This window comes from Scomber japonicus, chromosome 9 (assembly GCF_027409825.1).
Source record: "Scomber japonicus isolate fScoJap1 chromosome 9, fScoJap1.pri, whole genome shotgun sequence".
NCBI classification, from domain to species: Eukaryota; Metazoa; Chordata; class Actinopteri; order Scombriformes; family Scombridae; genus Scomber; species Scomber japonicus.
Genome location: NC_070586.1, coordinates 31,470,411 through 31,542,499, shown reverse-complemented (window position 1 = coordinate 31,542,499; position 72,089 = coordinate 31,470,411). Strand labels below are relative to the sequence as shown.

General features: G+C 41.2%; 3 protein-coding genes across 4 annotated transcripts; 1 reads left to right on the top strand and 2 right to left on the bottom strand.

Annotated features, from left to right (window-relative positions):
* The first annotated feature begins 659 nt into the window (after positions 1-659).
* tbx1 (T-box transcription factor 1) lies at positions 660-9,520 on the top strand. The gene is made up of 8 exons (XM_053325437.1): positions 660-909; positions 2,155-2,494; positions 4,737-4,838; positions 5,290-5,461; positions 6,417-6,572; positions 7,480-7,547; positions 8,170-8,270; positions 9,059-9,520. The coding sequence occupies exons 1-8, from the start codon at positions 726-728 to the stop codon at positions 9,439-9,441; spliced, it is 1,506 nt and encodes a 501-aa protein (XP_053181412.1). The 5' UTR covers positions 660-725; the 3' UTR covers positions 9,442-9,520.
* Positions 9,521-16,007: 6,487 nt separating this feature from the next.
* Positions 16,008-37,326, bottom strand: gnb1l (guanine nucleotide binding protein (G protein), beta polypeptide 1-like). Of its 2 annotated transcripts, XM_053325773.1 has the most exons (8): positions 37,238-37,326; positions 35,202-35,313; positions 31,218-31,372; positions 30,891-31,013; positions 30,633-30,795; positions 27,376-27,468; positions 21,533-21,748; positions 16,008-16,445 (listed from the first exon to the last, which is right to left on the bottom strand). In XM_053325773.1, the coding sequence occupies exons 3-8, from the start codon at positions 31,325-31,327 to the stop codon at positions 16,167-16,169; spliced, it is 984 nt and encodes a 327-aa protein (XP_053181748.1). In that variant the 5' UTR covers positions 31,328-31,372; positions 35,202-35,313; positions 37,238-37,326; the 3' UTR covers positions 16,008-16,166. The 2 variants fall into 2 exon arrangements, with proteins under 2 accessions (XP_053181748.1, XP_053181749.1); XM_053325774.1 differs by lacking the exon at positions 35,202-35,313 and having other exon boundaries at positions 37,238-37,307.
* Positions 37,327-46,496: 9,170 nt separating this feature from the next.
* On the bottom strand, positions 46,497-71,810 carry txnrd2.2 (thioredoxin reductase 2, tandem duplicate 2). The gene is made up of 17 exons (XM_053325084.1): positions 71,732-71,810; positions 70,000-70,065; positions 69,841-69,897; positions 69,573-69,717; positions 68,979-69,053; positions 67,788-67,866; positions 67,281-67,343; positions 66,937-67,007; positions 62,153-62,172; positions 61,631-61,722; positions 61,360-61,534; positions 55,168-55,304; positions 52,697-52,792; positions 51,775-51,867; positions 50,156-50,227; positions 49,829-49,926; positions 46,497-48,925 (listed from the first exon to the last, which is right to left on the bottom strand). Exons 1-17 carry the CDS (start codon positions 71,805-71,807, stop codon positions 48,802-48,804), a joined length of 1,539 nt encoding a protein of 512 aa, XP_053181059.1. The 5' UTR covers positions 71,808-71,810; the 3' UTR covers positions 46,497-48,801.
* Positions 71,811-72,089: the final 279 nt, after the last annotated feature.

Below are 72,089 nucleotides of genomic sequence, written 5' to 3'. Positions count from 1 at the left end.
ATTTCTTATATCTTGTTTAAATGGGGATACCTTTTAAGGATAAACTCTGCGTAAAAGACTCTTAAGATTGTGTATTTTTTTTGCAGTGCAGCCTCTGATGTTCCATGCAAACTCGGGGACTGGGCAGCGCTTTTGGGGCTTGGACAGCTAAAATATGCACTCACATATATGGGCGCATAATTTACTGGAAAAGTGGCGCACTTTGAAGCCGGACATTGCAATGACGTTGGAGTTGAATTCAAATGACTGACAAGCTCTTATTGAAATAAAACATCCAGTGCAGAGCGCAGACACTTTTTTCCTTGTGGTGCAGGGGAGGCGTGGATCTCTCGCTCACTTTTGACATTCTCGTAGCAGTAGTAGCTTCTCCTCAAGGCAGTACTCAGATGACACCACCCCGCCACCGACCGGAGGAGAAACAAGGCAAGCTCTCTCTCTCTCTTCTCTGCGGATGAACTATGTTTTGACACCAGGAGGTGTTTAAGGGTTAATCAAATGAGTCTGAGCACCGGGGAGCTTTTCGCGTCTTCACAGTAGCCGTGGGAATACTTTAAGAACTGTCTACCCCTGAATCTCGCACCCACGGATCGCCGGTGGCGGAATGTGAAAACCCCATTTTGGCGCATGTTCCTCTCCATTGTACGCAGCCTTCTCCTGCTTTCTGAGCGGTTGGAAAGCGGAGGAGGAGGAGGAGGGACGGCTTTTCCCGACTCGATCCCTTGCCTATGGACGACGGCGGTCCCCTCTCTCCAAAGGCAAATGCTTTCAGTATTGCCTCTCTGATTTCGGCTGCAGAGCAAGCAGGAAACGCAGCGTTTGACAAACACAGCGCCGGCCTGGACAAGCCAGACCTGCACAACCACTGTTCCTTTAAAATGCACTACAGCACTGTCACCCGGGAAATGGAAGGTAAATTTGTTTGTTGATGGCCATAGAGCTGCTGTAGCATGTGTACATCTCACCCGAAATTACATAACTATGGCATCTGCTCGGTTAATCGATATTTTCTCAAAACGCACAGTTGATTTCAGACACGAGTGCGTTATTTTGGTTGCATAATTAAAATGACTGTAAAAAAATTTATTCTGACACAGTTGGTCCACTATGTGAAAAAAAATAATGCAAATTCAGTCCTGGCAATAATCACCAGGGGAGGAGAAATCTATCCACACAAAAGCAGCCAGAGTGGAGAAAAAAAGTTTCCCATTCCAAAACCCAAACGCGTTGAGTCAACTTTAATTCGTGGACAGAATCACATAGGCCTACATTGAAAATGAAGCCAGGAGGAGGAGGAGGGTTTACACGGGCACCCTGTGCGTAATGGTAAAAACAGTCCATAATAAGCATATCCAGCACGGAGGGGGTGTCTATCAATTCCATAGATCTATTTGTCCAATAAGCAACAGTCACCTGCTGCCTGTTTGTTTGTTCATGCAAATCAATGTGTGTTTACCTTGTAACCCGTTTAAACTCCACTCTGCGGGCCAGATCCTCTATTGTTTGTTAACGGGGTGATGTGGGCGATATCCTTATCCAAAAGTTAAATGGGTGCCGGAAAGCCCATTAAAAAGGGGCGCACTTCTCTGTCAATCAGTCTCGTCCCAAGGCGAGGAAAAGGCACATTACCTGCAGTTCCTTATCTAAATAGAAATAAGAACCGGTTTTATCGCAAAGGGGAGGCCCCCTGCGTCAGATAAGAGAGGAGACTGGGTTGCAGTTTAACACACAGCAGCAGCGCACAACAGAGGCCGCTCAGAGCGCAATCGATCCAAAGAGAAAACCTAATTCACACGCACTCGAAGCTCGTTTGTGCGAATAGTTCAGAGATTTCGACGAGAGCGACGAAGCTTTTGGAAACATTTCGTCACTATTCGGACGTTTGGTATTTTAGATCAGGCAGACTTTAGTATGCTGGCAGTGGATGCAACCTCAGGGATTAATGAGCAGCCGAGACGGAAACTTTTAAACCGAAAGGGGTGCACTTCTGCCTGACATCTTCATTTGGAGATCACTGAATCCTGCTTCTGTTTTTACTGTGTGTGTTGTAACCGACTCAAAGTGCAAGGCATATTTAGTAAATCCAGTCTTTTGGGATGATTTCAGCCATATCCAGTCCGTGGCTGACGCAGCTGTCCCATTTTTGCGATGTTGCAGCCTTCACGACGAGCAGCCTGAGCAGCCTCAACACGCCGGGGGGCTACCACCTTTCTCCGTCCCCCGGGGACCCGTACAGTCAACATGAGTCCCACTTTGAGCCCTGTCCGGCCGCCCAGCACAACTACAACTACCCGGGGTCCAACCCTGGCCAGGCCCCGCCGAGCGACAACGGGACTCCGAACTGCTCCTCGTCTTCCTCCAACTCCACACCGAACAGCAAAAGCATCGTCAAGAAGAACCCCAAAGTGGCCAACATTAACGTCCAGCTGGAGATGAAAGCTTTATGGGACGAATTTAATCAGCTGGGCACGGAGATGATCGTCACCAAGGCTGGCAGGTGAGCGCAAATAACACACAGGAAGGGTAGACGAGTTACTTTTCTCCGCATAAGCCCGATGCAAATGTGGACCGAACAAATAGCGAATATATGTTCAGCTTTATTTAATTGTTAGTCTTAACTTTTTGACCTGCCTTAAAAAAATAACAACGATAGCATCAAATGATTTTTGGGATTTTTTTTATATTTAAAATTAAAGTATTTTTGAGTTTTTTTATATTTATGACGCAAATCAAATACGTAGAATATACAGTATATTTCGATTAAGCTTCGCTGTTCTTTAATTTTGGTCATATACACACACGTACAATTACAAAGAGGAGCAAGCAAAAATATGAATAATTTCATTAAAAATATATAGTTTATTTTCCTTTTTTGAAGTTTATCTATTTTTTATTATGAATTATTCAGCAGTATAATTAATTTCTGAGTTCAAACAAGCTACTATCTAGTGGTAAAAGTGCCTCGCATTACTGAACAATAAACTGAAATCATCACCTTGTTTTTCGCGCATTAACACCTATAATCCTGCTGTCTGCTTTATAAAAGATTTGTTTCAAAGCTGCAGTTTGCTGAGCAGCTTTAGAAAAGTTTAAAGGCGCATAAATTAGGAGGCCAAAGGCATGGTGTGTGCTTGATGTGTGTGTGTGTGTGTGTGTGTGTGTAGGCTATGTGTGTGTGTGCGTATGTGGTGTGTATGTGTGTCAGCTGTAAACACCATGTTGATCTGATCCTGCTGTTTTATAGATGCAATAACTCTGACTCTCGGCTGCTTTTCTTCACCGTCAGCCTCAATTTTACGCACCGCTGTTACACGGACCATTACGGCGTTTAATCCACGTTTCCTCTACACAAGCTGATAACACTGTTGCCGTCTTGTTTTTCTATTTAGACCTCGGCACGTGCTTGCTTGTTTTCCTTATTTCGAATACATTTAGACAAATTAGAAAGTTTGTTTTTCCGCTGCAGATTTTGCACTTTATTCGCTGGTTTTGTTGAGCAGGACTCAAAACCTACAAGTTCTGACCTCTGACCTTTGAGGGGAGTCATTCAAATGTTACTCTTAATATTCAGCAGCAATTATTTTCTTTAAATAAACACTAGATAAGGCAGACAGGATAGTGTAGACGCCCCGGGTTAATCCAGTATGATAATAACAGTAATAATAATATAAAAGGCCTTCAGATAATTGATTTAATCCTGAAAGTGAGGGTTGAGTTTCGCCGCGCTGCGCTGTCTGACAGGAGAAAGGAGATCTACTGCAGAGCACTTTAAACGCTCCTTCAGCCTCACCTAGCCACAACACTGACGTTAATTGAGCGTTGATTTTAGGATCCCTTTCACTGACTCGGCGGATTACTCAATTTACAACTGATGTTCTTGTAGGATATAAATCTGCCCTACAGAATAACGTGGATGAGGTGAAAAGAAGAAAAACATTGTTGTGCCGCTGTATTTGCAAGTCCAAAAAGTGCAGCAAAAATAAAGCAATTTAATCTAAATTTATAGTTAAAAAATGTGATTGTAAATAAATGAATATAGGTCACCAGTATATCAAGATGCAGAGATTTTTCTATGTATAAAAACATATTTATGGACATACTTTTAAATCGTGAGTATAAAAACTGCAAATCCGCGTCGCCTATATCCAAAATAACACCTCTGCACGCGTGTGTATGTTTCCTGTACATGTCTGTAGGCTTTCGTGTGTCTGGAATTCATCAAAAGGGCAGAGGAGAAATTAATGCTCCTTTGCCAGAAGTTACAAAAGCGAAGCTAAAAGGCAACAAACCCGAAACTCTATTCCCATCAGGCAGCATTTTATCTGGTTACGCACGGACTGGATCACGTCATTTCTAATAGTTTGAAGTCTCTGACTTCTTGTAGCCTCCAGCTCGGACCAAATTAAGCTCTGACGGCCTGGAGCTGCTCGTCTCTCTCAAACACGTTTTTCTTTCTGAAAAATACTTTGGCAAAAATCATTTGTTGGCTCCTCTTTTAAATTCTAAATAATTCAAACTGTTTCAAACACCGCTGTCACACACACACACACACACACACACACACACACACACACACACACACACACACACACACACACACACACACACACACACATACAGACACACACACATGCATAGATCCAGTTTCTAAAAGTGGGACATGAAAACAAAATGTGCTGCAATAGCAACCACCTAGAGTCTCGATCTAACACTCATTGCATGATTTTTGTCTTCGCCAGGAGAATGTTTCCAACTTTCCAAGTGAAAATATTTGGGATGGATCCCATGGCAGACTACATGCTTCTGATGGACTTCCTGCCTGTGGACGACAAACGTTACAGGTAACTTGTTTAGGCGTCTTTAGATAAATGACACACTTACAGGTCTGTGAAGGGTTTTACTGAGTAGCAGGACCCACACTTTCCACTATTAAACTACACAACGCTGAAAAAACTCCTACAGTATAATAAGCCTTGTAGGCCTGCGTAATAAATATATGGGAATGCATGAATTTACACATACACACATAGGCCTACGTGTAATTAAAATACAACATGTAGACGAAGCTACTATTGATAAATAATGACTAATATATGCTGACATTATAGTGAACGTCTTATTTTTCTATGCAGCTTGCATGTGCCTTTTGTATGCGTGTAGGTGACTTATTTGTCCTTGAGGGGCGTATAATTTTAATTAGGAATGCATAATTGAGGAGAGAGCAAAGGGGAAATGTTTCACCACAGTGCTACCTGGAAACTTGTGTCTGATTCACGTCTCTGGATCCTGCAGGTATGCGTTCCACAGCTCATCGTGGCTGGTGGCCGGTAAAGCTGATCCCGCTACACCGGGAAGGGTCCACTACCACCCGGATTCTCCGGCCAAAGGCGCGCAGTGGATGAAGCAGATCGTCTCTTTTGATAAACTCAAACTCACCAACAACCTCCTGGATGACAACGGCCACGTAAGTACACGGCTGCAAGAGGAAATTAATGCATGCAAAAAAGACTCACAGCCTCCAACATGACCATCGGAATGTACCGGCGCAGAGATCACCGAGTTCAATTTAGAAAAAGAGCAACAATTAGATGCAAATCAGAATAAAAAAGCTATTTAATTGACTGTAAAGATAATACTGAAGACGTAGAAGAATTAAGCACCATATAAAGATTATATGCAAATGTTACTGACACATTAGAATAGCCTATAAAAGTTCAACAAGGCTAAATGTAAACTCATTATTTATGCAGAATGAATTTTACTCCTTCAAATCTCAAATGGATACTCAACATGTAATAATGGTTGATTTTGTGAGTAATCCTCAGTTGTTGCCAAAGGCCTATTTTCAATCCACAAAATGACGCTGCGCATCAGGCTTTACTCCAAAAATGACGAAAAAAGGAAGAGGAGTATTTCACCACTGCTATTTGAGCTTTTCCCAAACTGCCTCACTGTCATTGCAATAGTTGTGAAATTAAAAAGCAAAATAGTATTTTTGCTTCTTTTTTTTTACTTTTAATTTTAGTTACATTTTAGTGAATGTTGAGAACAACGAGACATTATTCATTAATCATTGTCCGCGGTTTAGGCGTCCAATTGAGAGTAATGCTATTAATATCCTCATGTAGTTTTAGTTCAACGTTATTGCTGCATTTAAAAGCATTTACCAAACCTGCTCCTGTCCACAATGGAGATGAATGACAAGGTATTAATATTTGGCAAATTATCCTCATTTTAGATAAGTCATCCAACTCCATCTTTGTATATTTTATTTTTATTTTTTTTCCGGATAAAACCACCTATTTATTAATTTAATTGCCACTATATTACATTGAAACTAAAATATCATCGAAGCCTCCGAACATAGAAGAGTAGTGCGCATTATAGGTGGGTGTTAATGCATGCTTTATCTTTTACAGATCATTCTGAACTCCATGCACCGCTACCAGCCCAGGTTTCATGTGGTTTATGTGGACCCCCGCAAGGACAGCGAGAAGTACGCGGAGGAGAATTATAAAACCTTTGTGTTTGAAGAAACTCGCTTCACTGCGGTCACAGCCTACCAGAACCACCGGGTAAGAAATCTTCTTAATGGCCTATGCGTGTGCGCAGACAACACACTTCAAGCATCCCACTGCCAGACATATATAGCATTTGTTTTATGTGCACATTATATCAATATTACGGTAATGTCTTCAGAAAAATATTACAGCGACGAAGGCCTAAGAAGAGGTCAGTATTTGTAAAAAAGGAGGCTGCTGTTTGTTTTTTCTACGCTACATTTCATGCATTGGAGAAACTCAATCAGTGTGTTTAGTTAGTTGTGTGCAGCATTATCTGATCATTGTGCACACTGTGTTTGTCTGTGCTGCGTCGTCCCTGCTGTTTTCCATCAGTGTCGCGTCTTCAGCGCGTTTACATAGTGAAACATTAGAATAAATAAAAAAAGCCCTGATGGCTGCAGTTACTGTGTCTAATGCGCCCCTTCCACAAATGATTATCTTCCATTAATGGAGAGAAAATGATATGAAGTAGCTGGCTTTGAAATTAAATGTAAAGGAATTATAATGATGAGAAGTCTACTCAAGTTACAATCATTATTACAGTGTGACTGGGGTTGTAATGTGCCTGAATGGGAAATTGTAAATCAAAAAAAGATGCAGTTGTAAAAGCTTTAGTGCAGTGGAGAGTGCAGAAAAACAATAACATGAACTCTGTATTCGTGGGGAGTAAATTAATTGAAACTTTTAATCACTTGTAATAAATATGAACAACAGAGCTGCAGCTGTTTATTTGCATATTTTATGAAAAAAAGGTGGTGTGTTGAAATGCTTTTGGAAATACTTTTTAGAAAGTGGCTTTTCCGCCTCACTTTTCAGCCCGTCACGGCAGTCTATCACTGCTGCTTTAATAGAAATGGAAATGACACTGTGTATAACTGCAGTGTACACACATACTGAGGTTTATTTCCCTTGATTTCAGATCACGCAGCTGAAGATAGCCAGCAATCCATTTGCAAAGGGCTTCAGGGACTGTGACCCAGAGGACTGGTGAGCGCTTACACTCATATAACAGTCTTTTTGGCATGTTTCCACATGATGTAAAAATGTACAACAGACCCAGGGCCACAGAGCATTTTGAAAAATACTTTGGTTGTTTGTTTTATCACACAAAGGTGCCAGATGGGTGGAGTTTACTATATGAAAGCACACAATGAGCGCTATGAAGTTTAGAAATCACTGGATATTGTTTCAGAGTTAATCGACTGTGCTTTTCTGTCATTGACAAATTACCAGACACACTTGTAATTGTCAAAGTGTAGTAAACCCCACCCACCTGGTACTGTATAGGCAGCTAAAACAAACGCTTCTTCTTCTGTTCATCCACCTCTGCAAATTACTAGTTTTTCCTTTCAAGCATTCACTGAATTTGAAAGTTTAAGGGTATTTTTTGATCATTAAAAAAAATAGTCCAATCTGAGTCATGTAATAGGTTGCTTCACATTTACATTTCATACATTGTAAATTGAGGGCCTGTTCATGTGTAAATGCTAATTACATGCATCAGTGTAAACTTAAAATGTGCATTCATCATTTTAATATATAATAAAGAAATTGTGCCCTTGGCATTCATTAAATGAGTGTGTAACTGAATCCATTCTCCCCGCTCCAGGCCCAGGAATCACAGGCCAGGCTCTCTGCCAATAATGAGTGCCTTTGCCAGAACAAGAAACCCAATGTCATCTCCCCCTCAGCAGAACGGCACAGAGAAAGGTCTGCAACTCGCTCTTTGTTTCATTTCACAACTCATGCCGGCTATCAAACATGAAACAAAGTCACGTTGTGTTATTCAGCCAACAAAGAAATGGTTTTCTTTCGACTGGTGGCATGTTTCATCTCATCTTCTTTTACTTTCTTATCCTTAACTCGTGCAGTCAGGATCAGGCCAGCACTGGCCTTTAATTAAACATCAAATATCAGCCAGTCAGTGTCACTCACTGCAAACATAATAGAGGCGTTTGTTATTTTGTAAGTGACCACAGCCCTGTAAAACTTTGATTTTCTTAACATAGTGTCTTTGATTAGTTTTGTAACAATTTTATCAATTAAATCTTTTTTCAAGGGCAGAATGTGACTTGGTTTTAAAGAGCTTTTAATCTATTTTAAGGCATTTTATAATATTGTTTTAGATTGCCAAGCTCTGCATGCAGCATTCTAAGTAAAATGTGCTTTTTCTATGCTTAAATATTTTTGATTATTATTACAATTTAAAAGTATTAATTATACTGTTTTTCAATGTAGAATATTAATGTCAAGTGGTTTGAATATTGATCCCACCCAGCCTGGATTGTAATACATATTTCTATTTCTTTTTGGGGAATTTATTCAATACATACTGTCATAGGCTTCAAACCAAACACACGTCAGTATCAATACCTGTATCTGTCAAACACAACTGAACACACTCGTTTTAAAGCAAATATACACAACGCGCTGGTATGTACAACATGCCGGCTGTTTCTGACTCTTCTAATTTTTTCCTTCATGTTTTTCCTGCACAGAAGACAGTAGGCGGGAATACGAGCGAGACCCCAGCGGCACGCCTATACACGCTGACCCGGCTCACCAGCTGATGTCCCGGGTCCTCAGCCCCGCCCTGCCCGTCCCGGGAGGCCTCCACGCTGTCCCGCTCACCAGTGGCCGACCCAGTCCTCCGCACGACCTTCGGTCGGACCCCCACAGTCTACCCCCAGACACCCTGCACCACCACCCCTACAAGTACCCCACCACCTATGAACACTACCTGGGAGCCAAAACCAGGCCTTCGCCCTACCCTTTACCCAGCATCAGAGGACACACGTACCACCACCACATGAACCCAGCCACAGCTAACATGTACTCAGCCACCAGTGGCCCCTCTAACTATGACTACGGGCCCAGATAATGACTGCTAAGCGGCGAACAGCATTGTGGGAATGGAAACAGACAGGAAAAGCAACACAGTCCTGTCTATTGACGGCTTACACAACCTGCGGGGCACATTCACGGGATGAAACTCCTTTCTGCTGGATAAACCCTGCCGTATTTATTTAAAGGAAATGCATCTTTGCGGGAAGTGTGGGCACCTGCTCTGAGCCCTTGAAGAGGTCTGCTTTGACGTTTGAACCCAAATGGCAATTAGCTCCGCATTAGCACCTCTTACCAGAGTGCTGCAGACATTGAGCCAGCAAACGTAGGAGACAGGAGGGACATCTCCTTAACACGGACAATATCTCTGATCACAGACTGGAATTGTTTTTTTTTTTTGTTTTTTTTTGTGTTGGATGCACTTTTTGATTTGCCTTGTTTTTATTGCTTTCAAAAAAGCCATATGTTATATAGTCCTTCAACCTTCTAGGTAGACGAGATGTTTGCATGTTGAGCTCATCAGAGAGGGTGTCGAAACACATCGAAATGTTTTTGTTTGAGGTTAAAAAAAAAAAACAGAGCAAGATTTGATTTTGAAACTGAAACTTCTGAACATCTTGAGCCGTTCTGAGAAGCTTGTACCATGGCACTGACTTGCAGCAATTCAAAAGTAAATAAATGAAGCAGAATGACTGTTCTGTATCTGTAAAATAAACATTAAATTCTTGTAATTCATAAAAAAAAAAAAAAATCTTTGTGCCGATCTTCCATTCAAAAGCGCCGTCTGCAGAAGGGGTAGGGTAGACAAAAAGAAAAAAAAAGCTTACCTCACTGATAGCATTGTTCAGGTTTCTCCGACCGGATTTTCCCTGTTGAAATGGGTTGAGGTGTCCGCTGGAAGCTGTCTAAACATTAGACTGAACTGTTATGTGCTGCAGTTCAAATGTTGAGATCTGCACCTGGTTTTATGGAAAAAAACACACATAAGCACACTCATCTACTATACTACACATACTTTCCTATTAGTGACCACATGTACAACTGTCCCAGAGACTTTCACATTGAAGGACGTAGTTTTTTGACAAAGTCTTCCATTGATTACCTACTACTGAAAGTCTTTAACAAAATTGAATTAGCGCATTGTTAGATGTAAAGCATCTCCATATTAAAAGAAATAAAATGACTTTAAAGTTATATTATTAAAGACATTATAATCATTCATATTACTGTGTTTATTATTTGGTAAAATGTTTATTAAATTATTCTAAATTCTGAAATAAAATTCTAGTTTTCAACCCCCTCCCCACACACACACACACACACACACACACACACACACACACACACACACATAAAAAGGACATTATGTCATGTCACTCACACAGCAATCACATTTTCCCCTGTCCCTAAAAAGGATATCATTGCTCATTGTTAATGGGACAGTTGGTGATATTTTCAGAATGTCACTCCCTCCTATCTGTGCAGTCATTTCCATCCCCTATTTGAAGTCCCAGGAATGCTTTGTTGTCAAGGTTAATCTCATTGGGGGGGAAAAAAACCCCAAAAAACTTCTGCTTCAGGATTTGTGCCTGTCACGATACAAAGGGAAACCTAACCTAATAATTCATTTCAATAATGTATTTTTTTCTCCTTGAACACAGCTGCCATTGAGCAGGCAGCAGCGGAAGAGGATGCCTGAGGGCGCCTGACCTCTGACTGTTTAATGGCTTGTAAAGGTGTCAAAGGTTAAATAATGTTTCCACTCATTTAAACGCTGACTAATTGGTTGTATAATTTTTTGGTTTGTTTGTGCGGTGAGACTATTGCAAGCAGCTCCAGCTTTGATGTTATTTTCTTTATTATAATGTCATTGTGGACAGTAAACATGATAATGTTCCATTTAAAAAGTAATTGGCCTAAAATGTTTAATTTGCAAGAAGTAAACACTGTACTTAATGCTACTAGTCTAATGGAAACAAGTTAATGTTAGCTGATAACCAGGTGCAAGTAGGGTAGGCAACTGCCTGGGGCCCCCAACTAAAAGGGCCCCAAGCAGCTATAGATTTATTATTGTGTTTACATATGAAAAATATTGAATTATGTTGCTATCTGCCAAAATAACTTAATAAAGGCCCACAAAGTACTTTTTAGGAAATGTTATACTTCAACTTCAGAGGAAAAACATTTTCCTGACATAAGATTTACTCACTAACAAAATATAACGAATAAAATATAATGCATTATTACTGATTCAACTATTTAGCATTAGGATAAAAATTAAAAGCTCCACCTTGAACAAATGTTAAGTACATGTAAGTACACTGTGCTCATAATAAGTCAAAATTTTAATGCAGGACTTTTACTATGATATTTTTACTGTGCAGTATTGATAGTTTTTAAGGGAGTACTTTGTAGTAGCTATTTCTACCAGTGGTAGACTACCACCGCCAACACCAACATTTAGTTCCAGAAAATATATGAAGACGGAGTTTGCCTGCAGCCGCCAAATCACTGAATCCGCCCCTGCTGATAAGAGACCATTTCATTATGTGTGAATTTAAATACCAAAAATTTCCTTTTGCGTCCTAACTTGTATTTACATTTCAGTGGTAAAGAGGTATTCAGGTTCTAATATAACTTTTTTAACCTAAGAAATTCTACAGGTTAGCCAAATTGTATTATTATTTTGTCTGCTTTGCTATTTCATATAGGCAATAACCGACTGTAGCCTATTAGCTTATTATTTTTTATCACGTCGAGTAACTGCATAGCTACAGGATAAACAAATTATTAAAAAGAAAAAATAGTTTCAAAACTTTACTGCTCAGCCAGTCAGAAGTCCACACAACCTATTCAGTGACATATTGTGGGTTCCTGTGCAGTCTGGTCAGGAAGCGACGGTCTGGAGATGTGAAGCCCGCCTGGTGTGACCCGACGACGGCCTGCAGGTGCCGAGGCCAGCGAGAGGAACCACGAGACTGTATCCGTGCCGCCGAGCCTCGTGGGGGGTTGCGCGAGGGCAACAAGTAGGGGGGAGAGAAGGGTCAAAAGGCGACAGTTGGGCTAATTATGGGTTACACAACAAAAAAGGAGCAACGAAACTGCGCAAGCACAGTCCATTTAGCCAATATAAAGGCACCTATGTAAGTAACGACCATAAAAACTGCCCAAATAGGACTGTTATATTTTCAGAAATATAGTAATTTAAATACGTCAGTTTTTTTCTTACTAACAGGCTAATTATCATAAGGACCATAGTTTCCAGGACACCCACTTTGGTAAACAAAAAAGTGTCTTGATAAAAACGTAACCTAAGTTTAAATGCCTTTCTTCAGGGTCCAAGAAACTCTGTTGATTCACAGGAACATCCAAATAAGATTGCAGTGTTGTACTAGCAAAACATAGTCATTTTAATTATTGTAGGAGTTATTTTAAGCCAGTACAGTTCAATTTAGAGGGGGGGGGGGGCTTTCTCCACCTGCATTTTTGTATCTTTCTGCACCAAACATGCATCACTTAATGATCACTTGATGCAGTATTACTTCTTCTTGACACTGAAGTCATAGAATTCCCTAATTTTGTAACCCTGCTCTGAAACCTCAGCTGAGGTCATCTGAAGGAGCCTATACAAGCAACACAAGAACATACATGTATCTTGAACATAATAATGCAGCATATATCCTCTGCATTAAGCTATTAAAAAGAGTTGAATTGGTCAAAATGACAAGCATTAGATTTTAAATCCTTGTAAATGCAATTAAATGAACTATGAATCCTTTTTAAGTGGCAAATCAAGGAAATTGCGCCTACTGGAGGAATTATGATGAATTACACCTCAATATTAACCAATATAGTCAGGATGGTGACTCTATTGGAAAATATCTTTCACATTTCATTTGCACACATACACCTAAATAGGCTTTCAACATTTTCAAACACAGTTTATGGACACATTATTTTCTCACGGAGGAAAAGAGCAACCTGCTTAGGGAGCAGCTACACTGCAGAACACTTCATGTGCCCAGATGTCTCAGGCTCCAGGAGATGGGGTGCCGAGGACTTTCCAGTGAAGTATGAGGAGACATACGATGGATGATAATGCGACCTGAGGCATCATTTGACACTCAGCTGCATCTGGAACATCTGTTGTGACAGGCCTATCATGGCTTCGATGGGTTGGCTTCACGTCTGTGTACATTTCTTCTGCTGAGCCTTGCCTCCCTGCCGTATCTGCGGACAGTTATTAAAAACAAGCCAGGTAAACCAGCCAGAGTGCTCCACCTAAACATCTGAACACGTGTTTTGCATTTTAACCCACACCGGGCCCTCAAGTAATACAAAAGCTGCTACGGTTTATGGTGTGCGTGAGGTTGCTGACGGACATTTTATGCGGAACATAAAAAACATATCACCACCACAGAGCGAGAGCCTTGATACATTCGTATTAATTCACATTTTGAAAAAATAAATAAAACCAATTTAACCGTGAGGCGAAACATTGGCTTTGGCTCTTAGAGAAATGGATTATTTTCTTATAATCATTCTTTTTCACCATTTATATTTTCTAAATAATCAGGCTCAGTGTGACGTGATGTCTTAACTAGTAATATAATCCACGAATGAAGGCTCAGACACACGCACGCTAACACAACACTATGGATTATGTCCTATCCCAAAGCCAGGCTGACCTCTGACCTCCAAAGCCGAGGAAGACACACGTCAGGTGATAAGTGAAGCACGGGGCCTATTGTGCGGCCGGCTCCCTGTCCATTTATTGACTTCCTAAATGATCCATTATGAAGTGATTTACGAGCTCTACCAGCCACCGCTAAGACCAGTGAGCTGCTGTCCGCTCCATTCAGCAGACATCTGCACCTATGGAACCCGCATTTGATTTATCAGAGAATGGACGGAAGCCGGCCCACGCCACCTCTGGTGTTTGTTCAAAGCCAACAGGAGAAGTTAGGAAGCTATTATGAATGCGAGATGTCACCAGAGGGGTCAGGGACAAAAGGTATAGATGGAGCTCTGCAGGGAACAAGGAAAACATATCATTAAAAGTAAGCACCTGGACAAAAAGTGAGTAAAAATTGTCATTTTTAATGTTTTTTTTTCAAGTTTGGAACAGGTTTCAAAACAGCTTTATGGAAATAAAACTTCAAGCAAAAAAAACAAAACAAACTCAAATCTTCAGTTGGACACTTTTTTCCATAACAGTAGCGTCACGGTAGGTCAGCTTGTCTAGCAAATGACCTTGTCTTTCCTCTGTTCACTAATGATTCGTGGCCATTATGCGAGTCTGGCTCTTTGATTTCTCAGGCCTTTCCTGTACAGCATGATGAGCTTCTCAACTTGGGGTCATCCCAGGAGACAAAGCATTTATGAAGCAGAACGTCTAGCGTTTGAAGCCCTGGCCCCCGGCCTCTCGGCATAGTGTTGTAACACATGAGCTCCCATGCTGCTCATTGACTCACAGAGATATTATTAGAGACAGTGGACAGAAAAACAACACCTCCCTATTTTCTCTGGGACTCTCACAACAACCCTTGGCCTCCTTTGTGACAAATGTCATTTCCATAAAGAGACATCTGTATTTAGTAGTGCATTTGATGTCAATGTAGGATTAACCACAGTTGTATTGTAATATTGACAATTCCTCTTACTAAGGACATTAAAATATCTTTTTTTTTCTCTCTCTCATCAAGTTTCGATTTATCTTAACAGTTTTCCTCATATTTTTTGGCTTATAAACAGGTAATGGCGGCCAAGGAGAGCATCTGCTGATCAGCACCTCCTCTAAAGCAACATTCTTCTGCTCTCTATGTCCCCACTGTGATTAACCTTGTTTGACAAATACAGCTCAGGTCAGGCTACAGGGTCTGTGTGTTAAGCTAAAACCTGCTAGAACAACAACGCAGGATTACATAGCTGCTCAGGTGCGTCGTATTCCTCAAATTCAAGTCCACTGGAGCAAATCTCCCATCAGATAAGTCAACACAGTCAAATAGCTGCATCTGGCTTCAGCAAACTGTTATCCTCACAAGTGACTGCATAGCTAGTATCACATGAGAATAAAGAAAATTTCCACTATGCCAGACAAACAAAATTAAAAAAAACTTCCAAAACCAGAGTTCACAGCCAGGGCTTTTCAGGGATTATGTAACAAATTATGACTTTAGTATTTCAGACATTAACTGTAGACAATTAATCTATTTATCAGAATACATGGTTTGGTTTTTATCAGTTAAAACAAAAAACAGTATGATTAGTGAATCTATAAAACTTATTTGTCTGCTGGGGAAAAAAAGACATAAATTAAGAACTAACAACATGCCCAATTTCATTTTTTTAACCGGTCTTTAAAGTAAAAAAGCATAAAATCTGCTGCTCTTCTGTAAGACATTGAGAGGCAAATTTGATGTGTTTTGTCAAATGGTTATTTATTGATATTATTAGTCATGTGGTCTACTGTTTGATATTGTCCCTGACTGACAATTTAACTATGAAACTGCTGAGTAAAAATGAGTCTGTGATTCCCTACTCTGGTTTATAAATAAAGTTATTTAAAAAAAGATTTTGCCACACTTCAATATGGCGCTTTATCACTGCAAGACCTTAATATCAAAAACACATATAGCTAAATATATGCATACCATATGTCCAGAGATCAGACGATTGTGCCTAACATCAGCTAGTCAAGCCAACATCAGCACAGATGAGTTCAGAAAGTAAAGTCAATAGATTCTCTCAGAGGTCACAGGCTCAGTGTGTGTCAGCACCCTCATTGTATATTGACCACAGGCTGATCCGCTGGTCCTTGGATCCAGCAGCCAGCAGTCTTTGTCTGGGGTCCTTGTGGTCAGAGAAGGCCACGCTTAGCACCATGTCAGTGTGGTACTGCAGAACTGCCAGTGGTCGTAGCTTCTTCCAACCGAATACTCGTACCCGGTGGTCCCAGCCTGCCGATGCTAACAGCTTACCGTCGTCTCTGATGCATAGCTGTGAGACTCCTGGGTTGACCAGCGTCACACAGTCCTGGAGCTGTAAAACCACAGAGGAAGAGGATCTTAGCAGGTTAAAAGGCAGACACCAGCAAACACAATTCAAACTTTAACCGTGTGACCACCAAGGTTGCTGATTCTTTGCAGTAATTGTCAAAGACTTATCTTACTAAGATCACATGAGCTTATTGTCCATGCAAATAATAGAAAGAAATAATCTAACAAACTAACTGGGTCAGTAAATCAATTAATCACTGCCGTCTAGGAAACTGCAGCCAACACAAACAGCGACGGGAGAGATTATCAGCTGATCTGATGACAGAGGTCCAAGTGTGAGGCTGGATGCGTGTTGAACCTGGCCGTAGACTCCTGGGACTCAATCATCGGCCATAAAACATTATGGCACGAGGGCCGTGAGCAAATCTCTCTGCGTCCCACTATTTGGTTTGGAGTTAGTGAGGCCTGTTCTGGAAGCACGACGGGGCTTGAGTTACCTTTGTCACAGTTTGCAAGTAAGAGACAGACCATCTCGCTGAAATACTTGTTTGCAGAGGCGATGTTGCTTTAAGCACCTCTGATGAATTACAATTGCACTGAAAGGTCTGGTCAGCAGGAGAAGAGACCCGATAAATACACTGCTGTAACGTCTGCCTGCTAAAGATTAGCCACAGCTCCCTCTCCCTGTGATCTACAGTGTCCCAAGGACTGTATCAATCTCTTTAAAGGGGCAACATTCTGACATATTATAATGAATGGCGGCTAAGATCACAATCTGAAAGGCCTGCTGTGGTGGGCATTCCTGAGGAGCGAACGTGCTCTTCCTGCGAGCTAGGGATCTCAGCTGGATCGCTGGATGGGATGCAAACATCTGGATATGGGAGCTGAAATCAAACTGGACAGCGTAAAATTGACTTCATAAGTTGTGTCTGGGGAGACTAATGGCCCTGGATAGGAGGAGACGTTGGAGAATTTATCTGCGTGCTCCTGTTCCGGGCTGGAACCGTCCACAAGCTGCATGTGGAAGATATAAGCCAGGTACTCACAGCCCAAGTGGATAAAGTGGAATGCAAGGGAGAGCAAGAGTGGAGAGGAATGTCATTGATCAAAACGGAACAAAAAAAAAGAGTCCAGAACAGGCTGTGATGTGACATTTTTTGGTTAAATCAAACCATCGTCACTGGTATTAATAGTATGAAACAGCATGGGCTGCTTTTGACCAAACAAGCCCAATAAAAAGAAACCTGGGGGGTGAAAGATTGTTTGGAGCTTTGTTATTACCTCAAGAAGTTGGTATGCCCCCACCACCCTCCATCTGGTTTGCATTAGAGGCCTGATAATGATGGGTTTAAGTGTCTGTTTTTGTTTGTTTTGCTTCCCATAGTTTGTGTCAGGAAAAGGCATTTGTTTCATTAAAGGGTCAAATGTAAGCAGTAACTGGTTAATGATGTGGTAGTGGTCATTCAGCAGGACCGGCGGGTTAATTGTTTTTACTTTCTACGGTCTGAGAAAGCAGAGAGGATGACTGGTGAAAAGTTGGCTACACTGAGAGGTGGATAGGCAGGAAATTAATTGTCAACAATTTAAATAATTGATTAAAGACATTAATCGAGCAAAGAAGCAAACCATTTGATGGTGGCAGCATTGCAAATTGGAGGATTTTCTTGACTATCTTTGTAATTCGAATTGCCATGAAGATGGAAGATTGAAGATTGAAGATTTCACCTCTTTCTTGAGGGAAGTATCATCTAAATTTTACACAGTTCTCTGAAATTACAAAGGGCCACTCCAGCAATTCAGCAATGTGCTTTCATTAAATTATGACTCAAGAGAGACTCCTGAGTTTTAATCCCTGGTATATGTCAAGCTCCATAAACACACAATCCTATAGGATCTTTCAAAAGAAATGTTTGAGCCTAATAGCAAATATTATATGAGTCATATACACAGTATCTGTCCATGTGTTGGGCAACTCTGCAGCACAAAACAATCCAGCTGTTTGGATCGAGCACAATGTTAAAAAAAACACGATGTATCCATGTTAGAATAGCTCTCTTCCAAACAAGGAAAAGAGTCTAAATGAGATTAATTTTAATTCTATGCTCTCCAGCAGCAGTGATGTTGTTTTTGCTATTGCGACACACCTCTGTTGAATGAATACCAAGTAAATGTTGCAGACTTCGAGCGCTGCCATTAACCAAGTCACAATCTGTAATGAAATCCATTAGCTCTAACCAGGGAGTCTTGGCTTATTTTATCTAACGCTTCATTTTTCTTCCTTTTACTTCCTTACTATCTCATCATAGACAGAATCTGTCTTTGGACTTCATCATTCTTTTCTTTTTGTTTGAACACTCCTTCCTGGCCTGTGTTACAGCATGCAGACACACACACAGCAGGCTAGCTGTTTGAAGGCCAGCTCTCTCAGCTGTCAGGAGGCTACCAGCTCTGTTCAGCAGCTGGGCCTGCAAGACTCTCCGTGGGCTACGACAGATACAACACAAGCTCACACTTCAGGATCCTCTTTTGTAGCATCTCACCGACGGAGGAGACGTTCAAAAGGAGCATCCACTTGGCAGATCTCACTCAAGCCTTGCTTCACCCCCCCTCCCCCTCCTCGTCTTTGCCTCAGACTTGGCACCGATCTTGGTGTTCACGCCGATCTACTGAAACGTCCCATCATCGCTCACTCACTCGAGCCTAGCGGCTGGGAGGCTTTTTCGCAGGTATTTCTGACACACCCTGTCCCTGAATCACACTCGGCAGCAGGGAGATTACAGCCTTTTGTCGCCTTGCCTGTCAGAGCTTGGCCCTGGCTGACAAGAGATGGATGTGTCAAACAGGTGAGCAGACCCATTCAGAAAAAATAGGGGGGAGGGTGAGTGCTCAATAAAAAGAGCTATAATTTTTATGACAGCCAGCTCAAACATACAGTATAGCAGACTGAGGTCGGGCCTGATGCGACCTGGCCCTTGTTCATGTCAGATCAAGACTGACTGACGAGTGCAAGAATTCCAGGGGGGGGGGCATCAGGAATATTTTTACATTTAAATGAAAATGAGGAGCAGGAGTTGCACCTGTAGAGAACTGTCATCAGTCTCGGGAATAGCTCGCTGTCAGCCATGCTTGATTTACGCTGCTAATCTTCCTCTGTCTGTACCTGCTTTCTCTTTCTCTGGTCCGCAACCTCTGTCTCTTTCTTTCTCCTGGAGGAACCCGTCACTGCACTTGTCAATACACAAGTGAGTGTCCGCCTGAATATGTGTCCATCTAGCTTAACACCTTGTAAAGCCCGACGCCCACGCCCTTGTAGCCTTACCCTGACACATTCCCGAAAAATGCACGCTAGCAGGAAAAGAGAGAAAAAAAACAAAAAGGTTGAAGATGATGCCTCATTACTATGAAAAGATATCAGGCTGGCCAGGTCAAACAGCAGATAAAGGCTTCGGGGAGCCATGTGTAATACATTAACCTCCATTCCCAGAGGCTATCTGTCTTTATCTGGCCTTGATAAGCTCACTTCACAACCCTTCAGCTTCACTAAATCATAACTGCACTGCGTTGTGTCACGTTCAGTTTCCCCTCCATTTCGCAAAAAAGCAACATCCATCCCTTCCCAGCCAGTTCCACTACACTGTCCGGTGTTGGAGAGGTAATTTGTGGGAAGTGGGATGCTGTGGCACTTATAGCCTCCTCAGCCTTTATTGCAGCCTCCCACTGTGAACTACTGTTCCCTTTACTGCAGATGTGTTTTTTGTTTAGTTAAGGGGCCTCCGAGGTTTTGATATTTTTATTACCTCTCACGGGTCGTCCGTCAGGACCCGGGGCCCAGGTCCGCCACCCGGCAAGCCCCCCCCCTCTCCCCGTCACCCCCCTTACTGCTGCCACACAAAAATACTTTTGTGGGAAGAACTGAGGATAGCTGTCTGGGCGTCACACTGAGCTGCACTTCAGGATAATTTAAAAGCCCCCGTTGGATCCTTTCCCTCTCCTTGTGCTTTTTTCCTGTCATCTTCATCCTGGATTACATGTTGAATCAATATTTTGTTGCTTGAGCAAAATAAACCAAATAACCACTCTCCTCCTGCTTTTGCTATATTGAATCAAATCCTTCGTAGTGTTTTTATAGAAGCAATTTAAAGGTGAAAGAAAAATCGAGGATTTGCAAATATTTCTAATTCAAGCATTCATATATTAAAAAAAAGGCTTGGAAAGAATAATACCCCTTCACTGTGCAGGCGTGTACTGTATCAGCCTCAGGTTCCCCTCTGCTCTTATTCATGGGGGATGGCTGAAAAATGGGAGCGTTCCTTTTTTGCTCATGAAATCAAGAGAAAATATAGCATGTAATGAGGCGTTAAGTCTCAGAAGCGCTGGCTGTTATGTAAAATGAGTTATGAGCACAAGTTAATGTGATCTTTTTTGGTGTGGCAGAAGATGCTTGGACACATTCTTTAGTGTAAAGTTTGGACCAGTGTCAAGTAAATGTATGTGTGTGTGTACGTATATCCTGTAAATAAAAAAATAAATAAAAAAAGTTTTATTACTTAACTTTAACAGCTCAATGTGGAGTAAATCCATTTTTTCAAATTTTCCAAAACTGAAATATATGTGATTATATTTTTATTCAGAACTTTATGAGATGGTTTTTGAACATATTATCCATGTTTAATGTGGGATTATGTGTCAGTGTGTTTGTGGGTGGTTGTAGTCTAGAGTGACAGCCCCAGACCGGCCCTTGGCCCCTGGCCCTGCCAACGCTGTGTAACCAGCAGCTGATTTATGGCCCCGAAGCCCCGCTGAGCCTCTTCCTCTTTGGCCCCTGATGTTTTCCAAGAGAACCCCGGAGAAAGGCAACACTCCTCTTCTTCCATCTCCACCGTTACTGTTTTAAGATATCTTATGGCATTTAACTAGCTGACGCAACGATCAGTTGGCAGGTCAGTCTCAGGACCTTAACCAACTGTAGAATGCTGCGGTCTGTTATAGCTCCTCATCTGTATAAATAAACCTTAATTGACAAACCAAAAAAAAAAAAAAATTGACTTTGACTTATGAATCTATTTTGGTTACATGACAGTGTGGTTGAATAGACAACACTACTATCCTCTAAGTGTGTCCTCTGCTGACCTGCAGGTTGTTCTGTTCATCCAGCATCCACGAGGAGAGTTTCTTCTCAGAGGATCCTGATATGCCCCTCAGACGCTTCGGGTCAAAGGTCATGCACATGACAGGCTCGGGGTGGGCTTTAGCTTGACTCAACTTGGACCTCTGGGTTACGTCCCACAGCAAGAGGGAACCGTCCTCGTATCCGGCCAACAGGAGAGGTCCAGGCCCGGAGTCTGGCTGGAAGTGAGGGAGGGAGATAAGAAAGAGAGAGAAAGAGAAAGAGAGAGAGAGATGGGAAGAGAGGGCAGAAAGTGCAGCGTGAGGTAAGAGAGCCATGTAGTGCAAACCACAGAAACCGCTGCTGAGCAGAGCAGAGCAGAGGTTATCATCCTGGAAGCTCCCGCTGACACCCAGAGAGACACTGCGGGCTCCATTCGTCAGCCTGCTGCTCCCTCTTTCCTGCACTCCATTACACCACTCCTCACTTTACTCCTCATCTGTATTACTGAGCCACAGGCCTCGCTGCAGGCACGCATACATATAGTGAAGTAAGAGACTGCAAAAAATATCAGTCCTCTTTAAACTTTGGTTCATCCGAAATTCATACCCACATTTATTAGCCACATTATGTCATTTTTTAAAAACATTTTTAAATACTAGCACCTTTGGAATATTGCCTGTTTTCTTGCAATTTCATTTTATCTTCACAGTGATATAAAGACATAAATAATGAAAAAGATTATAGAGTTAAAAGTAAAAATAAACAGTACCATAGTCGATTGACACAAAATCATCAACTCTTCTGCTAATCAATAATGCTTTTTTAATCATTTTTTTATTTAAAAAAAGCATATATGTAGAAAAATATAACAACTACAACTGAATGTTTTCTGGTTTCTTTAGTCTTTTATGACAGTAAATTTAATATATTAGAGTTGTTGGACAAAAGAAGACATTTGAAAACGTCATTTTAAAGTGTGGGGAAATAATAATCAATATTTTCTACAATTTTTCTGACATTTTATAGACCAAAAAAAAAAATCCTCAAAATAAACGATGATAGGGACTATAATGAAAATAATCATTACTGTATCACAGTTGCTGCATGCATGCTCACACGCCAACACAAACTCAAGCGTACCAAAAATCTAAATTAAAAAACACACAACTTTGCTTCGTTCATCTCCATTTCACACTGGGTCATTACAGATCCAGCTGTGATGTTTACAACTGGTGAATCAATCATGGGAAATCTTTTAAATCACATGAGATGAAATGAACCCAGGTGCACATGTAGGCGTTTGACACAAAATGTAAACCACACTACCTCTGTTAAACACATACAGAGCAACCTGCACACATGCTGAGCAGCACAAATGTGGTTATATGCATATAAAAAGAGAAAAATAAAAGTTAGTATTTTGAAAGAATGATAAAGTGAGCGCTGGCCTGCTGTTTGCAGTCATAGATAACCTCTGCTGGCTGGCTTCCTCTACAGGAGTGTGTATGATCAGAGGGGCACATTAGGTTGTGTGGAGGTATACAGAGAGCTTGTAAATCACTTCAGTGAAAGAGAACATAAAGGTGAGCTGATAACAACAGGGGGCTTCATATATCTTCTCACTGCTGTTTGGGAAAAAAGGAAGGACTGAAGGAGAGAGAGAAGGGAAGGAGGTGGAATAGATAAAGAGAAAGAAGGAGGAACAGCTGGTGAGATTTCACCATCATCCTACTTTCCCAAAATCCTACAATTCTTCTGTGCGAGTGCATGAAAAGAACACGATTCAAATCCACCTCTGCTGCACAATGATTTAAACTTTTATGAGCTTAAATGACTTTAAACTGGCCTGTAGAATAACAACAAAAAAGAGAAATTATGAATCCTCCACAGCAACCTTAACCTTTGCTTTAAAAAAAAAAACACCAGGCCTCCAACAACAGCACTGTGCCCTGCAGAAGCAAGAAGCAAGGAGGGAAAGAAATTTTTTCCATATGTGCGAGGGGGCCGGGACTGCCATTTTTACATCCATCTTCAAGTCCTCTTCTCACTTAACTCTATATATTTCGCTTCTTCCAGCTTTAAAACAAATTATAGACAGAGTCGTGTATTCCTTCCAAACACATCAGCGAGGACGAACACTGAGGCATTATGAAAACAAATAAAAACAAGTGAAAATCAGTGGCCCCTGCTTGCCGGCAGGGCCCGGGCTAAGCGTTCCAGACTTGGGGCCCACCGTTTCACTTAAGTGTAGGACCTCCTTGATTGATGATGTCACGGGTCGGAGGTCGGGGAACCCTGGGTAGACACCTAATTCATTATATCCTCCACAGGCCTTTCTACAAGAGGGCTCTCTGCTGGAGTGGGGCTGGGGCTTTGGGAGGAGATTCATCACCACACAACAGCTGGAAAGACAGATGGATGGAGGCTGGCTTGGACCAGTGGAGAAAGAGAGATGGAACTGGTACAACTACAGTAGTTGGTATCCAACCTGTTCATTCCAATGTGAACTTCATCATCTTTATTGTCAATTCAACTATTTCAAGTCAGCAGAAAGCTCTATTTTCAGACTTGTTCCATCTGTCCAACTACAAAGGTTCAAATAGGTCATCGAGAAAAGTTACAATTCTGCAGGATTTTACAGTTTCTTCCCTTTCTTATTGTCTTTTATTTCATCCCTTTTTTCTTCCAACACTATCAAATAATGGGGGGAGAGGTTTAAAATCCCCCCTGCTGTGGCATGTGGCCTATGGAGGCACTACAACAAGCTTTAGCTCCTGAATAAACAGACAATAATTGCTTAAACATCAGATCTAAATTGCCTTTTATTCCTCTTAGGTTCCCTCATGACTAACCCACTGCACACACACAATTTATGATGAAATAATGATTCCACTTTAACTATTTAAGTCTTTTATAATATATAAATCAATAAATAAAAATAAACTTTCACAGTTTCATAAAGCCCAAATTTCCATCTTTCATTTGCTCATTTTGTCTTAAACTTAAAGACATTCACTTCACATAATAAACTGAAGTCTTTATATCTGAGAAGCTAGGAGCAGGTAATGTTTGCCATTTTTCCTTGCAACATGACTTGACCATAAAGAACTAAATTTATGTCCGTCAACTATTCCATTAACTGACTAACTGTTCCAGCTCTTTTTCCTGCCATTTTGTGATTCATATAAAACTGTCTGATCCAATCAACAAGGCAACAAATCTTGCCTTTAAATTAAGATAAGCTGAATTGTCATGCATTGTATCATTATTACATTTTACACAAGTCACTTTTTCCACTATGTGTGCCCTGATATTTTGATTAAATGGAGGATTTGTTCCAGCATTACAAGAGAATTAGACAAAACCTGCCAGCATTTAAACTTGATGTAGATTTTAATAAAATGGTTTTTAAAGAGTGATGGCTATAGATTTTGTCATTAGGATATGCATACGCTAAATATACATGGAAAGAAAGTTATGTATTTTTCCGTGCTGACTTTCTGAAGAAGTTGTGACTTTTCTGAAGACATAATCATTTAAATTATTCAGAAATTCAGCTTAAATCTCACCTATATATAACCTCACTTATAAATAAATGATCACCTTTTTATAAGGCTTTACATGCAAATAAAGAAGTAATTTAAGTCATGAACTACCAGTATATTTAGAGGTAATACTGGTACAGCAGACCAGTTTTGAGCTGCTCTCACACAAAATAGGCACAACATGACACTGTAGGCCTGCATAAATGCAGACTGCTCACATTAATAAGTCTCCAGTAGTCGAAGGCGTATCTAAATGTCATTGGACAGAAATGTGTGGGAGACAAACTGAATTTATTGTGTATTCAGCAAACATTTGTATATCATTCAATTCTGTGGTAATTCCACCCGCAATCGTCAACAAACAAAAGACCAACAGCTTGTTTGCTGATGTGGCCGCCGCAGGCCTCGGGCATGCACAGCCTCCACATAAGGAACCAATCGATTCCTCTGGTTTGTGTCCCGGTCCACCATGATGTCATGGCCACGAGGCAGCAAGGTGATGAGCTGAGAGTGATGGATATCTGTATAGGAACATTTCCTTTTCCCCGCCAGCCTCTGTTCACATTAAAAGCCTTGCACATCATACATCACCACCGTCCCCCTGGCCAAGCCCTGCATCTCCGTACATCAAGTCAAACCCACATGTGGAGGCACTTTCTTCCTCCGCTTTGCCGTATTGTTCGCTGCTCCACAGCCAATCAGATTCAGCGATATGAAACAGTAAGCGAAGTCAGCTTCTAGATGGAGCACGAGGGTTTGAACCGAGGGCTGGGTGGGATTTTGCTGAAGGGAAGCTGACTTGAGAAGAAAAAAATAAAAAAGAAGTGCAGTTTAACACCGCATTTAATCTTTTCCATAAACTCCAGCAGAGAGGGGCTTAAAGGACGACAATAAATCTGTTGGTGAGTCTGTCGTAGGAATAATGGAGGATAATCGCTTCTCGTCTCATGGGTGGGAAGGAGAGACAGACAGAAGAGAGAAACGACAGGGAGGAGATAATTGTCAGTGGCTTCTTCCTGGAGTGGGTGTCAGAGAGAGAGTGAGAGAGAGACAGACAGAGAGAGAGGGTGAAGAGCGAGGATGACTGGCTCAGCTGTTGCCTCCTGCTGTGTGAGATGAAGGAAATATTGGGTAGCATACGAGCATTTGACGTGAAAGACAAGATGAAACTTCTTTCTTATGACTGACTGACAGAGAATGTGTGGGTAGTTTCCAACCTGTGTGTGTGTGTGTGTGTGTGAGTGAAAAAGAAGAAGGGGGTCAGTTACCAAAGTTTTACACACAAACACAAACACACACACACACACAGAGCGGGATTTTAGTCTCTTCCAAAGTCAGCGTAACAGATGAACGTGCCGCAGCCTTGAAAGGAATCAGCCTGAAATGATTTAGAATCGCCTGGGCCCTTTGCCTTTGAAGCCAGACAGCTGCCTGCGCTGTATTACAATGGTATTATATAATTTATAATGATATAATTGATCATTATGTTTCCTGGCACTCAACGCTGAACCAGCATTGGTTCATAAATCAGATGATGAAAGGTGGGTGTAACGCTCAAATCAAAGGGAAAGGAGGAAAAACACAAACAGTGTCAGCGTGCACCGGGAGATTCTGTAACTCGTCTGAGTGTCTCTGTAATAAAATCACAAACACACCGTCACCTTTAAGGCTTTTTCAAAGTAATTCCAAACAGTATTGCAGAAATAAAGGATGAGAAGAATAATGTATGTTTTGATTTCTGTTGCCTGTAAACTGCAGCGCTCATTAAATTCATTCAAACCATCCACAAACTTGCATGTCTAAAAAACCACCCCATCTCCGCGTCCCTCCCCCAGAGTCCCAAACCCAAAGAGTTAATAATTAACCATGAAAATAATTACAGGCTCTCGTTAATGGGCGGGAAATAAAACTTTCGACAGCGTTTACAAAACAGAAAGCAAACTTTTTTTTTGCTAGCATCAGATTGGATGTACAGCTGCAGGCTGATATATGGCTGTGAACCCCCGGCCCTTCCAAACGCTCTAATTACAGTGTTGGGACTCGCTGCCAGCTGAGAAGAAACGTGTGGAAAAATGGCCCGGGACGATCTGTTCGGCTGTAAATCATATGCCACGTCTCGCATGTGCATTTTTGTTGACTTTTGAATTTTTGCATCTTGTTACGTGCTGCTAGCCAATCGGAATAAAGCAGGTAAGTATAGAAAAAGTAGCATTAAAACAAGGAGGACAGAAAGGGTATCTAATGCTACTCACTGAACTTATATAAATACTGAAACAGTATGTTAGAATGGCACTCACAGAGGACTGGTTGGTGCTTACCTGCCACAGTTTGATACACATGACCATCCCAAGTTTAGCGTCTGGTACCAGGCTGCAGACTGGGGTCTTACTGGGCAGCTCAACAATCTTGATCTGTAGAGAACAGAAGTCAATTCAAACTTTAGACTCACTAGTGAAATGTTTTCTCGTGTAGTGTGCAGCTTGCTAACATCACACTTGATGATTTCTGGGTGTAAAACTTGTTCAACCTTTTCACACATCTTCAATTTAGGTCATTGGTGTCACACTAATACTTTCAGGTTTAAGGCTAACATTAAATATAACCAAATTGGCTGTTTCCCTTCGTTTCCAGTCTCCATGCTAATCAAAGCTAACTAGCTTCTGGCTGTCGCTTCACATGTATGTCATAAACACAAAAGGAGGAATGTTGAGGAATTATTTCTTTCGAAGAACACTTCACTGATTTAGCATTGTGCTTCTGTTTTTGTTTTGTTTTTCAAAAGATCTAAATCAATGCATCAAAGAAGTGATAGTCTTTTTCATTCAAAGTATTCTCCTTCCTTGTCAAAACCTGGTGCCTACAGTACCCACAATGCAACTTGACCACCAACAGTTGGGGCTGGAGATCTGAGTATGTTAGGCTAGCAGGAGCTAATGTAGCCTGACCTACTGGCCACAAGCAGAATTGATGTCTGGTAACTTCTCTTCTTCGTAGCTTTTTGCATTAAGCGATTAAGAAATGTATTTTTACATATGCAGTGGTTCTCCACAAGACCTGTAAACACACCTTGATGGGAAGGGTTCCCCTTTGAGGTGGCAAACTCTAGTATAGAATGTTTTTACTCTCTAATTTTTGAGGAATTTATCTATGATGATACAATTTATCCTAGAGTGTTTTGTTTTAATGTACAATATATGTTTTCATTATTGGGTCCCTGATGTACATTTACACACATCCACAAGCTTTCCACTCAAGTCGTGATTTGTTCTGAATTCAAATAACAAAGCGGCAACCTGAATCTGTCACTGGGGTTCACGACCTCGGCGGATCAGAGTGCCTGCAACCAGCGGTACAGTACCATCCATTAGTGCAGAGCAGCCGCCACACTGTCTATAATAAATCCCGCTAAAGCCCGACCCTGTGACATGAATGGTGTTTTCCTGCACACATTGGCACTGATTCTGATAAAATACACAGCCTAATGAAGCCAGTGATAAAGCGTGTGCCTGTATGTGTGCACGTATGTGTGTGTGTGCGCCTACATCACTACCAAAAACTCATTCCTCCGACTTCCTGCGTGCTGATGATCCACATATTCATCCTCATTAGGCCTCAGATTAAACAGCGCCTTTAAGGGAGCGATCTGTATTTTAGCGCTAGGCCACATCTGTCCTGAGTGTTTACCTCTGCATGCCTGACAAAGAGGGCCTTTAAGGACTTCTCTGTGCCTCAGGTGATCTTGCTGCTCTTGTGTGGCATCGCACTGCCCATAAATAAAACACCCACACTATTAATTAATGTTTCTGCCATAGCAGCAATCTGCTGGCAGGAATCTCACTGTGAGCAATAAACAGTGAAACCGCGGGAAATAGCTGAAGAGAAAACTGTTACTCTGTTTTCTTGGTTACGCATCTAAATATTGATCTACCTGCATATTACTTACGGTGCTGAATCACTCTTTTATGCATACTGGCAAGCGCATTGTATTGTTTCTTTGGGAATTTAATTGCAGGTACATCATAAGCGTCTGCCTTGGACAGTCTGTGGAATGAGGTGGGGAGACGGAACAACACAATCGGCTGTGTCCTCCTGCTTTGGACTTGTATGCGTGTGTGTGTGTGTGTGTGTGTGTGTGTGTGTGTGTGTGTGTGTGTGTGTGTTTCTGACTATCTGTGTCTGTTGGGACAATGGCATTATTGAGGTGCTGGGAGTCACAGGCGCCCTGATGCCTGGCCTGCTGGACCGGGGTTAGCGGAGGCACGTTTGGCTGGATCAGGTGACCGCTGTGTCCCTTTCAAGTGTGGCTCCTTCACAGCGGAGCAAGTAACATGAATCTGGAGGCAATAAAAGATGGCTGAATCGCTGGCTGCCCTCGACCCCATCCTGCCTGGCCACTTTGGACACTGGCTCTACACAAAACCCTGCAGGCCTGTGCAGGGTGTTAAGCATTAACTGCGAGACAGACAGAGTAGTGATTTCACCAGAGCAGGGAATTATATGTTCAACGCACGAGTCGAAGCAGGGATATCCTTGTCGGTGACCTTCTGAAAAGCACAATTAAACATGCTTAGGCTGTCACAGAGCTATTAGCTGCAAACACATTCACTGGATGACACGTTAGTGGCAGCAGCCAAAATTAACCGGTGGCTGTCTGGGATTATGTTCTGACGCGCACTCTGACTCATGACATAAAGGTTGGTTACTAATGATGCTGTTTAGATCGCTGTTTGACAGATCCCGCTGCAAACCGCATGCTCTCATGTCACCTTGACTAATGACACATTCACCACTGACGGCCGGCTAAAAATATTACATTTGCCACCTGATTAAATCCAAGCCATCTCACATTTATGGATGCATGCAAAGGGGGTCACGGCAGAGTAATAAGAGGAAAGATGACAGGGCTTTTGATGGAAGAGAACAACCTTTCACAGTCGTGTTGTGGGATTTCCGATATTCCGCTATCCCGGTTGACTAAAAGCCACAAATACAGTATCTGTTAATGTTGGAAGTCAGTCAAGCAGGCTGCCAACAACAAGTCTGCTCAGGTTTATACAGGTTGCCTTTTTTTTTTTAGTCAAGTCAGAAGGTTTAACCAATTAACCGGCCCACCTGTTTTCTCCTTCTGAATGGAACAACATGTGCTAGCTGACACTTGTCCAAATTAACAGCCCTAAAGTGTAGAGACGTGCACTTGTGACAAAAGGTTTCCTGATTCATTGGCCTAATTTAAAAATGATTTTTAAAAAAGGGTTAAAAAAAACGACTAAATAGCTATTTATATATACTATTGTTATCTATGGGATTTCCCTGATGTATGTATTTTTAGATACAACATTTAGGTTGAACTAATTGATTAGAATAACTGATTTTTTTGTCATATATAATAGTAAAACTGAATATTTTGAAGTTTTGAATGGCTAAACTCAAATTTAAAAGCGACACATCAGCTATTACGAGTCACTCCAATTATTTTCTATACCCACTTCCTCTTTTTCAGCATGCACCGGGTGAGAGGCAGTGTTCAAACTGGACTAGATACTAAATACAGTTTCAGAGTTTCCTGATGTCTAACCTCTTCCGTCTCTTGTCCCGCAAAGGCGAGCAGGCAGGTCCCGGGGCTCGTCTCCAACAAGGAACACTGACAGAATCCGACGCTGCCAGTCCACACAGAGTCCACCACGTCTCTGCGACCTTCGCTCAGATCCCACAGCTTTACCTGCATGTCCCGTCCCTGACTGCTCCAATAACAGAAAACAGGAGCGGGGTTTTTATTTAGCAATGTATGTATGTGCTCAGTAAGAAGTTAAAACCCTAAAGACACCGCACTGACCTGATGAGGGTATCTGTCGACTGTGTGCTGAGCCAGATGACTGAACTACCAGAGTGACCTTCTAAAATCTTCTCAGCCCTCCTGTTGTTCAGGTTCCACATATGAATGGCACCCTTCCCTGACCTGCAAAACCCCCAAAGTCCAGTTTATTAAGCTTTTTTAAGTTATTCAAACAGTGTAAAACCTCAGTTCACATTTAGACATGCAGAAAAGCACTAACACTAACTGTGCTGTCAAACACTCTGTGACAAATACTCATAAAAAGAGCAAACTGGAGGTGAAGGTGAGGAAATAAACTTTGAAAATGTTCCAAGACAAATAACTTACCCAGAAAAAAGGAGGGGAGTGTCCCCACCGTGGCAACTAAAGTGGAGGGTGTTGAGGGGTCCACCGGCCCCCCTCAGGGTGTAGATGGGGGATGGAGCAGGACGAGACATCACTGGATCATGCGAGGAGGCCGCGGATCCGCATCATGACTCCCACTGCAACAGACAAGAAAAAGGGAGTGAAAAATTGTGTTTTTGTGACTGAGCTGAAGAAGTCAAAGTGCAGCTTGAGCTCCAATAAAAACTGTCAGTGGGAGGCAGAAATTAAATGTGTTACTTTCTAATCAGATTGATATGAATCAAAGTTGTGCGCCTAGCAAACTTAATCTTTACAAACTGAAGCATCTTGTTTTGTTTTTGCCCAAACACTGAGCAGAGACTGTCAGAGAGCAGCTCCGTTTAGCCTTGAAGCCTTTTCTCCTGCTAACCAGAGCAGACAGTCATGTTTAATGCACAGTCTGTATTTTCTCTATTGTTAGTAGCTACAAACCCTGTGGCAGTTGGGCACACAGCCTCTCCCTCTCTCTCTCTCTCTCTTTTCCTCCCTCTAGTCTACATGATAACACCTCTCTTACTCAATACGTCATAAATCACGATCTCTGACAGCTTAATTACAGTAAACAGACAGAGATTCGGGCTTCTCGCTCCTCTTGTGATCAACAGCCGTTGTCCCAGAGGCAGAGGTAACAGCTCAGGCTTTTATGTTGGAGGAAACGCAGCCGACCGCAGGTATGCTGCGAGGAAATGATGCGTCAATGTTAAATTGCAGCAGGATCACGTGTGAGTGACTCTCAATGATTGGATTGAGAGAGCTAATATCATCAATCCGATAACAGTCTTAACCGCAAATTTGGCTCAAGGTGGCAAAAAGCTCTTTATGCATATCAGCATTTTTTATTATATCCTTTTTAATACCACAAAACTAAATAGTTCTTTTTATTCAAGATGACGCATCCGGCCTACTCAAAGTTATTAGAAAAATTGGACCGAAAACAACAAGAACAACCCCATGAAAATATTACAGAGCAATTAACCTACTTATCAAAATAAAATGCTTGTAGGCTTTACTTTAAAATAAATCTGAAAAAACATGTTCACTCACTAAGGACCAATATCAGAGCACAAGAATCCACTGAGATTTAGGATTTACTTTTAATCATTGGGAATCTGGGGCAGTAGAAGTGGTCGCTCATCTGAGTTAATGAGCACAACCTCACCCCCCTCCCCTCTACTTTTACTTATCATAACCCTTGCTCCCTGCAATCAGCAGAGACTGAAACTGGAGCCCGAGGCATTTCGGGAGCAGCTCATTTCAGGAGGTTAGTGGTTAAATTGTCCATGTGAATCTGTGAAGCAGAGAGATGGAGACCCCTGAGCGGCCCGCCTAATTAAGGACACTGACGCACAACATCACTTTAAAACTGCACACTTACACTTTTTTCCCCCATGCTCACTAAAAGAAAGCTAGATAGACAGCATGAACATCCTTCCAAATACATATCAAAGCTGAAAAATAACAGTCATATTTATTGTGTTGCTGTTTTTGTAGAAAATATGAATGTTGAGGATATTTTTCAAGAGGTATCCAGCAGGAAGGTTTTGGGCTGACAACTGTACAAACTTGTTTTTGTGTGGTGTGAAGACAATGGTAAAAAAACAACAACTGTTTCTGTGAGGTTCTATCAGTTAAACTGCATCTCGTGGTTGGGTAAGGCTGCATTCCTGAGCCAGAGTCCTGTGAGTGTGTGACAGGGGTGGGAGGGGTGGGCTCACCCTGATAACAGGTGGATTAAGCGTCCCTTATTGTCCTCTTGCAACATGCCCTGTGTGGAGCTGTGACTCACCACGGACAAAGCAGCCTTAAAACTGGCTGTTTTCATTGTTTTAAAGACCAGAGGCTGTAAAGCTTTCCACTGGCAGTCATGTGGGGCTGGTGATGGAGGTGTCATTGCGCTGGGCTGGCCTGAGCTTGGGGACTTCCAAACCAAGAGAATACTCAAAAGATAAGAGTATAATGGCCACTTTCGCCTTCCACTACTTGGCTGGTGGACTGCTTCTTCTGCTTTACCAGGCATCAGCATTTCCAGCTGCTGAATCACCCCCCTCCTCTGACAATGACTCTGTTCTGGCGGCGAGTGAGTTACCCACAAAACCCAAATACAACTACGCAGCCGGCTCAGGAAGAGACAGAGACAGACACTGTAAACAAACAAGACAGTGGCAGGATGTCACCCAAATCTATTTGGAAGGACACAATGGAAAAGGTGCCTTACTGGTCCATCTGCAGTTGGGAGGAGGGGGGGGGGTGCCATCATCTTGTTAAAGGATCCTCAAGGACAAGCCACTAGTTCTCTTTGGATCTCCAATATTCTCTGCGCCCATCACTTTTAATGAAGCTCAGAAAGCTTTCATAAAGTGATTGAGCAATAGATAAAACAAGACCCAGCAGGTCAGAGGACTTCTCAGTGGTCTCCTTATTAAACATGTCCATGTCTCAGAAATTACAGAACAACCTAATTAAAGCTGCGCGCCTAATAAATCAGACTGACTGATTAATATACCTGAGCTGGATGTGGGAGCCAGTGGGAAGAGGCAAGAAGAAGAAGGAGGAGGAGGAGGACTGCTGGCCCTGCAGCAGATAAGACAGCTCTGGGGTAATCTGACTCTAAGTCGGTGGATAAAGGCAGTTTGTCTCTTCTTGGGGCTGTCTGTCCACACCTAGCGGGTAATTAGGCCTAATTATGAGAGAAAGGTCTGCTTCCCCTTCATGTTATTAAATAAGAGCCAGCTTCATCCGCCAAGGATCTCTCAACACCAGCAAGGGGCTGGCGACCTTCAGATCAAACGCAGCCACTATCTGTGCCCCCCCTCCTACCTCTTTCCAATGCAGCCCCCCTCCTCAGCATCGCTGCGAATATGAGGGCTTGAAGAAGGAGGGGACGGAGTTATGATATGGGGCATCAAAGTTTTTTTGAGTGTCCACATTCCTCGCTTGGCTCTATAGAGCTGGTATCATGTGATCGGCAGCTACCCACCTGAGCTGTCCCCCCCCGCCCTCCCCTTGTCAAATTCTACCATTCATAAATAAGAGCATGGAAGGAGGAGGGATATGCTGATCACAGGGGTTTTATTATAGAAGCTTTTATAATGCCCCGGCTACACAGGAGCCAGTATGGAGACATGGGATCCTGAGACCCCCCCCCCCCCCCCCCGCTCTGATATCAGCGTCATCGAATATGAGATCTGAGCTGCGTGATGAAAACCTGAAAGTAGATTACACGCAGCTCCGACCAGCGCGTTCGAGATAAACCTTCTAGTGAAAAGCGACCGAGTCTTTCCCAGCGAACTTAAAAAGTGGAGGAAGATGACTACTCTGTCCAACTGCTGTTAAATCATACCTCAGCTATTACTCACTCTGCTCTTTATCAGAGGCAAATGGTCTTATCTGCTGTTTCCCTGCCTTTCGACCCGTCTCGCCACTGGGGGACTTCCACCTCGCCGGCCAGTCAGTAGGCGGTGAGCCAGCTCTACAACTGTTCCTCAGCCTTTCTGCCCTGACACCCCCCCCCCCCAATCTCCCCAACTAATGCCGAACGGAGAGCCAGGTCCATTATAAAAGTCCAGCTAAACAAACAACCCGGGAAGTGGCGAGGAAGACGCACGCCCTTTATTGTGTCTTGGTGGTGGATAAACAGCCCGGTGTTCAGATAGAGGGCTGAAGTCAGACACAAGTGCACCAACACCCACTGTCAGTCACAGATCCAGTGAGCGGGAAGAGGTGGCATTGTTCGCGTGAATGGCGTGAATGCTAAGCAGCGGCCACTGCAGATAAGGGCTCAATGCCTTATGGGTGTCATTGAGGCAAGGACTGATGGGAGGACTATGTCAGAGGGTCCTGATTTAGGAGGTCCTGACTGTGGTCAACAGGTACCAAAGGCCTTATCTGTTTGCATTATCACCCATTTCCTTCCATCAGGTCATTTACCTGGACACAAGAGGATAAAGAGACATAAGAGGGTCGACAGCTCGAGTGACACCATACATCAGCAGGCAGTTTGGGTGCGATGGCCTTCTCATCTGTGGAGATTTTTCTGTCCCTGCATGAATATGACAAAGACATGACAACAGGTAGATGTTTATTGTGCTGTAATCCAAATAAGACCTCATGAAACAGGTTAATAACGACAAGATGTTGACACTTTGTCAAACAGCACAGCCCCCAGCATCACAGCTGTCAGTCATGTTCAGGGGAGTGATAAGTACGTAATGACTGAGTAACAAACAGTGAAAAGTTTGACAAAGTGTTAACTATATGTGACAAACAGTTCCAAAAGCACACAGCCTGGACCCTCCTACCAAATTTAACAAGCTCTTATAGACAGGAAGTTGAATGAAAACAGGAATACTATGAGAGAATTCCATGATTCACACTTCTACCGAGGCTGTGTAATCCTTTAAATGTACTTTTTTAATATAATAGACGCTATAATATAAATTAATAGAAAAGATAATTATAGAGAATATTAGTCATTGTCTTTTATCTGCATTTAGATATGCATCAAAATACACATTTTGACAGACAATCATAATTTGAAAGCCCTCTTATGTAACAGTAGGTGCAGGAGCTTTTGAGGGGTTTGTGTGTGTGTGTGTGTGTGTGTGTGTGGGGGGGGGGGGGGTCATGCTTTATCCTTCTTTATATAATGTTAAAGAAAATCAATTTAAGAATTTCTAGATCTGCTCTGAGTTCACTCCACAGTTTCAAAACTGGATTGCGTCACATTTCATGAGCCAATCCATGACCAATCACACCAACTTCACTCAAAAATCTGCCAGTTTTAAGTTGCTTTGGTGATTGGCATACACAAGTACTGTATGTCACTGATCTTTGGTCATGGCAAGACACAGTATACATTAGATCCATAAGCAGGGAAGCTCAAATCATTATTTCACACTGTTCTCTACAACTCTGTAGTATACTGTAGCATTCTATGTAAAGCTTAGTAAGTTCAATGGTATCTCTGTTCTTGTTTTGTTCTTAATTTACAATTTATTGTCATCTTCAAGTACCTGCTACTTCAATTAGGAACATCTGTGCAATCTAATTCAATCCAATACAACAGCTACAATTATACTTTTTGTCCAACTTTGTCTTTGTCCAAAAAGTGATGATTCTTCTTATGTTTATTACTGAGGTCGCACTCAGTACTGGGGTGCATTATATGGTGACTGGTGTTACTAATATTTCACCTCTCTCATGTATGTTAATGGGGTGGACAAAATATTAGGAATGCCTTTCCATGTAATGCACCCAAGTACACCACCATCACCCACTATGACCTCAATAATAAACATCGAGTACAATTATCACAATGTCAACAAAAACTGAAAATGTATAAGCTTCATAAATATAGAATTTAAAGCTGTTGTATTGGATGGCATTATATTGCACAGGTGCACCTAATAAAGAGGCTAGTGTGTGTATAGCTTATAATAACCTTAGTTACAGTAATATATGTTTGATTTCACACACAAAAAAGTGCTTGTGGCTGTACTGGTAATGTTATGCAAACATGATATAATTTTAAAAATGAATAAAAACGGGACATAAATGATTTCCGTAGAGTGTATGTGAGATTGTGATACATAGGAAGCCGCTTCAACTTTAAATGGGCAGATTTCTTAATGAAGTTTGGCGTGTTGATAACGCCATGAACCTCAACTGAGCATTATGAAGGAGACAAAACAATGTTAATTCATTACAATTCAGAAGCTAAAGCATTAACTTGGTAGCATGTTAGGCTAAGAAGAGATACTTTAACAGTGTATATGACACATAAGAGCACTTCCATTTAAATGCCAGTCAAATTATGTTACTTACAAGGCTAGCAGCAAGCTAACAGCTACCCACAACAGCTACAAACAACGTAATTACCGTAATATCACTGATGACGCGTTTACTCAGGGGACATAAGGTCACTGTAGTAGAAGAACAAGCTTTAACAAAACTTTAGAAAATACCATTTCACTGAGACGCCGGTGATGTGACAGTAGACAGAGAGACTCAGCCAGCGGAGACACTACAGATACAAAACATCCGCCACATTTTCAGGACCCCTGGAAGCTGTCCGTAAGTGTGCCTGTACAGAAAAATCTCTCTCTCTCTCTCTCTCTCTCTCTCTCGTTCTCTCTTTCTCTGCTTACTTTCTTCTTGTCTTTTCACTTTCCCTTCCACTCCTATGAAAATCATTATGTGTCAATATCACATTTTTAATGCTATAAAAATATTGAATGACGGGGCAAAAGTAAGTAATTAGTTGATACATAAATTACAGCACAGCTCTCTGATATATAATTATAATTTCAGTTCAACTCAGACTTAATTAAGGACACAGCTCATGGAGGTCCATAGAACAATAAAACCAGATATATGCCAAAATGAATAAGTCGCCACATTGAATAGCTAATAAGAAAAAGTACATACAAGAAAGCATCCCACAATTATCTCATTAAGATGAGTGTAATTGGTTGATTTATAATGTGTATTTTCAACTGAATAGGCTAGAAGGGATCAGAAGAATTTGCTCAAAAAAACTTTGAGTACTAACACCTCAGATAGTGTGCCCTTTTCATTTCTTTCTACTTAATAGGCCACTAAACACAGCCTAAAAGAGTCATCACAACTGATCGACAACTATGCGACTCACACAGCTGTACAATACTGCATGAACAGGAGAGCTCCTTTTTTCATCCTTTTCATTCTAATTGAGAAAAGAGAGACAGAGAAAACACAGGGCTCTAATCCACAGAGCACACAGACCCCTTTCATGCGAGTGCTGGGAGAGACCTTTATTTGTCCATTCCTATCATGGAGAAAGCGGGTTTCAAGGTTGGCTAGGTCTGAGCTAGAAGATTAGATGAAACCAGAGTGTTTTAAACCTCCTCTGTGGCCATGGATTAAAGTCCCCCTGCACTCTGAAATGAAACAATAAGGAATACAGGTGGATCAGTGGGAGGGGGTGCATATAGTGTGTGGGGCACAGTGGGTTTGAAACCTAAATAATCTGGTCCAAGCAACAATAGTGTAGCACTCACTTTACTTTATAAAGCAAGGAGTAGAAATATTTCACATACTCCTGAATTTATTTGGACAAAAAATGGTAACATTTTGTTCCAAGCTGCCTATGCAACAGCTCAGTTATAGGAATTTAGTGTACCAGGGTGAAGCACATTAATTTTAATGTGCATGTGAAACTGTGTATTCTCACCTCCCAGACATACCATTATGCTAAATGAGACATATATAAATTTTGGATTTAGAGTGGAGGAGGATTACTTACTGTATCTACTTCCCTAATGAGACCGATCAAACATATAAGCACTTGATGACATACATAAAAAGGTGAGTCTAAGTTGTAGAGGAGCAGCAAGTTTAAACCAATTAGTGCAAATGGAGGTGGCAGGACCATAACCCCTCAGCAGGAGGTAGAAGAACGTGTCTGCTGCCCGGCCTGGAGAGATACCATGGCCTACATTGTCATCAATTATTCCTGGCATCTCAGCTTACCCAGGGGCGGGGAGGGTGTACAAGGACAATGCCAGGGTGCACTTTAGAGCCATAGCGCCTCAGTCTCCCCGTGGGTCAAAGGAGGTGGAAAAGGGACAGAGAGGTGTGCTGGGGTTGGGGGTGTGTGTGTGTGTGTGTAGACAGTATCGTCCACCAAACTCACAAGACTGGCCGGTAAGGAAATCCCTGGAATCCCACTCTCGCTCCACCCGCCTGGTCGCGGGGGCAGGCAGGTCACTTTACAGCTCATCACCAAATTAGAAAGGCTGTGGGTCAGTCCAAGCAGCAACAGCCAGACCACAGAAAGATAGAAATAGATGGGAGTGCTACGATTCAGTCAGCTGGCACTCCTTCATCAGGCTCCTCTCTCATCATGTAGAGGTAGAGTAAAGGGCTGTACTCCGTGGAGGGCAAAACTCCAGGGAGGAACACTAGACAGTGCTTTGAAGTCTCCAGGGACAGCCTATGAAGTAATGGATACATAGTGTGGACACAGAGAGTAACTGTAGCAAGACACTGATGAGCAGGAGGACATTTCCTTTAGTGGGATACAGGGCATGATAAAAAAGTATGTACTTTTCTGTTTACCCTTCAATCTGAAATTGTTGTATCGGAGGAGGAGACATCACAGGAACACCAAACAATAAGTAATCAAGAAGTATACAGTTATTTAAATGTGTATATTAGACCTTTATTCAAGCAAATGTCCCAAGAAGTTTGTCATTTTGGAAAATATTTGCTTTTTGCCCACAGTTAGATGAGATAATCAAAACCCTTCTCACGAGGGAGTTGTATCAATCTTCTCATCTAACTGTCAGCTGGAACGTGAAAAAACATATTTTCCCCCAAAAAACTATTATGGATAGGGATGGTGAAGAATTGTATTTCACAATCCAGCAATGTGTATGAATAAAAAATGAGCACAGTTTCTCAACCCACTTAACCATGAACTTGTGTATTTGTATCAGTTTGTATGAGGTCATTATCATTAGAGAATAAAGTAATAATGAAGAACAATGAGAAAAATGTTTGCTCCATCAGAGGGACCTGATCCATATTCACCGTACATGTTTGAAAATTTGCATCAAGGATCGTGAATATCGAACATTTGTTGAATCTAACACACAGTCAGCATTTAATTGAATAAACAGCATTTACAGCAGTGAAAATGATATTGTGATGTTTCTATTTAACCATTTTATGTGGATGAGAAAGTGTAGACAAGGATGGTGGTAAACTTTAAGAAACTGTATCCAAATGATCACTGTAAGTTCCACCAGACTAATATTGATATGTGAGGAATGACAGCAAAAACTAAAGTGTAAATGAAGATTGAATGTTTTTTAAAGCAAATTACATTTGGAAAAATATTGATGTGAGGTCAAGATCTATGGTTCAGAAGTTATCAGAAAGTTCACTATGAACAAAACAGGATGGATTGTCCTTTTAATATTCTCTTAAGTTTGACACTTTACTCTCAGATGCACTCAAGCGTACGTGACAGTGGGTGAGTATGCATTAAGTTATCAGAACAGAAGGAGAAGATACTGTGTATGGGAGTGTACATTGGATATGCATGTATCATATCGTGATGGGGAGGCCTCTGCAGTTCATGTTTTCCTTGGGCATTGCAGGTGTGAATGGAAAGATCTCAGTGAGGGCGAGGAGTGACTGACCTGACTGACACTTTAAGGAGTACAGACCAAAACAGGACTTTAATAAATCAGTATCTAGCGGGTAAGGAGAAAGCAGATGCATAGCCACTATCAGCACGGCTGAACCATCCTCCCTTGGAACAGTAAAGTAGGGGGAGGCACCCAGTGTCTCAAGTTAATATTCTTATCTGTTCTTTTTGAAACTCCTCTTAAATGATGAAGCTTTTTCTCATGGTCACGTTCACTGAAGCAGCAGGCAAGAAAACATTTTTATTTTGACCCCTAATGTTACACAGAGGAGTAACTAAGCATCAATAAATAGTTCACTGCTGAAACAGGCTTCAGATTGATTTCAGCATTGCTCAGATTGGTACTGACTCTATGGTTGATGGCACACACCGCTATGGTTAAAGGCTTTCTATAGACACTTTAATGTCACAAAATGATGCACAAATTCAATTTATTATCAAAAGTAGTGGTCGTCATGTTCCAGAAAATGTCTGAAGATGACATATCCACACACATAAAATACATAATCCTTTGTTGAGGTTCTGGTACAAAAAATGGTAGCCCTCTTGCAAAAAAGGTAACAAAAACTCATTCAACTTACATTTTAATATTCGCTTTCTTGGGAATTAGATAAGAACACTTATAGCAGTGTCATCTTCATATATGTACAGTATAATAAGTATGGAACTGGAGCAAAGACACTAAATGAGTTTAGTTCAACAAAACATGGGAGTAGAGCAGATAGACTAGGTCTGTACAAGATGTGAAAAAGCTCCCAAAACCTCTAAAGCTCACTAATTTACATATTGGATCTCTTTTTTAATCTGAATACACACAGACTGTGAAGAGAGCAGGCTAGCTGTTTAGCTCTGCTTCCTGTTTTTGTGCCATGCTCAGCTAGCTGACTCTCAGCAATAAAGTAAATATTTCTTAAATATCAAACTAGTTCTTCAAGGCATTCTAAGAAGTTCTAAATTGTTCCAGAGCCAGGTTTTATATGTGGCAAGACTCTCTTTAATTTTTTAGATAGATAAGTTAAATCTTTTGGCATAACTTTTCTTTTAAATCAAAACTCTAGTTCATGGTAGTCATCAGAGAGGGGTTATCTGGAGACTCAAGTCAGATGTAGAAAGCAAAAGGAGCAAAGATAGAGACGGTTTAAAAATGTCTTTGGGTGGACAGAACCCAGATCAGTGAGCAGTGATGCATGCCATGTCTCCTCTTACAGCAGACGCCTCCACATACAGTAATGACCACTCTTCATGTTGCTGCTGCTACCTCATTTGTCCTACACGATGACATTAAGGCCAAAGGTTATTTTGTGAAGACTAATTACTGAGCTGGTTAAATATACATTGGTCTCTGAGTGTGTGCTTGTACTATTATTTTTACTTTATTTTTAGAGTGTATTCATTTGCACTGAACACATGCTTACAGTATACCCACACACTGCCACTCTCACAGACACATGCATTAAGTCTGGACCCACAAATACAAGCCATACACAAGAGAGCTCATGTTGCAGATACACCCATGCATCCACATTCCCACCTGCCCCCACCTCACAACCACACACACACACATACAAAACATACCATGCAAGCCACCTCTCATCAGATTAGTGACCAACAAATAAACGCAGGCAGACATAACTGAGCTCTAGATACTAGATGCATGCAGAATGTGTACTATGTGATTCCTTCACAAGCGGCACGTCCCACCACATAGCGTTTTTATTGGCTAAACAGGAAAGACGGAATCAATCAGAGAGGCATCGACAGCAGCTGGAGGGGGAGCCCAGCATGCAGTCCATCACATGACAGGTCGGTCCCTGCAGCTCAGACCGTGCGGATGCGTTCTTGCTATATGCATGTTTATGGACGGGCCGGGCCATCAGTAGGAATGGCAATATTTCTCCTTGAAGCTATAGCCAGATGTTTTGGCTGCCAAGCGGGAAGCAATCATGACACTGGAAGGCATACTTTGATTTATGTGATGTGACTCAGACTGATAACACCAGAGCCCCAGAGCAGACATTCAGAGGGAAACTGTCAGCTCAGTGTTGATACTGGTTATCAGTGTTGATACTGATGATTTCTCTTCTCTGTAGTGTTTGGGTAGACCTTTAGGAAGTTGAATAAAGTAGTTTGGGGTTTTCTACGCAGTGTCTTGATAAATTGATGGTCTCCATCAATTCTAGAGTTTGACCAATATATATATATAACACCACATTTCTGTAAATTCAGCCATTAATAAACATCAGTCATCAATATCAAAGAAGAAAAACTGCCCTTTTGTGTGTGGTGGTTTGCTCTGAAAGACCAAAGACCAGGGCTACAGCAATTACTGTCCACATTTTTTCCCTTACTCCACTTAATCATGGTACAAATGGGAGGACACGTCAAAGAGGCACTCTCGTTCTCTACACAACTCCAGCAGTTTCTCTTCCTTTTCCACAGTCCAAGAGAGCCAAAACTTACTCACGTTCTTGTGCCTCCCTGGAGTCCGGGCCATGTTTACATCTAACCGGTTTGCTGTTCCCTGTTTGGTGCTGGAGGAAACACACCTACCTTACTGAATTTCACTATTTGCATGAGCCAAGACTGAAAATGTCAGATAATACAAACATGTTTGATTTTATCACAACGTCACAACAAAAAAAAAAGAGTGACTTAAGGGACCAGTGTGTAATATTTAGTGGCATTCCACGGTGAAAGGCCCTCTCTAGAGTCAGTGTTTAGTGTGTCTGTTCTGGGCTACTGTAGAAACATTGCGATGCAACATGGCAGGCTCCATGGAAGAGGACCCACTCCCTAAGTAGATGGAAAGGGCTCATTCTAAGGTATCATTTTTTATTTTCAGGTAATTGTACATTAATTAAAACATACTCATGAATATTACATCCCATTTCGGTCAAGTCCTTTCAACTGGATGCCACTAAATTCTCCACAATGCACTTATAAGACAGCTCGGACTGAGTTTCACCTTACACCAAATGATCAAGATGATAGCAGTGCACCATAACTCCAGCAAAACTCTCATAATTTTATTCCGACATTGGACATTTGCTTCAGTGACATCACTTGAAATGTCGTTTGGTGTAAGGCTGTCATTAGTCTGATCACAGCAATTCTAAACTGGCTTTATTCTAGTTCAGTTGCTCATTCAAGCCAGGCTCCTCAAAATGACGCATGCTGCATTATACTGTTTAATTCCAGAACTAATGTGTACGGCTACAAAGCAATACAGTAATGAATGAAATTAATTAAGCAAATAATGTAAATCATGTCATCTGTTTTGATGAATAAAAAGTGTAGCTGGTCAGACAATGATTAAGACGTTGCTAGATGATAATCATAACTCCTTCAAGTCCAAATAGAGTCCAAACACGTTAAGATCCAAACATGAGAGTATGTGTTGTGTTGATTTGCAAGCAGACTGCTGCTGACCCAATCAACGTAGTTTGGCATGCATATGCATACAAGCAATGTCCCTTTGTTGTATGCTGTCATCACACATCAGCTCAATAAATCTCTGTGCAGCTTCAAGAGGTAATAAGACAGCTTCCTGTGTGGCAAAAGACCTGACTAAATGATTTAGGGGTTGAGGTTGGTGATCGTAATTGCTCTCTTAGTGACGTCTGGGGATCAAAACCACAAATTATGACATTGTTGTAAACCTTTTTTCACTGATGGCCATAGGCACTAGTAGTCTGTCCAGTGCTACAGCTAGTTCCTTTTCAAACACCCACATCCTCTCAGATAAAGGCTGCAGCAGCAACCATGTGTATTGAATTTAGACCATTCCTGAGGGTATCCTGTTCTTATCAGGGGTCAGATAAGCTCATTTCACAGGCCCTCACCTCTACTGGGCTACCAACAGGACCCCACTCTGACAAGAGCTGACCTTTTTCTCAGTGTTTGTGGTTGAATGAGAAGTCAAGAAGGTGAGGTTACTCGTTGACTGAATCTTTCTAAAAGCAACAGTTGTAGCTAAATACAACTCTGTAGTCTTTAGATCTGTGAAACAAGCAAAACGGCCTTGACATTCCTGATGGGGAGTCAGAAATAAAAATGTGTCCTTTGCATGAAGAGTCCCAGAAAGAAAGTGGTGTCTGTGGAGTGTGTACAACAGATATCAGTGAAAGCATACAACCCCACCTCAACACCCTTGTTCCCATGGTTGTTTTTGTGAGCCCACCATTAGGCTTAGTGCTTGGCTTCACTGGGTTCTTTGAGCTAATTGTCTTGAACTTGGGAGGCCAGATGATGGAGAAAGCACCAAAATCTAACAGACCAGTTTGGAGGCTCACCTTGGCTTACCAGTCTGAGGGTGCCTTTTCTACATCAAACCTCCTGAGGACCCCATCCCCAGCCGCACCCCGTCCGGGCCCTGCAGGCATCTCAAGCTGACAGCTCTTCTTGAGCCAGATACTGGCAGTACAACAGAGCAGTCATAATTGGCCCCTATTCATTTCTCAGGGATAATCCTCGCCTCGGTTGAGCCTTTTCTGTTCCTAGCGTCATTTTTTCGCTGATGTTTACACAAGGTATGTATTGGTTTCTCCTCCTCCTGGGGCTTTTGCGCTGGCTGCGGGGCTGTCTACCCTACATGTGTGTTTTAACGTGTGTCTGAAGGTTCTGCTCTTCCAGCGTGGCTGCTAGGGCTCAAGACCTGAAGTGACAAAGAGCCTTGTGAATGTCTGACTCACAGACAACTGTCAGCATTCAATGGGTTGGATTAAGACAGGGCATAGAACCGAGCACACCTTGACATGTTGACATGTTCTACTAAGTGCATTTCAAGGTGGATTTAGCCTGTTTGCTCTATTGTGGAGGGACATAAGAGACACAATTGCTAAATGGGGCTGACTATTCTTGAGATGGTGGGTGAACTTTACTCCTGCTGTCTGGGTTAGGGCTCACCGGAGAGAATGACACCAGCCTCATTCTCAGGGTGAGTGAGGCTGCTGTGGATCCTGAGGAGGTTCAGGGGTTTCAGAGAGCTCTGTCCTTAACCAAACAAACACACTGGAATTTCTGCCATTGTTGGTGCAGAGGGTTGAGTGACAGGGCTGCATAGCAGAGCTGCCTGTCAGCAGAGACGACTCTGGGTCAAAGTGTGACCACCCCTGGTGACACTGCTTAATATGAAGGCTAAGCCATGTAGCATGTTTTAAGATAAACCTGTACTCATCCAAAGAGACGCATATTAACACTAATATGGTCCATGGCTTTCTGGACACCTATATAATGCAGTGAAAATGCAAATTTCTTTGAAGGAATAGTTCGGGGAAGTTACAGGAAAAGATCAGCACCACTTGCATGTCTGTAAAGTAAATATCAAATCACTGCCAGCACCTGGTTCACTTAGCTTAGCACAAAAAATAAATATGAAAATAAAGTGAAACTGCTATCTTGACTCCATCCATAATTAATAAAATCCACCTATCAGCACCTCTAATGTTATATCTCATTTGTTTAATCTATACTAAAACCCAAGTGTAAGAATAACACTTTGTGGTTTGACTGGTAGGTATTCAGAAACTAGACTGGTTGCCTGGCAACCTAACAAAGTGACCATACTCTGCCAAGAAATATACCTGCACAAAATGCCTGTTGTTACCTTTGGACAGAGCCAGGCTAACTTTCTACCCCTGTTTTTAGTGTTTGTGCTAAACTAAGCTAAGCTTCACATTTATTGTACTGAACACTGGAGTGGTATCTATCTTCTCATCTAACTGTGCAAGACAAAGAATGTGGGTGTTTCCCAAAATGTCAGAATATTGCATTTGTTTATACTTTTTTTGTTTGTTTGTTTGTTTTTCACAGCAGCAGCATTCTACTTTTATTTTCCTTCTGCAACACAGGTATTAGTTCTATCTCCTCAGTGAGTATGTACATATTTTTACATAATGAACACAATTCTATTAGAAGCAATCTTACCATACACACCTGTGCTGTATGTTTATGTGTGCATGCATGCAGAGAGACTCACAGATACAAGCAACCATGCAGACAATCATGGAGAACATTCGGCTCTCAATCAGTGGACATTATTACTTTAATCATGAAACTGTGCATTCCAGTGTGTTATTACTTTACATATAAATTATGTATAACAAAGCTTTAATTGAAAATTACACTTCTTTATTCACAACTACTAAAGTTGGCAGCCAGGTGACATCAGGCCTGCACTCCCCAGTTTTGGGTTTTCGTGCAGGTCATCATTAGCTGGCTGACCTGTAAGTTGAACCCTGACCCCTCCCCATGGGGCACAGCTGAGGCTCGCTGGTCAAGTCTTAGGCCTGGAGTATAAGAACAACAATAACCAACAATCATCCAAATTAGACTGATATGTCATTTTAAATAATTGAAAGACAGAGTCTCAAGTTGTGCGCATTAAAGCCATACTGTACTGTGTTTAAAATACTTAGCATGACTAGATGAGAGAAAGCAGAAAGGAAGTAGATGGTAAAAAGCAAACAGACATTACAGTTTCACCGATGGCCTCAATGACTTCCCTCACGTTGCCTTGGGCCCACCCTGGGGTCTCTGAAGTGGCTCGTTAAGCACAGGAACATCGACTCAATTACCGAGGGCAAACACGCTGCTACCGCTCGGTGTTGTGTTGGTTGGCTCTGACAGTCCCATGGCCATCCTACACCCCCCCCCACCTCCGCCCGCAGCCCCCTTGGCCCCTGCCGTGCAGCGCCGGAGCATGTGAGCCCTCTGTGCTCCAAGTGATAGAGTCAAGCTGTTCCTGCTGAGTGGAGGTCAGGGTCCTTCAGTCAGCACCTCGGCCCTGAACAGAGCACACAGGAATCCCCCCCCCGCCCCCTCTTCCCTCCCCAACCGGGCTGAAACTCGGCTCTTTCTCCTCCGGCCCGGGTCCAAATAAACCTGGTAGCACGCTCTCTCTTTTTCCCCTCTCTCCATCTCCTGGCACGCTGTCACTCCCCTCATCAGAATCATTAATCAGACTGGGCAGATTAGACTTCAAATAAAAATAAACTACACCCACCAGCCTCCTCTTAGGTCCCCCAATTTCTGTAGCAACTATTGACAGCCCTCCTCCCCTTCTTCTGCTTAATAAACCCAAGACTAGTTGAAGATGTCCAGTACAGCCATCTGGTTGAACATTTGAGCACTTTGGCAAACTGGGGGGGGTCTATTACTGCATTATTGATATAAACAACTTACCTTATCTTCAAGGGTAATGACTCTTGAGGGCTAACCTGCCATCCATGTAAATACACAACAGATAACCCTTATCAGTTTGGCACCAATAAAGCCAGTCTGCTTTCCAACTTTATCCAAAAGCACATATCTTTTATAGGGATTAAAGGGATTAAATGTGCAACCTGAATGTATTCAGGCTTATGTTTTATCCAGTGACTGCTTTATCCTGTCTCTCTTGGCTCAGACAGATAGGAGAACTGGAGGGCAACAGTGCCACCTTTGGGTGAGGCTGAGTAGCACAGCTGCAGCAGAGCTATCAGTACAGTAAAGCCATCGATGAGTATGATCACCCTGTGTCTGGGCTGTGGCACCTACATGGCTTTTTGGCAGCATATGTTTGTAGTCCTGCTGTAGTCTTCCCTGCACTGGGGGGGGGGGAGAAGGGCATGGGAGGAAAAGGAAGAGGTCTGCTGGACTCTGCTAGGCCTTCAAGAAGCTGAGGCTCCCCGGCCAGGTCTATGCTGGCTGACTGACAGGCGGCCCGCTGACTGTTTGTGTGTGTCCATGGGAAATGGGGCGGTGTCGCTGCAGCGACGGCCCTGGGGCCATCCATCAGTGTCATTGGGGGGGCAGGGTGCAGGGTGGGGGGAGGGTGGTGGGCTATGGTATGTGTCACCTCCAAGACTAATGGACAGGAAGTACAGCCGGAGAAACAACAATATTTGCAGAATATATATTCAGAAAAACGTTAGGGCCCGGTCCGCATTTCTCGTACGATTTCAACAAAACCTTGAACGCGGCCCTTAATCCTGATTGATGAGCCTGTTTATTTAAAAGACGCTCGCTCCGCAGCCGAGGCTTTCACTAACCTGATCTATAGCTCTGAGCTTTTAGAGTGTACATACACTACTTTGCACGCAGGGAGAATGATCATTGCCCTGGTCGTCACATGACATGCCAGTGACACTAACTTGGGCAACTAGTGACGATCTGCATGACTGGCACAGCAGCTACAGCGCAAAACCCCCAGAGAACACTGAGAAACTGGGGAGAAGGATAAAGAGAGAGCAGAATTAACCCAGGTTATTTTCAGAGGACCAAACTAGTATCTACCCACTGTCACTGAGGGACCCTGTGTGCTCACTAGTGTTCAGAGACCGAGGGACTTTAACCTCAGCAGCCGGTCACCGTGGCGTCCAATCCTGAGCGTTTAGTGATGTTGACCTTGACCACCTCCTCAGCACAGGTCGGATGGATGCCTACTGTCTTCAACAAGTGGGAATATGTTGCCCCACACCTGTGACACACACACACACAGACACAGAGAGGTCATTCAGGTTGCTTCTGCTCAAACTGCCTTTCATTATTTCTGCATTGTCGTCTACATGTGCTGAGATACTGATATACTGATACTGTCCTTATCTACATTTTATATGACTGTGGCACATCTGGTCAGTGTTATCTACAATTATTTAATGAGTCCTGTAATTTCTTTTAATTTTGTGCAATCTATCATTTTGTAAAAGCATGTAGACCTTGTTTAAAAAGAGATGGGTTTATATGAGACTCTTGCAGTAAAATACAGACTATTAGAGAGAATATTAAAATGACTATCTGAGATGCAATAAACTCCTCAAAGCAGGCATCTCATCATATAGGAAAGTAAGTAAAAGCTAAAAGTACCAGTTGTGAGAATCAAAAGTGAGATTGGCTGAAACTGTTTGGTTTTCTGTAAGGAATGACGTATGATAAGTATAAGAGTGTTGAGTGTGATAGACAAATTCCACAAAAATTCTACTCTGCACATCCTAATGACTTAAAGACAGAACTTATCAGCTCAACACCATCATTATTTTATTTTATCTATTTATATTTATTTATTTATTTATTCTTACATTTTTATCCTACCTCTATTGTTTCCTCATTGCAGATTCTTGAGAGTTATGATAGCATTTATTGAGTTCCTATTTTTAATGATTATTTTTCTTTGTTTGTTTGCTTGTTCTGACTATGTAAAGCACTTTGTGTTACATTGCAATTTATGAAAAGTGCTATACAAATAAAGTTTGATTGATTGACTGATTGATTGATTGATTGATTGATTATTTGGATGGTTGTTTCCATGAGGCATTAATGTACTAAAACATGAAATGTACCTTACATTTACCTTAAAATCTAGGATTTATTAACAGTAACTTACTGGAAGCTCATAGCAAAGCCCTGTGTGACCTCTCCAGCATTTGGACCGGTGAAGTGCAAACCAAGGATCTTCTGGTCTCCACCTTGCTCGCAGATCACCTAAAGAGGCAGGAAATCAGATTTACATTTAAATTAGACTATTGTATTTTTCAGTCTCTGTCAATGTGTCCTTTAGCAGCAGTCGGATGCCCTCTAACCTGATATGTGAAATATGTCACTTAGACGAACACACAGTACAAAGAACTACATTATCTAGTGTATAATCTGCCAAAAAAAATCTACTAAGACACCTATTGTATAATAAATTCACTAAGCAGTATAATCCTACCTTAATATAACACTGGCTGGCGTCTCGTTCTGCAAAGGTGAATTCCAGGGGCTTGTAGAACGCATGGTAGACCTGCACAGACAAACACAGAGGACGACTCATACAGTACAGTATAAACAGGACAAATTATACAGAGTGTATTACTGTGGACCTCAATTCCGAACACTTAGATTCTGTATTCTGCCCACAGCCAGTCGGCATTTGACAGTGATTTGAAAATAGCCTCCTGTTGTTCTTTGCTCTGACCAGCTGAACTTACAAATGTGCAAACAAAAACTACAGAGGGAGTTTCCAGCAGTGATGATGAGCTCCGGTTGTGCACACTCTGAACTATCTAACAGCAATACAGATTTCCAATAATGCATTAATGATAGTAATAGTGGCAACACTTCATCTAAAGAGCAGTGTGATGCCACTCATGCAAAATAAAAACACAGACATTTTACAGTTATATTTTTAGATTATGATATAATAAAAAAATGAATTATATTTGGTGGATGATCAAGGGACAGCCCACCTGAATAACAGTGTAGATATAAAGTCTTATGAACGCTAATTCAAGCTCACTGTTGTGTACAATCAGTCAAATCTGGATATTAGTCTCAGTGTTTGCTCATCACGGTGATGGATTTCATGGATTTTACTCCTTACTGAAAATGTGTGTATTGTGTTTTCTACGCGCGAGCGTGCCGACACAAGTTTTTGAGGGCCGTGCAGCTGTCGGGGGCCGGTGCTACGCGAGGCTTCAGATCTCTGCGCGCCTGTCATCACCCCATACACACCTCAATCAGGCCTCCTGCTCGCCTGTCAGTCACGGCGAGGAGCCCCACCTTGCCGGCTAAAGCGTTTATCGACGGCCTAGTGCAGGTGTTGGCTAGCATCTGGCACGCTGCTCATGTACACAAGAGCGGGAAACACAGAGCTGCTTGTTTATGCATTGTATGTGTGTCTCAGTGAGTGTGTGTTTAGGGGTTAGAGGACATTCTGTGTTTTAATGCAGGTTGATGGCAACAGCAAGCCTCCATTATTGCCACTGTAACTTTCTTTGTGTGTGTGACATATAGCCATTCATGAAACTGAAGTCATTTTTCAACACATCACAGTCACAGTTGTGGACCAATGCTACACCATTATATCTTAAAATGTTCTATTTTAAAAGGAGAGCAATTTCTACAGTATTTTACATGCAATAAGATCAGACATTTATTTAATTTAAATTTGATTTTAAATAATTTTGTGTTTCAAAGTTACATTTATAATTTATAATGTATTAACATAAACAAAATGTTATATCTCATTATATCATTACAAAAAGAGTATGTTTTATGTTATGTAGCATTTAATAGCATTGTGAGCACTTGAAATGCTCTATGGCACAAACACTGCAGTGTTAAAGGTTCAGGTAAGAACTGAGGCTTTTCTGGTTTATAACTATATCATTTTTTAACCACTATATATTTTTTGTATAGTGGTAAAAGTTCTATTTAAATGTATATTCAATTATAAATAAGTCACCCTGAATAAAAATAATAATAAAAACAAACCCTGAAACCTATTTCTGGAAATGTTTACAGTTGGAAATTCACTGTTTGCAGCAGTATTGCAGCAACACATCATACCTCTATGCCGTCTTCTCCATGTCTCTTCTCAGCCTCCTCCTCTGACAGACCCACACAGCCGTACTCCAGAGGGGTGAACACAGTGGTGGCCACCTGAAACACACACACAAAACTAGAAACCTTTCTCTCTCTCTCTTCCTCTTTTTTGTTGTTGTATTTTATAATGTTTTTAAGTCTCTAATTTCATAACATTTTAACAATTCCACAATGATGCAGCCATGTATATCTGAGTATGACAGAGTGAGTTCCAAATGTATTGCATAGAAATTTATAAATATATTATACTATATATATATATATATATACATACACACACACACACAATAGTGTATATATTATACTACACTATTGTAATGAAACAAACATTAAAGTAATAGTTGGATATTTTGGGAACGATTTTTATTTGTTTTCTTGTAGAGAGTTATATGACAAGATCAACATGACACCAGGAGACAGTTAACTGTAAAACAAGTGGAAACATTGAGTACTGTCCAAAAGCTTAAAATGATATAATCGGGCCTACCAGCACCTGTAAAGCTCACCAACTAACAATTTATAACCTAGTTTGTGTTCTGGTAACCTCAAAGTAATGACAAGATGAGAATTATTGGAGTACACATACACTTAAAGACATTATAAAGTAAAATGTCTTCCACCAGCAGCCACAAAATAAATATCAAAAGCTAATGTAGATTATTTGTGGCTGTGAGTCATTATAGCATCAAATAAGCCACATCGGGGCAGAGGGTGGGGGTCCATGAGAAATGGTTCTAATTTGACTCAAATGAAGAATAAAACAATTGGCTCTAAAGGCCACATAGAAGCTGTGGAAAGATGGAGGGAAACGATCAGACTGTGTGTGTGTGTGTGTGTGTGTGTGTGTGTGTGTGTGTGTGTGTGTGTGTGTGTGTGTGTGTCTTACATTGTCGTAGTTCATGAGCTCTTTGGTCTGACCGGCCAGTCTGCGGGCGAGGAGCTTTCCTGCTTTAATTGCCGTTGGGGTCAGCTCAGGACGACCCTAAAACAACAGACACATTTCCTTATTTCAGTGTACCTACACACACATATCCACATGGAGACACATACACACACACACACACACACACACATACACACACACACGAGATACAGTTGTACCCTACAGAGACAGAAAGTAGTAAGTACTGAAAATTTTAACCATCTTTTAAAACAAAAAAACATCCCTATCAATGTTTTTGACTTTCTGGATGTCCGCCAAAGCATACAAACACACAGTCATGGATACACACACACACACACACACACACACATGTAACTTAAGAGTGCTGGAAACAGTAAGGCTGCAGGGCAATTCTAAAGGCATGACTTAAACCTGTAAAATTACCACTGCACATCCTGTTGTCCAAAACATCTCCTGCACCTCTGCATGTATGTGGATGTCTGCTGCTCTAGTGTTTCCAGTAACTATTTACACACCAGACAGACAGCGTACGTCATTATAATGCATTTCTTGGCACTTCTTAGAGGTGTCTCCGAAAAGAAAACAACAGAGCGGTGGACAAATTGAGCGAGATATCAACCGTCATCTTTAAAAAGATGAAAAAAAAAGAAAAAAGAAGCCTCCTGCTGCTGTGAAAAGCTGACAGACAGATTGGGGTGAAGTACGACTCATCAAAGTGAGCTGTCAATCAAAAAGACGCTGTGTGTGTGTGTGTGTGTGTGTGTGTGTGTGTGTGTGTGTGTGTGTGTGTGTGTGTGTGTGTGTGTGTGTGTGTGTGTGTGTGTGTGTCTTGAGGCCTGGGAGGCAGGAAGGAAGCAAACAGCTGGTTGGGGTGAGAAAAAAAGAAACACAACCCTGCAACACTAACATTACAAAAAGCAGGGATAACTACTATTAACACGGCTGCTTCAGCTTAAAAAACACAGTGCTGAAGTCAATGATTATCTGAGGCCTCACATGATGGTCAATCTGCTGCTAAATACTTACTTACAGACTAAAATATCATGTATGTGTGCAAAAAAAACATTTAGAATGACGACTAATTACAAAGTTATCTTTAGGTTTTTTAGAAGGCATGAAGTAAAAAAACCACAACCTTAATTTAGTTTAACTGTTTTTCTCTAGAGTTTATCCACTGTACATCTTTACAGCAGATACACACAAATCATAATAAGCTTAGTTAATAGTATGGACCTACAGCTTAGTAAAAGCAAGCAAAGTAAAACCTAATATATAAAATCATAATACAGGGTTAAACTGAACTGAGACTGATAAAAAGTTAGAAAATAAGTCAGAATTACATTTGTCCATATTGCATGAATTTTCTTTCAAACATGAAGAGTGTTGTGGTGACTGGTTGTGTATTTAATGAGAGGAGGCCCAGATCAATGTAAATTCTGTCCATGGTTATAAAAGTAGAGCAAACAATGGCTCATAATAGCTGGTTTGTGCAATATTGCACAATTGAATTGAAAGTCCAGATGAAAATAACAAGACATAATCCAAACATTGACCCAATCTGAGTAGTTCTCAGCCAGTTTGCATGCTTTTGAGACAGTCCCTAACTTCAGCTCTTCTACTGTCATGTTGTGTGATGTTCCAGGCTTCAATGTTGGATCATGATGTAAAGATAACAACTTCTGTGCAACTTCAGTCAAGCTTTATGCTGCACTGCCCAACACATCTGGTTAAACTGATAAAACCTTATCGAGGGTGAAGCTCACTGTGTAGCTACTGAACTCAAAAGTATCCACACTTTTTGTGTTTGTGTTTTTAAGCCTATTAGTTCACATTTTTAAAATGTCATGATAGAAGTCATGCAGTTTGTGTACAGATAACAATCACCTTTATTACAGGATGTCTTTGATGATGAGGAAAAAGTATAAATCTGATGATTATGAGCCAAAATCTGAAAGTATAAGGAGCTCCTGATTCCTGTGATTTCTAAATGGATTTACGGGTATTTACTGTTGTTGGACATCAGATAGTAGCAGTGTGTATGATGTCTGTGTGTTTCAGTTTGAGTGAGTTAAGACTAAGAACAAAGACAACTAATTGTGTCCTTTGGGTAAACTGCCTGTTCACCCCACATTGTCTGTTCATATCCAGATAATGTATTTGTATTTCATTACATTCCATACCTATAACAATTAATTCCTATCAAAAAAAAGGATTTAATTGATTGTGTGATGGTTAAAAATCTAATGTGAAGCTGCTGTGAGTTAATGTTTCATTCCACTGGTGTTGGTTTCCTCATAGAGTTGACAGACATGTGGGCTGGCGGCTCAAAGTATGAAAAGCATTTACAGTAACTAACACAGTTCATTTCTACAGTCTAAACTAAGACTTATAATTATGTGAAGTGTTTTTCCATCTTGACTGTTATTAGGGCTCTTCCTGCTGACAATGCCTACCTCGCCGATGTCACCGAAAGCATAGATGTTTGACACAGAGGTAGATTCATCAGCACCCACAATTATTTTCCCCGTCTGGTTGTTGAGTTGCACACCGAGCTTGTCGAGACCCAAGGTTTTGGTTTCTGGAGCTCTACCTGAGCTCAATGAGAGGAAACAACAGAGGGAGAATACTGTATTACAATTTAGGAGAGAGAGAGGCTGTGTCTATGAATTACATTATCATTAGTACAGATACTGCAGAGAGGAAGCTTTTCTTAACACCTACTGTAGCATCCAGCTGGAGCATTAAGAGTGAGAGCTTATAAAAACAACAAGGCTGTCTAAAACTAACAAGATGGATATTCTTCTCCACCCTGACAAAATGATGAAAAAACTAATGAATGCTGACATAAATAGATGATTGATTAGTAGATCAACAGAAAACTCATGGCCAACACTTCTGATTCAGTTCAGTCAATTAATTAATAATGAACTCATTTATCAAGCAAAAGATGCCAAACATTTTTTGGCTTCAGCCTGATAAATGTGAAGATTTGTTGCTTTTTTTGGTTTTTAATATCTTTCATATTTGCATTTGTTTTTTGGTGGATTGGTTGTGTGTGTGTATTATGTGTTTTAGTTTTAATTACTAAAGTAAAAATTCTATTACTTTTATTATTTAATAAGAACCTTATTTCTTTTTTTACTTATGGTACCATAAGGATAGCTTTTCATTTTGTTGAACATGTACAATGACAATAAAGACTATTCTTATTCTAATTCTAATTCTATTATAAAGCTGTCACCTTTGGTTCTGAGAAGCTGTAATTAACTTTTTTTTGTGCTGACATTTTTTAGTTTAAATGATGAATCAAAAAGGACAGATTAATTAATAATAAAACCACAAAAATTAACAATTGACAGTTTGAAAAACACCAGTATTATTTGTTTATCTTTGCATATAAATTGAGGTTGAATTTGCTGTTTAATTAGAAAAGACTTGCACAACAAGGGACAACAACATCTGGCCAGCTGAGATTGGAGAACTACAGCAATGAAGAGCAGAAGAGAAACTGATGAGCATCTGGGAATTAGGATCCAATCAACCCCTGGGGACATCTCAAGGTGCGATTTCTGACACTTCCTGGGGGACGGTTGACTGACGCTGTCGACACCGAGTCTCCATGGTGATGGAGCATGGACCGCACCCCCCCCCCCTCCCCTTCTCCCCCCCATCCTTCTCCGTAGCTCCTCACAACCTGCCTGGGTAGCATAATAAACACCCGGCCCTGAGGTACCCATGTAGATGCTATCGGACAGCAAAAATAACAAACCCCCGAGACCCTTTTTCCTGGCTGGAGCCAAAGAACAACGTCCTCCCCCTATTCTCAGACCGGAGGGGCTACAGGGACCTGTCTAGTACTCCACAGCATGGGTGGTTGAAGGGGATGGAGAGCGCAGAAGGGGAGGAGAGACCGGCTCCCAAAAGCAGGGCTTGTAAATATTTTCGTGTCTTGTGTGGGCACAATACTGGAATAGCCTTGTGTGTACATGTCATTCACTGGTGTCATTCAGGAGTATATCCCAGAATATCCTGACATTTGAAGAGGTGTGGTGGGTTGTATTGTTTAGAGTTTGTATGAGTTTAGAGAGTTTGTGTCCCATGATGGTCTTTATCCCTTTTTAGAGGCTTTACCACTGTGACATGAATCTAATTTTGGAGGTGAATACTTTGCAGTCTTGTTTATTGAATTCCTGCATTAAATATTAGTATTGGCCAAAATATCAGTATTGGCTAACTGGTAGACTCTCTCTTTGCATATGTGGCCTTCCTGTCTGTAGCTCTGGTCACTGCAGCAGGAGCCACCACAGCTCCATTGTGTGGCGAGGACACAACAACAGTGGACTGGCTGATAAGCGACTTGGTCGGAGCTTGAACACACACACACACACACACATTCATGCACACACCATGGTCTGACAGATAGACCAATATGAACAAAGCCTGTTGTGACATTAGGAGGAAGCTTTCAGACCGCTAGGCTAATTAGCTGCAACAAAAGTCTGCGAGTTGAAATGAGAGCCGAACGCTTATCTGATCAATCAAATGAAACAAAGACAAAAGGCAGAGCGATGTGAGGGGGGTGGGGTTGTTTTTCTTAGGGGGGGGGGGGGGGGACAGATCATACAGAATGCCAAAAATTGATTATGTGTTCTGTTTCAGGCCAAAAAAGATTTTAAGATGCAAATTGATAAAGAGTTGAGTAGCTGTAGAAAAAAACAATGATGTAATATGATAATTGTAAAGGAAATGTCATAAAACTCACTGTATACAGTTTGTTGTGTCTTAGAGAATTACTACCACTCTATGTCCAAGCATTAGCGGTTCATAAACCACACTTAAACCTACAAAGTCACTGCTCTCCATGCTTTTATTTCAACTCACCATGAGTACTGTCAGTCATTTTACTTATCTCAGCATGAGCTTTCTCCACCATTAGCAACACTTTACACTGCAGACAGCGTTTAAAGACTAGGAGTGATGGTCTCCTACTGTACAATAACATACTATTTTTCTCCAAAGTCAGAGCAGTTCTGGTTATTTCACAGGAGAGTGGCAGTGTCAATCAAATCTGATCAAACCAAACCCACACAGTCCTGATGAGGCACATCAGTTGACTGTGTTATAAACTCATATAAATAAGGATTCTTTGTCTCCCACACTTTGATTGTTGCTTATTTATTTATCATAATTTAATGCTGTAGAGAAATTGCCTAAACAATTATACAAGTAAGGCTCAGCAATGTCATCTCAGACCATTTGACTCATTCTACTCTTTTTTTAAACCAAATTTTCCTTGCTTTTTTCAGAAGCATTTTTCAAACAAAGTATATGTATGTAAATGAATAAATAATTAAATGTCTTGTAATACAATACTTTAGGATTTTGATCCTTTGAACACAGACTCAGACTGTGAACATTTAGCTGTTTATTTTCTTTCTTTACTTCCATTTCTGTAGAATGTGTTTGTTCTATCAGAAAGTTTCAATTAAGAGATACACCTTTGATTTGAGAGTGAAAATGATTATTGAATGGTGGTACATTTGTTTGAATTGTATTGCTTTAAAGTAAATATTAGGTTTTAAATGCTGCTACTGCTTTTGGAGTTGATATGTATTAACTTCTAGCAACCAAACCCAAGAAACATCTCTACACATGTAGTCTATATTTACATATCTACATTTTTTCCCACTTCACATGCTATTCCACTATTATACTCTAATTAAGTGTTTTCAAACCCAAAGGGTCATAGAAAAAGACTAAGCGACAGAGCACCATCATTCGGCAATGCTCTCATTAACTTATAATGCTAAGAAAATGTTGCATAAGAAATACATTTGAGTTGAAATTCCACAGATCCTGCAAAAAAAAACTAAAAAAACAACAAAAACACTGGGAAATCCTTGAGTACTGTAGAGCGTGGCGAGGAGAATGAGTAATGTGCTCACTGTCCGCATGCAGACAGGAAATGTGGAAATGTTCTGTTTCCTGGTGTGTTTCTGCGGCCCACCTGGACATGGGAGCGGCCGTGCGACCAGGAAGGAGCAGGGGGGAAAGGTGGAGGGAGGCAAGGGAGGCAGGGCCGGGGAGAAGGATGTAGCAGACGCTGGTGATACTGTCCCCCCGCTCCCCTCTGGCCTTTAATAACTCCACAGAGGCCTGGGACCCTGCCTGGCCTCTAGTGTAAGGTCACAGTAAAAGGGAAGTGGCCTTGTACTCATAACTCCTGCACATATACATCAAAGAGCAGAGGCCACGCTGTTACTGTTTTCTCACTAAACTGTATGGGAACAAAAGCTGTCACAGATATAGCCTTATGTGGTTTTAGTTGGTAACACAACACTGTTTTGATATAAAAAGGTGAAGGAGCTTCAACTTGTGGTGATGCTATCTGACAAAAATTACATTTGTCAAAAAGTAAAAGGAGTCATGAAATATATAAAAGGTTAAAAACAGGCTAAAATACTTCTGGTGTGCTGTGGATTGAAAGTGAGCTGGGTCCTTGACTGAGCTCGCATGGGAATTCTCATAAATAAAAAGGAAACGTAAAGGTTGCGGCATCTCACGCATGTCAAACACCGACTGATACATGCTCTCAGTGCAAGTATCATTCTCGCCCTCTGTCTCACGCTGAGATGATGTGGGAATTCGGGAGCGAGGGAGGGAAGACCGAACGTCATCTCAGCTGCAGGGTCACGCACATCCTTGTTGCTGTCACACGCATAGAGCGAAAGGGACCCTCTATATACACACACACACACACACACACACACACACACACACATTCAAATAAAGCACAGGTTTGGCTCGGAAGCGTGGCGTTATCTTTGAAAAAGTTTTGACGTGGCCTTGATGGATGTTCGCTCCATTGTTACTCATTCTGCTGGTGGAATGGGACAAGTGAACGCTGTAGAATAATGAATGGGTAGAAGGTGAGGAGGAGGAGGAGGAAGGCTGGCAGCAATGGTACGGCGAAGTGCTGCGGGCAAGGGATGGTGCAGTGACAGATGCGGGCTCGGTTTCCGCAGGGGCTGGCACGGGCAGGAAGAGCCCAGAGAGGGAGAACAAAGAGGGGAACGCTGTGACCCTGTGCCTGGGTGCATCCTGCCCCATCCTGCCCCTCTCTAACCGCAGAGCCAGGGAGCTAGTGCTGGGTGATTAACACTTCCCCTGGCCATCCCCATCAGTCAGGCTTTATTACTTTGTTTTCAGCCTTGATTCCCCTGCTATCTGCTGACACTGCACTCTATTGAGGATGACAATGAAATTGACGGTGGCAAGGGGGGGGGGCAAAACAGTGATACCAGCGTTTTATTTCGGGGATGTATTGTTACATCAAAGAGAAACAATACAGGCGGTGAATCCCATGTAATCCCAAGGGAGAGTTAATTACTGTACTGTTGATGCATCTATTGACTATCAATTAAACAAATATGCTGAGTTAGCTTTATGTAACTATTCTGATATTTTGAAAGGGTTACTCCACCAGATTGTAACCAGAAAAAAAATGATTTGAGTTTTAAGTTCCTATTATGGGCTGAGCTCCAAAAACACAAGATCCTATATCCCATAATGCTATTTAATATCTTTTACTAGTCCCTTGTCGCCCGTTAAATGCCAACATCTTTCACATCCCCCACCATCAGTTTGCAATGCTTTCTTTTGTAAATCTGTAGGCTTCGTATCCAAGCTGAGATAACACGATGACATCATCACAGTGATTTTTCAGACTGTAGAAAGTCTTACACCACAGCCAAAGATGACATTATACAACTGTTTTCACTGGCTGCGTAGTATTGTTCATGACGAGTAAACTGATCATTATGTGAAAAAACAAAGTGGGAGATTGCCTATACAGATGTGCACTATGTAAGAGACTCGTTATTTTTCATATCTAAACCTGCACTCCATTTTATTTTGGCCACTTGGGAATGGTGCAACAAGCTCTATCTGATCACAGTAAATCACACCTATTATTATTAAGTTCTTTGAAAAACTGTGTGTAAGTATTCTGAAGAAAGCTGATCTACTGCTGTTTTGAAGGCAAAGCATGGTCACACCAAATATATGTGACATAGGTTTCTTCTGTTTAGTGGACTTTGGATGAAGTTAATTGATGAATAAAATCTATTGAAGGCATCCTCGCTTACCTTTTAGTGCCTAAAACCTTTGTACAGCACTGTAGATACTGGTTAACTGTTATCTCCAATAAGCAAGAGATACACAATGGATTATGTATTTTGTTTTTTACGTTCTTTATTCTTTACTTCTGGGATTGTAAACCAGTCCTGAAAAGTCAGTGCAGTAAAAAAAAAAATGCCGCAACAGATTTACGTACATGATCTCAAATCTGATGTAAAAAGCATGTCGGGACTTAGGTTTAAATCATGTTTCATCAATCATCGGGTTACTCTGGTTAAGGGTAGTGGAGAGTGACGAGTCAGCGCCGGTGCAGACTTGCTGTTGTGGAGCGGGTGAGAGAAAAGAACTGATTGTGTTGTGAAAATATCACATTCGACATTAATGTAGAGTAAATGCAGATTTGTTTCAGATTCACGTGAACTAACCCAGAGCGGACACACACACACACACACACACACACACACACACACACACACACACACACACATACACACACACGGACTCACCAACTGCCCACAACACGGAATCGTAGGTGTCATTGTGTTCGTTGCCTGTCTGGGTGTCAGTCCAGGTCACCTGAAAGGCTCCTGAGGACAGTTTGTCCACTCTCTTTGGGACACACTTCCATGCAAATTTAGTTCCGTAAGCTTCCATGTAGTCTGTCACTAGACCTGCCATTTGCTGCATAAACCAAGAGAAAATACCCAGCATTAAGCACGACAAAAATCACTATAATAATGTCCAAAATATAGCCTGCAGCACAGGAAGCAGCCGTACCTGATCAAACCCCCTGAGGGCAATGCTGCGAACCATCACTGTGGTATCCAAGCCGATGCCCGTGAGGAAGCCTGCACACTCCAGAGCCACATCTGAGCAGCAGCAGGTTGAGGATTATAGTGTTTTTAATGAGTTGCATATGCAGCAGTACCTGAAGTGTGGCCATAAAAATAAAGACATTCTTCCACATTGAGTAGTTTGCTTTAAAAATAAGGTGAAAACAGTCACGGAGCAGCATATAAACAAGACAATGGTTGAATGGTCTTTGGAAAAGAAGCACAATATTTGTTTTGTAATGATTTCCCATATGGCAGAGAGATAATATATTTCACACTGAAAGCACTCTATGCAGTTGCAGATATGGAACATTGAGTTTAAAACAAATGCTGAGAGTCATTGGTAATATTTCACGCTGGTACGCTTCCAATGTTAAGTTTATAATTTCACTCTTCCTCAAATGATCACCGGCGGACTTGGTGCAGTGGCTCCATTTACAAGCTCTCTGGCAGACAAAAAGGATACAGCTGGCTCCAACCACAAGCCTGCAAAACACAAATAAAGAGCAGCTCTTTAGCAGAACTAATAATACAATCAAAATACAGGACGTGTATATGACAGTCAGTCTGTGCGGTGCACTTTGGCCAAATAAAACAAAGCAAATCCAAAGCTGAAAATGTTTACTTTAAATCCTAGAATTAGAGAGGTGATGAATTACAAAACTTCATAACCTCTGAGGGAAGTGAAGAGGTGTGAAGAAAATGTAGAAAAAGGGGGCCAGTAAAAGCTATTTGTGTGTATGTGTGTATAAGAGTGTGTGTATGTGTGTGTGTGTGTGTGTGGTCCAGGTGAATCACACTTCAAATCCCACCCTGAGATCCGTGGCGTTGAGGAGGGCTAATTGCTAGCGTTTAAGCTAATCCCTGCGGATGGGGTGTGCCATGTTCGGGGCTCAAGTCCACACATCAGCCCGCTGAGTGACACCCATCACCCACATGGATGAGGCCCCCTCTCTCAACCTTGTTTTTAACCGCTACAACCCAGACCTCCATACCTTAGCTCTGCTCTACCTGACAGCTCGGCCTGCCTGCAGCACATCCTGCCCTTGTCCTTACTAACACTAACCACAAAAAGCCCCGGTGCCCATCCTCCCGATGTCTGTGTGATGCACAGCTGCACTTAGCACGTATTGTGAGGTGGCTTAAAGAAGATTAGGCAAAAAGCTTTAGCTTGATTCTACACTTTCATCACTGAGGACCGGTCTCCTTTCCCTTACCCCTTCTTCTTCTTCCACACTGCGTTTGATTGTATTTCACTCTGTTCTGGAGTCTGTACAGCTGCAACACATTTTTCAACCAAAAGATGATATTGCTATAGTTCCTGCTGACCCTTTTAAACAATGGTCACATTGATGGCAGGCAGCTTTAAGAAAGAGAAGCAGCAGCACAGTGAAACAGTTTATCCAGCTTCATATGCAAGTACTCTATGTGTAGGTAAAGTAATATTACCTATATCACAATCCAATATATACCAGCTACACAGATAAACTTTGCAACATGCACTCTGTTCACCGGCTTGGGGACAAACCAAGCATATAACATACAGGAGAAGCATTCAATTAAAACAGGTCATGTACATTTGAGCATTTACTACAAGTACCATTATATCTATTGCATCATTGTTCAACCTATTCACAACTTACTGCTAGTCTGTTCTCAAAATGTATTTCACTTCAACTTTCAAAACCAGAATTACAATACAAGGTCAGCCAATATCAAATACAAACTTTCATTTAGATTCTGAGGTCCTCCATATATATTATTTTTGGGGCATTTTTGCCTTTATTAGAAAATGGGTATGAAATGCAACAAAGGTTCCTTGCTAGACTCAAACCAGGGATGTTGCAGAAATTACACTTGTAGGACCTTAGTTTTTTATGTTTTTGTTCAGCCTTTGTAATTTTTTTTCTGTATTTATTTCCTTTCAGGTTTTTATGTTTCTTCACAAAAGGAGGGCACATTTCTCTTTTAAAAGTTATTCTACTCTTTTCCTAATCTCAATGTTCTCCATCTATTATCTATATTTCTTGTATTATGTATTTTGTTTTCTCTTATGTGCAATAAATTAAAATAAAATAAAAGGAATTCAATATCCTTATATACTGTACAACACATGCTGAAATAATCTTACAGTAGTATGAATGCATACAGCTATTAGGTGACATTAGGAGAATCTAATCTCTGACAGCCTTGCTTTAACAGTTTGATTTTATCATGTAGTGAAAGTCAGTTTGGCATATCCGCACTAAAATGTAGAAACATCAATCCATTTTCTGCTCTCTTTGATTCTCATCTATGTTTGACACAAAGCGCCGCGCTGGATTAAGGAGAATAACAGAGGCATAAAACAGTCAAAGAGAAAGAACAAAAACTAATGTGGGAGTCACTGAAGGAGAAAAGTAAGGCTGGTTAATGTGTGATGATACAATGAGTCTCATTATTCCAGTTGGACTCCAATCTGAGGTGACTAATTGGACGAGGAGCGACAAAACAAACAGATTATAAAACTCTTGAGACTTGGCCTCTGACAGTGGAGTGGTAGCGTGTGGTTTGGAGCTCCAGCAAAGACCTCACTGTCTGTGGCTGCTTGTTAATCTCAAGCAGTTCTTCAGAAGCTTCAACACTGATTAACGAAACACACTGGATTTGGATGCTCTTGTGTGTCGGTGGAGAACGTGGGTAGGTTTTGTTGCAAATTAATCCAACTTGGATATTTTTTTATTCAATGTTGTTTACATTTCCTGATAGTGTTTCAGTTTGACCAGTCTCCCCAGGCCACAGATTTTTGGTCTGGCCAAAGTTACACGGGCTGTATGGCAACGTAACAGAGACAATGGCTTCAACCAGCCATTTGACCATTTAATCATTGAAATGATAAACTCATTTTGTCCAGTAATGTTTGGTTTAAAAATGAAAACAATTCTAACTGCTGATCTGAAAAACCGAGACTCCGTGACGCCTGTCAAAGAGCCCACTTTTACATTTCCATGCCAAAATATTTTTCCTCTTCCGTTCTTGTCAGAGCAAGAAAGAGAGACAAGACAATTACTAATCATGAAGTTTTCGGAGGCGGTGTATTTGATAGACAAACAGAAAAGTAGTGATGTCATTGATTACTGATACAATAAATAAATAAATCAAAACTGTATTTAAACAAACTGCAACATTTCAAATACTTCTGAAACAGATGACATTTAACTAATTTTCTACTTTTTATGAGTAAATATGCTGTAATGCAGATTTTTTTTCTTTCCACTAAAATATGTATATTCTGTGTTTTAACAAGAAGTAACTGTTTCATTTCTTAAACATAGTAGCTCATACTGCTACAGTGCTCAGTGTTTTATTATGAGCATGTTGGCTAGTGTGAGACATTTAGTGACTCTGTTAATGGTGTCATTTAGGCCCAGGCAGCATTTATGCAAGAGGGACTTGGTGATTACTTTGTCTCTACAATTTCAGGTATGTAGGTTTGTACATGACCATATATTCTTTTATAATTAATATCTTAATTTGTTTTATGAAAATGTTCTTAATCTTTTTGTGATGTTAATGTGCATATAGACACTTGTGCTGGATCCTTTCCTGGGAACTCAGACAACATTGACACCAGAGAGACCCTACTAATGCTTTTGTTTCTCTAAAACTTCAACAACAAACAAATGATGCTCGTGCCATCTGTTGTGCTTTGCAATAAATTCATGAAAGATAATTGCAGGTGGTGTTGACCCACTAAACAAAACCTACATACTGCTCCAGCTCATTAAAATACGGGCCTGTTCCAAAACCAGTATCAGAGTCCTGCTGTCCTGCTGGCACGTGCTCAGTGCTGTCTCCTGATAGCATGATGATGGCAGCCAACTCTGGGCTTAGGCCCCGGGGCCAAATCTGTCGCTCAGGTGTGCATGTGCTCCAAGGCCCATTAGACACCCATCACTCGTCCGGACCCCCCTCCCACTTCCACTCCATCCCCCGCCTGCAGAAACAGCCTATCGGACCGTCACCTGCACAGCTGACAGCTCTGTGGCACAACAACATTACCAGCTCTGGATAATGTGTGAGTGTGTGTGTGTGTGTGTGTATGGGGTTTAGTACCCTTATGAAGGAAGCTAAAGTTAATAGTATTTCACAGCTAGTCACTTTCTGCCTCTGGGGGGACTACAGGACTCCCACTCTGGCATCAAAGCACTTCCTGTGTTCAAGTGAGCGGATAATTCTGCTTGGTATACAGAAGGTGTTTGGTTGAATGGGTGAATGCTACAGTGGTAATTGTGTAAGGAGCACAGTGCATTTACCTTGATCATCTCTGTTCACTATGAATGATTTTCTATTGCCACCAAGTGGTCAAAAAGGTGAATAGCAGACTGCAGTATACATTTCTGAAGAAGTATTGTGAGGACACTGATCATCATTAAAAAAACACTAAAAAACAATGTGCTCTATAACCACTGTCAAAAATACACCAGCTCTAATTATCAGCCAGAACAATCAAAATGTATTTGATAAAAGAGAACATAAATAAAAACAATTAAAAATCTCTGTGGCACAGGTGAGGACAACCTAGATTCATATGCAGCTTTAATATTGGAAGGTTATTTCCGCTTATCTGTCACCGTGAAGCAAACAAGCACAGCAGCCCAGGTACAACCGCAGCCGCTAGTCACCGTGTGCACGTCGTGCCAAGAGGAAACGTCAGGGAAAGACCAATTAACCAGGTGATGACAGGAGCTAAATGGCTGGATTTAAAGGGCTTGTTCAGTAAAAGGTCAGGATGCACGCCGCTAATCTGAATCATGAGGCGAGGACAGGCTGACAGGATGAGAGAAAAAACAAACTGTGTGTCACCGATGAATGATTACGGTGCGTGACAGTGGGGATGTGGCGTGTCGGCGAGCGAGGTGAGGCGGCGGGTAGAGCGAGGCATTAACACTGCACAGGTGAAAAGGTGCTGCTTCCCTTGTGGTTCATTGTTTAGAGAGCGACGCCAATCGTCCTACCTGTGCTAAAACATATGCGTTATAGGGTGATGTCATTATGTTGGGACTGAAGCAGAAGACGAATTGATGCGCCAAGATTAACTTTCGTCATGTCAGAAAAAAAACAACATTGGTGGCAGGTTGGAAAAGCAAACACTGATTGGGTAATATCTGTTTAATTATATAATAATATATAACATAAGGTGTGTGTGAGTATGGGGGTGTGTGTGTGTGTGTGTGTGTGTGTGTGTGGAAAGGTGGAGGGCCCACTCACGTTTTTCCAGGTGACTTCTTTAGCCAGAATATGTCGTCACTAGTGATGCCATGCTCTATTGCTCCTGGGATCTAGAATAAGAGTTAAAGCTGTGAACATAACCCCTAATAACCTATAAATCAATCACGGATAGATCTATCAATAATGTTCAATAGGACAAACAAAGAAAGAAGATGTGTTAAGGTTTGTATGTGTGCTACAAACAGCGTTGTAATAAATCTCCACTTCAGCTTTTGGCTTGTCGGTTGGTGTAGGTTATCATTTTCTCAGTTGTCTACAAAGACATTCTGGCAGGCAGAGAGAGAGACATCTTGGGGGTGAGTGATGAAAACAATGATACTTACATTTGTGGGGTACTTGGGCCGTCCACCCGTAGCAATCACGATATTCTTGGCAGTCAGGATGGTCTATATGAGAGGGGAGGAAAATTGTGAAGTACCAGGCATTGTTCATATCCTTCAAAAAACAAGGAAATGTCAAATGAAAGCAAGTGGTCTCTACAGTATTCTGCATTAAAAGGAGATGATGGAAACATTTTCAAATCATTGAAACAAGTCACACTGCTCTCTGTAGGTGGGGTTAGGGCATATGATTTTGCACTTCAATTTACACATTTAATAAGAAACAGAAAGAGACTTATCTAAATGCAGATGTTTCTATTTATTCAAAAGAAAAGAAAATGATAAAAACAGAAAGGGAAAGCAAAATATAAATTGTTAAAATATATATATTTTTAAAGGATACAGAACAGGATGATGTAAGAAAGGGCAAATAAAAACCAGCCTCATGAAACACTACAATTTATCTAATTTATGCCATTTTTTTCAACTGATTTGCAATGAGCAGCACACCTCTTTCCCTGCTTTGGTTAGTCCTCTGATGGTGTGTTCATCCACCAGGCTTCCTTTGATGTTCAGATATTTCACCTTCCTGCAAAACACAAGATAAACAGCTGGTTGCTCCTGGCGATGCTTAGACCACTGAAATGCAGATCACACAACTGCTGTAGATCTCACACACTCTCCCTCTGGTTATAAAGATACTCATTCATATGCTTAAACTACATCTTGTAATCTAAAAAGAAGTAATGAAACATATCACATAGGAGAAGTCACAGGGTTGAACAACACAAGAGGTTCTGTAAGCTACTGTATTGTCTTTTACCACTACAAGGACAAGGGATGTACAGTAGATTCAATGTTAACATATATCTCTTTAGGATTATGAGGGAATATTTCCTTTTTATGAGCTTAGTTTGAGAGAGTGACACATTTTAAGTAAAGCAACATATAGACCGTCTTTTTATTGACATTCTGTATCTGTACACTGTATCTGTATCTGTACAAAATTAGTCTGCTAACTGCCAAGTATCACTCACACCAAGTTTATTGCTTAATTATTACTGATTAAAAGTAGAACATTCATTTAACATCTGTTCTCATTTAATCGTTTCTTTGTAATTAATACACTTGCGTATTGAACAGGCTCACGTTGCTAATTATTCATTACAATCAAATAAAAATCATCAGCATCATTACTTATATGCTGATCTTACTGAACATATGCGCATATCACTGAAATCATATTATTGCAGGTTGAGCTTGGGCACATTCACACAGAGGTTAACACCTGTTTGCCCTCCAGCCAGCTACTCAATCAGCATGTGTTTGCTGACTATCAATCCTTCAGCTGTGTGTACCAACAGAAATGTACAGCCTTCAGCAACTTATTCATGGCATAAAAATGAGCAAAAAATTAAGAAAAAACAAAAATATTTTATGGTAATTTCTGCTATTTTAATACATTGTGTGTTCACAGCACTAGAGACTAATTTGAAAATTCAGATAGATTGATATTCTTACTCTTACTAGGAGGTAAGAAAGTATCATAGGAGACTTCATAATGTCATCTGAACCAAGTCCTCACATCAAATGGGAGGAGTGACTCCCTAATTTCTACTCTACTACCTTTAAATCAATTATCAAAAGAATCCCCATTAAAATACATAAATAAATAAAATGAGTGGAGCTGGTGTCACATACTTGTCCTGGAGCTGAACCCGGTGACCCCAGTTGAGAGAGCGGACGTGGTTTTGAACAGCCTCTGCCATGATAGCCCTGGGAAACACACAAAAGGTACCATACCACTTAAAAAACTAGGGCTGCAAATAACGATTAATGGAAGACCCTGATTAAGCAGCAGAAGTTTGGGTGCTTTCAAAAACCTGCAGCCATCAGATACTTGGCATTTTTGGCTTAAACATCAATAATCATTATAATTGTTGCCTATTCATTTTCTGTCAATCTACTCATCTAACTTTTAGTCATAGTGAATAAAAGTACTATATTTGAGAGTTCCTGGTTAATGTGGATGGTGAGCAGTGGACTGTGTAGAAAAGACCATCCAAAGGTTATAAAAGAAATGAGAAACAATCAAGAAGAAAGTAATCATATCATTCCCATTCAGAGTTAATGTCCTAACCTCAAATAATGTCTTTGTCATATTGCAGTTATGTCACTAGATGGTGCTGTTACGCTACTCTGTTCTATGCTGACAGCGTCTCAGCATGAGTGTGACCTCTCCTTTCAGTTGATGAGCCGCTGCCACATACAATATTGGACATGGTTTAGACCTACCAGTCATGGCAGATTGGTCCTGGGATCTGCCAGCCATACTTCTTAGCATCTTTGACTGCTGTGCCAAGTAGAGCAGCCTGGTGCATGAGCTTCTTAGGAATGCAGCCAACATTGACACACGTGCCGCCAATACCCCACTTTGTGCCTGTTTGGAAAAGCATTTCACACATACTTTACGATCTTTGGATAGTTACACACATATTGTGTTGAGAGAGGAAATGTGTTTTTGTGATTTTCCTTAAATGACAACATAAAAAATAGATTTCACCTTTAACAGATGGCTCCACATAATCTAAAACAGCAACTTTCTGTCCCAACTGTGCAGCTGTAAACCACAAACACATGTTGTCAGGGTATTATCAGATAGAAATCACTGAGCAAAGATCAGATGAGTATTAAGGAGACACAGACATTTGAAAGATCTCACCTTCTTTGGAACAGGCAAGCCCTCCTGACCCACCACCAATCACCACCAGGTCATAGTCATACTTCACTGTGTGAGCATAGTGGATGATTAATAGTACATACATAAGAACTTGGTGTTAATAGTAGAGTTTTGAGTTTATCAGAGTTGTTTTTAATTGGTGCCCTATGAGCCGGGAAAAGTGAGACCTATAAGTGACATCCCCTCCAATTAAGCTGATTGACTCTTTACTGAGGCTATTATACTGGTGTACCGTGCAAGGATCATAACAAACAGCCTGCTGGAGTCAGTTATGTTGATAACTGCAAACTTAGCGAGAGCTGCACACAAGCAAGAGCTACTGATGGACAGTCAAAACATCACAGAGTCTGCCGTCTTTATTTGAGTTTGTATTGTGCAACAATCATGGATGCAACTAAACAATGTGTCTTTTGCCTATTTTTGATGCAAAAGTTAACTTCCAGGTAATTTGAAAGGAGCAGTGTGTAGAAATCAGTGACATCTAGCAGAATTGACTTGATAGAAATAGAATACAATACACATAAGTAACTTGTAATCACCTGAAAACAAGAATCGTATTGTTGGTACCTTAGATTGAGCCCTTTATAACTACATAATAGGTTGCAATCTGCAACCTCACCACTAGATGCCACTAAGTCTGAAAAAATGCACATTTAACAGTTCGCTGTTCTGTACTCAGAGTTAAAGTCTTTCAGAAAACCAAGTCAGGTTTTAAAGCACCACATGTTTAGAATGCAGAGTTTTCAGTCTGTTGCCATTCTCTCTCATGGTCCTCACTGGTTACTGGTCAATGCTGCAAAGCTAACCTGACTGCAGCACCAGTATTATAGCTGCTGCTAGGTGCTGCAGGTTCTTCCACATATGCTGATATTTCAAAGTATTTAGTACAGTATGATATTTTAGTTTCTGCTTTTCTCTGTTGCTGGTGTGACATGGTTGTTTTGGGATACACATATTTGACAGTCCTTGAAGGCATCACTACAGAGAATGAGTAAAGGAGTTTGTAGTCTAAGGCAGATATGTAAAGTCAGCCTGGTGGTGCAAAACGCGTCAATGGGCGGACTTTTGCTGACTAATGAGCGGGAGCTCTGGGTGCAGTCAACATTGTTAAACATTGTTCATTTGCATGGTCATATCAAGTGAATAGCTGTCACATTTACAATGTGAAAAACTGTGAACCAGTTCTTTAATGCCATGTCTGGCGAGTTCATTTGGATTTGGGACTTTTGTGATATGACTCGGTAAACTACAACACTTCCTTTCAGCATACAACACAGCACAACTCATTGTATTACACTGACGTTTACTTAATCTTGACGTATCGGTTTTAATGGTAGTCCGTCCATAATTCAACTCTGACAATACCAGCAGTTTAAACACTTTGAACTAATGATACTATATAGAGATAGTTACTTGTTGGTCATTTAAAATGACCTTAGCATCCCTAGTGCTCCATAGGACCCGAGTAGTGCGTCACTTCAACAAATAACTTTAAACAGCACATTTAAAAAGCTTATTTGGCTCAGCTTTCGATTGTTTGCCTTATATCTTAAACATAACATTAAATATAACTGTTAATGACCGAATATCCTCAATATGATGTAACGTTACGTCTGTTTCTCCAGATATATGAGAAGCTGTGCGCTGACAACACCTCCAACTGTTCACACAACTTCACTCCGTGTTTCTACACAAAGATATAACATCACATTACCTGTCAGGTTTCTTATTAAAACATGTAAACAGTTAGTCCTTTTCCACCGGTGTCTGCCTCTGCATAGGGCAGCCATGTTGTTATTATGAAAGGACCGCAGCTGGCTTTGGGTTGTGCAGAGAATTGCCTGAATGAAAAAACGACAAGCTACTCAATAAAATGTGTTGATATATAATATATTGTTCATATTAAATCAAAAATAAATATAATTAAATGCTAATTATTTACAGGTAACGTAGTACCTGTAATAAATACATGAACAATGTGTAAAATAAATAAATACAATTATTTTTTTTAAATAAAACATGACCATGTATTTGTGTAAATGTGTATGCTAATGTGGTTCCTTTTTGACAAT

Bases quoted from the DNA above. Each gene is read 5' to 3' on its own strand.
- tbx1 (XM_053325437.1), top strand. From the start codon at position 726: ATGGACGACGGCGGTCCCCTCTCTCCAAAGGCAAATGCTTTCAGTATT. The intron at 7,548-8,169 runs GTGAGCGCTTAC...TCCCCGCTCCAG, and splicing joins GACTGTGACCCAGAGGACTG to GCCCAGGAATCACAGGCCAG. The intron at 8,271-9,058 runs GTCTGCAACTCG...TTTCCTGCACAG, and splicing joins GCAGAACGGCACAGAGAAAG to AAGACAGTAGGCGGGAATAC.
- gnb1l (XM_053325773.1), bottom strand. From the start codon at position 31,327: ATGTCTCGTCCTGCTCCATCCCCCATCTACACCCTGAGGGGGGCCGGT. The intron at 31,014-31,217 runs GTAAGTTATTTG...GGGGTTTTGCAG, and splicing joins ACTCCCCTCCTTTTTTCTGG to GTCAGGGAAGGGTGCCATTC. The intron at 16,446-21,532 runs GTCAGCAGAGGA...GTGGTTTTACAG, and splicing joins ATGAACAGAACAACCTGCAG to CTCCAGGACTGTGTGACGCT.
- txnrd2.2 (XM_053325084.1), bottom strand. From the start codon at position 71,807: ATGGCTGCCCTATGCAGAGGCAGACACCGGTGGAAAAGGACTAACTGT. The intron at 69,898-69,999 runs GTGAGATCTTTC...TGTGGTTTACAG, and splicing joins GCTTGCCTGTTCCAAAGAAG to CTGCACAGTTGGGACAGAAA. The intron at 67,867-68,978 runs GTATGTGACACC...TGTGTTTTGCAG, and splicing joins CGGGTTCAGCTCCAGGACAA to GAAGGTGAAATATCTGAACA.